Genomic DNA, 72,089 nt, shown 5'->3' with positions numbered 1-72,089 from the left:
AGGCAATGTCATTATTTTTATTTCAGATGCAATCACAAGAGCAACCAAAGAGCACATTTTTCATCTATCTGTGGTTAAAACCACTTTGAGGTAAAAATAGCTTTGTCAAATTGAAAAGGAAAGGAAATAACACAAACATATATGCCTTTATCAGACTGCCTCCATGTGCCTATGTATTTAAATAAAATGCATGGGAAAGCATGCAATATATCAGAAGTCATTTGAGACCTGTTTACAAAACTTCTGTAAGTGAATTTCTAAGATCAAACCCGGTGCTCCTTGAGTCAGTGGGATGTTACATGCATCATTTATCAGCTAATTCCCAAGAACAATCATAAAAGCCTTGATCTTACAGTCCTCCCAGCCCAGCTTGGTTCCTACTGGCTTCCAAGCAAGTCATAGACACTTAAGTGCTACATGCTTAGGCTGTGATTAATTATGAAAGAAAACATAGCCTGTTCTATACAAGCTGGGAAGAAGACAGAAATGCCTGGGATGGCCTGGCATCTTTGCCATTAACTTTCTGTTGTGATGTCAAGATATTTGTTCACTATTGCCAAGTTAACTGACTCCTTCTTTCTCTCATCCTCTCTTTCTTTCTTTCATGAACAAGTAGTCTGCAAGGAATCTTTAAACTATGAGGATCCCTGTGTATGAAAGACATCTGGACGTGGTATCATTCCTATGTCAATGATGCCGATATTCAAAAGCATTTCATCCAAATATAAGGACACATAAATACAGAGAATTTTAATTGGCTTTTTGGTGAAGAATGTGCCAAGACAGAATAGTTTTTTGTTTGTTTTTTTTTGTCTCTATTGCTGCTAAGAGGCAAGAAAGAAAATCACACTGAATACTTAAGCACCAGCTTATTAGAATAAACATGACCCTAAGCTTTTGTTCTTCGTGTTTTTTTGAGTGCTTGTGTGAAAAGCCTGATAGCCAGAGTTTTCTGGAGAAGAGGCAGTTTCTTGAGGACACGTGTTCACAGAGAAGGACAAATAGATACTTGGACCTGCAGCACAGAACACCTCACAAATGATCTCTGAAGATGGACCTGCCTGAAACGAATACTGTTTCCTTTCAACTGTGACACAAAAGAAGCTTCCTGACCAGGCTGTGCTTCTTCCTTCATGGGTGGAGCATCGCTATCATTTTCCTGGATGTGTTTCTAGGGCCGGCAGAGATGCAGCAGCAGTGGAAGGCCGTCGAGGGCGGCGAGGGTCAGCGTGGAGTGGAATCCTGATGTCAGGCACACATGTGCTAAGCCGCCTCGTTTGTGCCCAACTCTGTGTGACCCTGTGGACTGTAGCCTGCCAGGCCCCTCTGTCCCGGGGATTCTCCAGGCGTGAACACTGGCGTGGGTTGCTGCGCCTTCCTCCGGGGGATCTTCCTGACACAGGGCTGGAACTCACACCTCTTACACTGGCAGGAGGAATCTACCTCCAGCACCTCCTGGGAAGCCCTGAGGCTCCATCGGCAAACCCTCAGCTCTCAGGGGTCATCTGTAGACGATGTCTGGGTGTCTCTGTCACATCTCTTTGACCCACATTCTGTTTCAGCTACAGCTGTGGTGCCCATTTCCGACTGACCTCTCACTGAGATGGTCCTCCTTCAACTGTGCCCTGACGGCCTCTGTAAAGTCTGCTACCGGGCTGACCCGAGAGCCCCAGGCCCGTGTACAAGCCAGCCAGCACATGCCGGGAGGGAGAGTGTGACCCGATGACCCACGGGCAGCCCTCAACCATGGGAGGCAAGAGCTGGAGGGTAAGCGCTCGTGCTCCTATCTCTGTCTAGACAGTGTTGGGAAGCCACGATCACTGACTCTTCAAGGTCCTCAAGAAATGAAGCTGCCTTCCCCACAACATCACAGAGAACTTACGTTGGCTTTTCCTCCTTCTCCTTTTCATTTGGCCTTTCTCCTGCTTCCCAGCTTCACTCACCTCCACGTCCTTGCTCAGATTCTGGTTTGGGGGTGAACCCAACTCAGATTCATTTTCAAGATCTAAATATCACCATCTGCTGAGGGGGGCTGATCACTGGATGCACAAGAAGCAACAGATTCCTGATGAAGAAGCAAGCTGAGAACAGAGCAGTGAGGAGCTACCGAGGAATCCACAGAAGTGTCATAAGGCTTATATTTAATAATGACGATGACGATGATGGCAGTTTGCTTTATAGAAGTGTTTCTCCATGCAACAAGAATAGTTATGACTGTTATTGCTAATTTTAATTACATTTTTTGTGTGTTCTATTTTTTTTAATGTGGCAGATACTGTGCTAACCCTTTTGATGCTGCAGTAGATTGCCTGCAAAATGATCACAATACTCACCCCGCCTCCATCCGTCCCTTGGACGGTCCTCCACCACATGAACTGTGGGACTAGACACATGACTCACTTTGGCAAATGAAACAGTAGCTCATGTGAAGCAAGTAGGGGCTTGAGCATCGGGGTTTCTACTCTCCTGTTTCACCTGATCAAGAACACCACAAGAATAAGCCTAAGAGCTTTTCTGGTGGCTCGGCAGTAAAGAATCTTCCTGCCAATGCAGGAAACACAGGTTCAATCCCTGGCCTGGGAAGATAACACATGCCCCAGAACAACTAAATCTGTGTGCCACAACTCCTGACTCTGTGTCACAGCTCCTGAGCCCCCGTCACAGCTCCCATGCAACAACTCCTGAGCCCAAATCACAGCTCCTGAATCCACGTCACAGCTCCTGAGCCCGCGTTACAGCTCCTGAGCCCCCGTCACAGCTCCTGAACCCGCCTAACAGCTCCCATGCAACAACTCCTGAGCCCCCGTCACAGCTCCTGAGCCCAAATCACAGCTCCCATGCAACAACTTCTGAGCCCAAATCACAGCTCCTGAGCCCAAATCACAGCTCCTGAGCCCCCGTCACAGCTCCTGAGCCCAAATCACAGCTCCTGAGCCTCCGTCACAGCTCCTGAGCCCCCGTCACAGCTCCTGAGCCCAAATCACAGCTCCTGAGACCAAATCACAGCTCCTGAGCCCCCGTCACAGCTCCTGAGCCCCCGTCACAGCTCCTGAGTCCAAATCACAGCTCCTGAGCCCAAATCACAGCTCCTGAGCCCCCGTCACAGCTCCTGAGCCCAAATCACAGCTCCTGAGCCCAAATCACAGCTCCTGAGCCCCCGTCACAGCTCCTGAGCCCAAATCACAGCTCCTGAGCCCAAATCACAGCTCCTGAGCCCCCGTCACAGCTCCTGACCCCGCGTCACAGCTCCTGAGCCCCCGTCACAGCTCCTGAGCCCAAATCACAGCTCCTGAGCCCCCGTCACAGCTCCTGAGCCCAAATCACAGCTCCTGAGCCCAAATCACAGCTCCTGAGCCCAAATCACAGCTCCTGAGCCCAAATCCCATCTCCTGAGCCCCCGTCACAGCTCCTGAGCCCAAATCACAGCTCCTGAGCCCACGTCACAGCTCCTGAGCCCAAATCACAGCTCTTGAGCCCCCGTCACAGCTCCTGAGCCCAAATCACAGCTCCTGAGCCCAAATCCCATCTCCTGAGCCCCCGTCACAGCTCCTGAGCCCAAATCACAGCTCCTGAGCCCCCGTCACAGCTCCTGAGCCCCCGTCACAGCTCCTGAGCCCCCGTCACAGCTCCTGAGCCCAAATCCCATCTCCTGAGCCCAAATCACAGCTCCTGAGCCCCCATCACAGCTCCTGACCCCGCGTCACAGCTCCTGAGCCCAAATCACAGCTCCTGAGCCCAAATCACAGCTCCTGAGCCCCCGTCACAGCTCCTGAGCCCAAATCACAGCTCTTGAGCCCCCGTCACAGCTCCTGAGCCCAAATCACAGCTCCTGAGCCCCCGTCACAGCTCCTGAGCCCAAATCACAGCTCCTGAGTGCAAATCACAGCTCCTGAGCCCAAATCACAGCTCCTGAGCCCCCGTCACAGCTCCTGAGCCCAAATCACAGCTCCTGAGCCCACGTCACAGCTCCTGAGCCCAAGTCACAGCTCCTGAGCCCAAATCACAGCTCCTGAGCCCCCGTCACAGCTCCTGAGCCCAAATCCCAGCTCCTGAGCCCAAATCCCATCTCCTGAGCCCAAATCACAGCTCCTGAGCCCAAATCACAGCTCCTGAGCCCACGTCACAGCTCCTGAGCCCAAATCACAGCTCCTGAGCCCACGTCACAGCTCCTGAGCCCAAGTCACAGCTCCTGAGCCCAAATCACAGCTCCTGAGCCCCCGTCACAGCTCCTGAGCCCAAATCACAGCTCCTGAGCCCAAATCACAGCTCCTGAGCCCCCGTCACAGCTCCTGAGCCCAAATCACAGCTCCTGAGCCTGTGCTCTGCAACAGAGGAGTCCCCTCGCTGAGAAGCCCTGCTCTGCAGTGGCCATGCCGCCCCTGCTACTACTAGGGAAAGCCCACACATCAGTGAAGTCCCAGCAGAACCAAAATAATAAATACATAAAATACTAGTAAAGACCAAGCCTGAGACGGTGTGATAGGAAAGGTGTTGTGGAGGAGAGTCAAGGCACGACCTGCCAGTGGTCACACCGGTGAGTGAGGCCAGCTTAGACCAGCTGACCCAGATGAACGAAGACTAGAGGCATGTGTGGTTTTCAGTTGCTGGTTTTCAGGTGGTCCATCAGGTATCAGAAGCTAAGCAATAAGGACGTCCCTGGAGGGCCAGTGGCTAAGACTCCCTGCTCCCAATGTAGGCAGAGGGGTTTGATTCCTGGCCAGGAACTAGATCCCACAACACCTCAACTAAACGATTCCCCAGGCTGCAACAAACAATCGAAGACCCAGCCCCAGCACAGCCAAATAAATAATTTTTTTTTAAAAGCTAAGCGACACAGAGGCATTGTTTCATGTCATTCTTGCAACATTCATATAAAGTAGCATGCTAGTACCACCCACTTTTTACAGCTGGAAAGTTGGAGCTTAGGGAGGTTACTTTCCCCAAAGTTACATACTTGGTAAATGACAACACATTTTAAAAAATGGGTTTTCTTGATTCCAAAGCAAACTAGCTCCTGAGATTGTTGTATGAATCAAATATCTTTTAGGAAGTCATTGATTAGTTAATTAATTCACTCCAAAATCTTTTTTGACTATCTATTTTGTGTCAGGTACACCAGAAGACTTAGGTGGTGTAGAAATGAATCAGTTTAGTTCAGTTCAGCTGCTCAGTCGTGTCTGACTCTTTGCAACCCCATGGACTGCAGCACGCCAGGCCTTCCTGTCCATCACTGACTTCCGGAGTCCACCCAAACTCATGTCCATTGAGTCGGTGATGCCATCCAACCATCTCATCCTCTGTCGTCCCCTTCTCCTCCTGCCCTCCATCTTTCCCAGCATCAGGGTCTTTTCCAAAGAGTCAGCTCTTCACATGAGGTCGCCAAAGTATTGGAGTTTCAGCTTCAGCATCAGTCCTTCCAATGAACACCCAGGACTGATCTCCTCTAGGATGGACTGGTTGGATTTGTTTGCAGTCCAAGGGACTCTCAAGAGTCTTCTCCAACACCACAGTTCAAAAGCAGCAATTCTTCGGCACTCAGCTTTCTTTATAGTCCAAATCTCACATCCATACATGACTACTGGTAGAAATGAATAAACCATCAAAATAACCTCAGAATGGATTAAAGGAAGCAGACATGTGATCTAATAAAGACAGTGCAATAATACAGGTGTCTACAAAGAATAGTAGGACATACCAATATCATCGAGAATGAGAACATGGGGGAAAAACAATGTAACAATATATTGGAATTTTGTTGAAAAGGTATTTCTCTGCCAAAGTCTATTGCTGCTAAACATTTCAGATTTATCTCTGGGCCTCAAACATGTAAATAATCTAAATTCTCTTCACTAAATCTATTTTCAGCTATACCTAGTAATAACACTCTTCCTGATTCCTTACTGTATATTCTCATTTCAGGTATTAATTGCTTTTAAAAACTTTAAGTCCATCCAGTGCATGTAGTCGCTCCATCATGTCCAACTCTGTGACCCTGTGGACTGCAGCCCACCAGGCTCCTCTGTCCATGGGATTCTCCAGGCAAGAATGCTGGATGGGGTTGCCAGGCCCTCCTCCAGGGGATCTTCCTGACCCAGGGATTGAGCCTGGGTCTCTTGCGTTGCAAGCTGATTCCTTACCATCTGAGTCATCTGGGAAACCCTCCTAACTTAAAACCAGATATAAACAAGCTTTCAGTTAGAACTATTTCCGCTGCTCAAATTGCCTCAGCTTCACAGTCACGGGGATCACTGCAGCAGAATCCTGGAGTGTTTAGAGAATACCAGGGTGTTCATCAGGTTATCGCGGGATACTATTGTTGTTGTTGTTCAGTGGCCCTGTTGTGTCTGACTCCTTGCGACCCAGTGGACTGCAGCACACCAGGCTTCCCCGTCCTTCACTGTCTCCTGGAGTTGGCTCAGACTCATGTCCATCGACTCAATGATGCCATCCAACCATCCCATCCTCTGTCATCCCCTTTTCCTCCTGCCCTCAATCTTTCCCAGCATCAGGGTCTTTTCCGATGAATACTATATATCAGTTAAAAAGAAACAGGAGGGTATCTAACATTGCAAAATACTGTATTGCTGAGTGGAAATACTTGGGCAGAATTATACATAAGGCATGTAACATTTACGCTAAAATATTAACCAAACATATTCTGTATACACACACACACTCACACACATGGATTGAATCTAATCCTATGCTTTAGAACCACTTTGTAGCATAGTGCTTTTTTAGGCATTGCTGTGCTGTTTCTATTATTTTCCTTGGGGACACTGCCTGCCACAATGATATGTATACCTGCTTTATTCCATTAAACTGTAAAATTTTTGAGTTCCTATTTGTTACATGAAATGATGCATTCCTGGAGACCAGGAAGGGACGGATTAGAAAGTAAGAAAAGCAGACAGAGTCAGGGGGAGAGACAGACCAAGATAAGATCAGTTTTTGATCTGTTTTTTAAATACCTGTGGTGTCTGCTTTCCACCTGAAAGAGGAGACATCAGAAACTTCTCTTTTGCCCTGAATATCTGCCATTCCCGGAGACAACGCAGATTACTAATGTCTTCTTAATTAAACAGACTTTGAGAGCTGATCTGGAATTTAACCACCATGATACCAAAGCTTTGAAAAAATACATACTAAACCAACTTTTGAAATAAAACTTGCCCTGATCCTGGGGGCTACCTGTCCTTACTAGAATTGGGCAAGTAGGATAACCCTTTTGAACATTAGCTTAGTCACATCTGTTCCTACATCTATGAATATATTTTTAGCTCTAGTCTTGCATCTAGAGGTAATGGTGGTTCTGAAAAGAGTATTTCTTATTTTAAACAGGGAAGAGTTTTCCTGGAGTAAGTCAGAGAGAAGATCTTGGCTATAGTTTATTTTCTGCCCAATTTCTTCTAGAATGTTCGTTCATTTTATGAGCGTCTGCTCCATGACAGAGCTTCTGTTAGACCCTGGGTGTGCAGAATAAATGAAGGGGGACCTCCATTCTAGGCTGGCGACACAGAAGGCACATAATGACTTACAACAACGAGGTCGAGGAATGGCGCCAGAACTGCTCGCCGGGGCGTGCGTGCAGTCCTCCCCGGAAATGACGATTGAAACAAGGCCTGGGAGATGAGCACGTGTCCCCACTGGAAGATGCAGGGAAAGTGAGCTCAGGCAACAGGACTAGCACTTGGGGAGGATTAAAGCGAGAGAAAAGAACTGGCCCGGTCTCGGGGCGGAGAGGACACACGTATGCAGCGCAGGGCCTGGCAGTCTATCTCTGTGAGAAGCCAGATACTGGACGCGCTCATCTTCGCGGGCTGCGCAGTAGGCCTGTCTGTCTCAGCTACTCAACTCCGGCTGCAGAGCAAAAGCAGCCGCAGACAAGACGGCAGTGCGTGGGGTGACTGTGTGCCAATAAAACTTTATTTGTAAGACGGGCAGTAGGCTGCATTTGGCCGTAGTCTGCCAATTCTTCCAGGGGTCCCCAACCTCTGTAATCTAATGCCTGATGATCTCAGGTGGAACTCATATAATAAAAATAGAAATAAAGTGCACGATAAATGTAATGTGCTTGAATCATCCTGAAACCACGCCTCTGCCCCTTGGTCCACGGAAAAATCATTTTCCACTAAATCAGACCCTGATGGCAAAAGGTTGGGGACCACTGAATTCTTGGACAAGAAAGTGAGGAATAAAAGGTAGTGTGGTTCAACATGAGGACCCTGAGGAAGGTGAGGGCCAGAGCACACAACGTTGGATTTAGAGCCCATGGTAGAAATCGGCAGATGATTCCTGATCAGGCCAACCTATGTGGGCTATTTCCTGATGCTTACCAGCTTTGTGACCTTGAGAAAGTGGCTTAGCCTCCCTCATTATTCATATCACCAGGGGAGTAGCCATTCCTGTTTGGAAGGGCACTAACTGGGATTAAGTGAAACAACACACGTGTCTGTTATACAACAGACACATTCAATGCACTCGGTAAGCTTTAGCTCCCTCTGTCCTGCCTGAAGCCCCTGCTATGACCTGGAATACAAGGTGAGGGTAGGGTGCTTGGCTGGAAGGCTTCAGGCAGCACCGTCTGCTGGGGGACACCCCAGGGGTCCCCCAACCCCGACTTTGAGGATGACCCTGAAACTCCATGAAGCATCTTTACAGATGGAAGGAGGGGTCCTCATTGCACGTTTCACCATTCGTTAACTCTAGAGAAGTGATGTGGGAATAATTATCTAATTGCATAGCATAGATTAAATTTCTCCTCCTGTGTTAATTTCATGATTTGAAAAAATGAATTTTGTTTTTAATTAAGGGGAAGCAAAGGGCATTTTAGAGAAGGCACTGGCAACTCACTCCAGTACTCTCGCCTGGAAAAGCCCGTGGACAGAGGAGCCTGCTAGGCTGCAGTCCGTGGGGTCGTGAAGAGTCAGGCACGACTGAGCGACTTCACTTTCACTTTTCACTTTCATGCACTGGAGAAGGAAATGGCAACCCACTCCAGTGTTCTTGCCTGGAGACTCCCAGGGATGGGGGAGCCTGGTGGGCTGCCGTCTATGGGGTCGCACAGAGTCGGACACGACTGAAGCGACTTAGCAGAAGCAGCAGCAAAGGGCATTTTACATTCTGTGTTAGGATGGGGCAAACAGTATTGCTTCTAAAAGGAAGAATGAGGAAGAACATCCTAACCCTTAATTTGAAGAATTATTCTGTTTCACATTTTGGGGTCTTCTGTAGAATAGCAGGATGAAGTATGAAATATAAGTTGGAAGAAGATTGTCTTTTTTTCAGGTATATATGTGTATAAGTGTATGCTGAGTTGATTCAGTCATGTTTGATTCTTTATGACCCCGTGGACTGTAGTCCGCCAGGCTCCTCTGTTCATGGGGTTCTCCAGGCAAGAATACTGGAGTAGTTTGCCCTTTCCTCCTTCAGGGGATCTTCCCAACCCTGGGATCAAACCCAAGTCTCCTGCATTGTTGGCGGATTCTTTACCTCTGAGCACCGGGGAAGTCATACATATGTATATAATTAGTCATAATATATCCAGGTAATATATATATGTATATGTGTATAATTAATCATAATATATAACCTGTAATTACATATTATTATGCAATTATATAATTATACTCTATACTATGTAATCATATAATTACTAATATATCAATGTAATATACATGCTAAGCATTTTACGGTTGGACATCTCACGGTCAGGTGTCTGTGTCTGCGCCAGTCTCACGAGGACTTGTGTTTTCTGTATACCTAAGTCCTTACGTTGCTAAAATGAGAAATGTAAAAAGACTTTACCATGCTTGCCTAGTGACTTGCTTAAATATCGACAAGCAGACTCAGGAATTCTATTTCTAATCGTATTTTCCAAATGACTGAGCTGAGCACCATGGATATGTGAGAAGGAGGAGGAGAAAACGGCCACCAACGGGGGAGGGAAAGTTCCCGACTCCCTGGTGGCCAGCACTCGGGTGTCGCAACGATGGATCAATTCGCCACACTGCACATCCTGCCACGGCTCTTAGAGTTTTCTCTCTCTGAGAGCTGAGTTTGGAGGAAACCTGGGGCTGTGCGTGCTGGGAGAAGAGACATATTTAGAAAAGGAGCTGAGCAATTCTGAACTGAAATCCAACCAAACACTGACTTTTCAAAACCTGAATAATCAGAAGAAATCTGCACATGTGCACACAAGTTTATTCAACACATTCTGCTGTTAATGTCTGCTCTATTTTGTGCGTCAGAGTCAGTGAGTGCAATTTAATGTGCCGAAGTCTCACTTGGAGTTCTTTTCAGAAATGAAGATTTCCGGGCCCTAGGCTCCAAGATTCCAATTTAGTACATCAGAGGCAAAACCCTGGAATCTGAATCTTTATTAAGTATCTTGAGTGATTTTTGTAAAGGTGTTCATTGTAGCACTATTTCCACAGCCAGGACATGGAAGCAACTTAGATATCCATTGACTGATGAATGGATAAAGAAGTTGTGGTATATGTACACAATGACGTATTTCTCAGTCATAAAAAGGAACAAATTTGAGTCAGTTGTAGTGAGGTGGAAGAACCTGGAGCCTGTTAAACAGAGTGAAGTAAGTCAGAAAGAATAAAATAAACGTTATGTATTAATGGATAGATATGAAATCTAGAAAATGGTACTGATGAACCTATCTGCAGGAAAGGAACGGAGATGCAGATGTAGAGAACGGACCTGTGGACACAGTGGGGGACGGAGAGGGTGGGACACGTTGAGAAAGCAGCCCCAATGTGCACACAGTCACGAGTAAAACGGATCCGTGGTGGGAAGCTGCTCTCTAGCGCAGGGAGCCCCGTCCAGGGCTCTGGGGTGACCTGGGGGTGCGGTGGGGGATTTGCGATGTATGTCAGAAATCAGCACAACATTGTAAAGCAATTTTCCTCCAATTAAAGAAAAGTGGTTAGCTCTGTGCCACGCTCTGAGAACGCATGTAAGTAATAAGCTGGTTCTTGAAAAAAACGGCCAGCTTTGCTAATTCCAAGTTATTTACAACATTTCTCTTTCTTCCTCTCTCTCCCTCCCTCTTTTCCAATGATCAGAACATGGCAGGATGCACCTATGTATGGCAACCTGGACCTTTTCAAAAATTAAGCCGAAGTCATTTTCCTCACAAACTCCAAGGATCATTTTTAGACTTAATTGGCCAAGAAGGAGGAGAGTCCAAATGGCTGCTTGGATGTAATTGCCACCCACGGTTGGTTCTTCCCACCTCTGAACAGGTGTAGAAGTCATGAGTCATCCCTCTTGATTTCTTTTGGCATTTTGCAACTCATTGTTTTAGAGACCAAACTGTTTTGTGAAAAATTTAACTTGTCATTCTGTCAGAAGGCCTTCAGGAAGCTATTCGACATTTCAACATTTTTTCAAGTCAATAATCTCGGAGACTCTATACATATTTCTTTGGCTATTTCAAACATGTTTGTCTTGAAAGGAAACCATTTTCAGTGGAGATTAAGAAAAATGCCTACATGTATAATCTCAGAAAACCTGGTCTCATTGTAACAGCTATGTGAGCACTGTAGACTTTTTTCTATCATCATGAACTAATCACTAATAAAGAAGAGACTTTATTTTTGCTGGAGAAATAAAGTAAATTATTTTCATCTCTCTATAGAAAATGTTCATGCTAGGGATTCTGCAGATATGTTGCTGACTACAGAAAGAGAAAATACACTTTGGATGGCCCTGGTGGTCATGTGGTTAAGAATCCACCTTGCATGCAGGAGACACCGGTTCAGTTCCTGGTCCAGGAAAATCCCTCACGCAGCAGGGCAGCTGAGCCCACGCACCGCACGCCCTGGAGCCCATGTTCTGCAGCAAGAGATGACACCGCGGCGAGAAGAGGTGGTCCTGCTCTCCACAGCTAGAGAAAGCCCCTTGAAGCAATCTAGAACCAGCCCAGCCGTAAATAAATACAAGTAAAATCAGAAAACGTATTTCATGAAACAATTCCAGAGTGAGAGTGAAAGGAATAATGCTAAGACGTGTGTAGGGACTCCCCTGGCGGTCCAGTGGTTGGGGCGTCACCTTCCAGGGCAGGGGGGGCGTCCAGGGGTAACCCTCCTCAGGGAACTAAGTGCCCACATGCCTCGCGGCCAAAAATCCAAATAACATAAAGCAGAAGCAATATTGTAACAAATTCAATACAGACTTTAATAATGGTCCACGTCAAAAAAAAAAAAAAGCCTCATTTATTGCGATGATTTTACAATTGTCATTCCCATGAACTAATCAATGCTCTACACATATTAGCTCATTGAATCCTTGCCAGGCCTCATTATAATCATTTACGAAGGTGGAAACTGGGGTTTAGAACAATAAGCAGCAGTCTCCAGACCACCCAGGTAGAGCCCAGCTCCCAAACTCACTCTGTTAATCATGATCCTCAACTGATTCCGTATCTGCTTTTACCTGGCCGCCTTATTTCTTACAGGTAAACTGACATTGAACGTCCCTGAACTACTAAATTCAGCCTCATTAAAGTACTTCTTCCACTTGCAAAAAACAGAGATGATAAACAACTTTAATTTTTTTTAAACAGTGACAAGATAGAATTGAAACATCTCTTAAAGTTCTATGTACATACAGAGTATTATGAACAATACCAAAATAATCACAATATTGTCCCATTAACATGGGAGTATCCAGGACTTCCCTGGTGGCTCAGTGGTAAAGAATTCGCCTGCCAGTGCAGGAGACTCGGGTTCGATCCCTGATCCGGAAAGATCCCACGTGCCTGAGAGCTGCTAAGCCCGCGTGCTGCACTATAGAGCCTGCCCACCCTCGAGCCCGAGCTCTACATCCGGAGAAGCCGGTGCCCCACAACTGGAGAGTGGCCCCACTCGCCAAAGCTAGAGAAGAGTCCAAGAAGCATCGAAGACCCAGCACAGCCAAAAATAAATCACTAAAATTATTTTTTTTTTAAGTGTCAATTCCAGCTTTGAGTATGTTTATGCACTTCACATACAACCAGAGCTACACAGAACCTGGCTTAATTGGCAGTGTCTGGTGGGACAGGCAATGGGGGCTTCCGAAGGTCAGGGGTGTGATCCCAAGCTGGTCATCCGTGTGACTCACTCAGACAGCTAGAGCCAACTTCTCTTGCCTCTTCTCCTCACCACCCCAGAGCATTTGTTTAACATTTATATGCAAGCATTTCTGGCCGAATTTACAGTTTTAGGGAAGAGAAGGGACAAGGGTCATGTTCACTTGTGTGTCAGGAAACTTAATTCTGACTGTAACTTAAATCTTTCTTTGGAACTAAGTAGATGAAGCTGATCTTTAGAGTCAAAGAGAGATGAAATTAGGAGGAGGCTGTGTCTCTAATTTCCCAGGGGTGCTGAATTGGCATGCTCCAGATCTGGCTTCTGCATTTTCTGTTGCTGCTGTTTATATGTTTGCTTCCATTCTGAGCATTGTCCTGTGTACTGGGGAGAGCTCAGGCACTCGGAACACAAGACTGCTTTCTCTTTTTGCCAAGTGCAGTCTGTTTGCAAGAAAGCAATTATTTCCTAAAAGGATTCTAGTGAGCAATTAGAACTGTGGTCAAATAGCCGTGAGTGTGGGCTTCACACACAGCAATTGTGAAGGCTTCCTTTTGTGACTATTGACCCGAATACAGTGTAAAAGAGAATGTTTGAACCTGTTCTTTCTTGGGATATGCAATATAAATTATGTGCATGCATAACAATTCGCTTCAGTTTTGTCCGGCTCTGTGACTGCATGGACTCTAGCCTGCCATAGCACACATGCATGGGGGAACACCAGGTAAGAAGATGCCTGTTTAGAGGGGAGGAAGCAAAGAGAAAGCCTTCACTGATCACTTATTAAGTGTTAGGAACTGTGCCCATTAGCTATGGGTATTGATGACAATGATAACTATACAAGATCAGCAGTAACCGCGTCAAACGTCACTGAGCACTGGTACATGCCAATTTTGTGCGTTCTCTCTAATTTTCTATGCATGATTTCTATCTCACCCAAGAACCCCACAAGGTGAATATTCTTTTTTATCTGCACTTTACAAATCAAGAAAAGGGACTATGGCCCAAAGAAGCTGGTTAACTTGTCCAAGTCTGGAAAAGTGACAGCTTTGATTTGACCCTGAGTCAGCCAGCTTCCTACTCCAGAAGCCGACTAAGGAGAAGGATACAGTGAAATAGCATGACTGAAAGGCATTTAACCAGAAATAGCAACAGATTTATTAATTGATGAATCAATTACAAATTTTCATACTGCAATGAAATCGTTGCTTAACATACTTTAATTTAAAAAAAGGAAAAAAAAAAAAAACACTTTCTGGGGATGTCAGCAGGAGTCCGTCTCTTATGACTGTAATGGGTGGATACCTGTTGATTCAAAGATCTACCATCCATCCATCTTTGAAACTTTTTCGGGACCCACCCCTCCATTTTCAGTTCCTACGGCTGAGACAGAGCCCTGGGTCTGTTCTTCAGTGTGATGTCACATCCCTGACTGGTGTGAAGGATCCATGGATGGACAAACGGTCCGAGCCATCCAGTCTCAGAGAAAGGCGGGCTCTATGCTGACATTTGGGGAACTGTGTTCTGTTTTGCCCTGGACTGGCTAGATGTCTCCACTTTGAACCTGAAACTAATGCCAACAAAGGAGAGGAAAGATGGAGAGAAATACATTTGTGATGATATCATAATGCATCACTCTGACTAAGCCCAGTCTCAGTGGTCTCACCTGTGGCCTCTGAAATTACAGGTAAGCCTCTGAGAACAGGTAGTTGATTCCTGTTTTTGGCTTTCCCCAGGTTGGGCTCAGTGTTCTGTCTCTTGTACAAGGATGTGTCTGATTTATTATTCATATAGCCCATCTAAGACTTCCCAGGTGGCTCAGTGGTAAAGAATCCACCTGCCAATGCAGGAGACGCAGGAGACGTGGACCAGATCCCTGGGTAGGGAAGACCGCCTGGAGAAGAAAATGGAAACCACTCCAGTATTCTTGCCTGGGAAGTTCCATAGTAAGGGGAGCCTGGAAGACCACAGTCCACGGGGCTGCAACAGAGCCAGACACCACTGAGTGGCTGAGCATGCGTGCAAGAAGGGGCCATCCCGTCTCAAGTGGGAGCACGCTGGGGCAGAGACGAGCGGCGGGTGTCTGGTCTGCACCCTGTCTGTGACTCTGCTTCACCATCTGTCAGTCAGGTGAGCTTGAGCCAGTCCCTCCATCACTCAGAATGTCTTTTGATTTCTACAAAACATGGACCTAAAAATCAGTTCTCTGATGTTGAAGGTAACAGGAGGAACACATTACTACAAGGAAGAATTTTGAGAAGAGAAAGAATTGCATGGATAGAAGGATTCTTATCTATAATCTAACTCAACTAGGATAGTAAGATATTAATTGTGTCTCTCAATCCAAGCATTTTCTTTAATCAAGATTCTGAAGTATTGCTGATCACAGTAAAGGCTATAATTTGACCCTGTACTTTCCAGGGAAATAGGAAAACCATGATGATGTTTATCTTATTCTGAAACAAACCGACATTTCCTGTTTACATTATTCACTTTATAGGAAGTGCAGCATTTATTGGCACCTGCAATTAGGAAGCTTAAAAAATCTAAGCCTCAAAGTTGTGCTCTATTGAAATGAATGTCAACCCTTATGTAGAGGAAGGGAGACTAAGACGAGTTTTCTGAGTCACAGGTGAGTAAGTAATTATGCCACAACTCATTCTGAGAAATGGCACCTGTGAGGTTTTGAAACAATATAAAAATAACACACAATCTGGATTGAAATTAAGGTGTGGCAAGTCAACTTAAATATTTCTCATATCCAAAAAAAGAAAACCAACTACTGCCACTCATTGAATTGTTCTCTTTTGAAAGGAGAATAGCTGTGCATTTCTTTGATAGACAACTATTCAGCTTACTAACTAGGGAAACACTGTAGATGACACTTGTCAAGAGTTTGTCTGAAATTTCAGCGCCCACTCAAAAGTATATGTAGATGAAGGGCTGCAAGTCCTAGTAAAGTGCCTACCGCAGTAGACATGTCTAACCCTAACCCTAATTTAGGGTTGTTAACTGGCATGTATCACAGTAGATTTACATGTTTCAGCCCCATGCACTTATTCCCCAAAGCAGATTTGCCATCTGAAGTGCATTTCTTTTTGTTTAGTCTCTAAGTCATATCCAATGCTTTGGTGACCCTCCAGTCTCCTCTGTCCATGAGATTTCCCAGCAAGAATCCAGGAGAGGGCTGCCATTTTCTTCTCCAAGGGTCTTTCCGGCCCAGGGATTGGACCTGGGTCTCCTGCGTTGGCAAGCAGGTTCTCTGCCACTTCCCCACCAGGACAGCTGCATGTGGTAAGGGTGATGCTCCTTATTCAGTCTATCAGTTCATGCTGATTATCTCTTCCAGAATCACCCCAGTAGACACACCCAGAACAATGCTTCACCTAGCACCTGGGCAGCCCTTATCTCAGTCAAGTTTTATAAACTGTTAGCTTTCTCCCAGTCTTTCTCAAAGGGACCCAGGTTTTTGTTCGTTTGTTCATTTTTACCAGAATAGCAGTTCATCAGGGGAAGGAAATAATCAAACTTTTTGCAGATTATTGGCACTGACTCTGAACTGATACTGTTCATAAGACCCCAAACATCACTGCAGGCCTCTGGTAAGATCAATGGAATTTTAGCTCTGGTTCATCTCATAGAAGGTCCAGAGTTTCCCCTAACCTCCTCTGCAGTTGTCTCCCCAGGTCCAGAAAGCGTAATCAGAATAGACATGCTTAGCAGCTGGTGAATTCTCACACTGCTTCCCTGCATAGAAAGTAGGGGTCTTATGGTGGAAAAGGCCACGTGGAACCCATTAGAACTGTGTCAACCCCAGGAAAACGGTAAATCTAAAGCAATACTGCAGTGCTGGAGGATCGCAGAGGTCAGTGTCGCAATCAGCGCTTGAAAGACGCAGGACTGGTGATCCCCGCCACATCCTTGTTTAACAAGCTTCCCTTGATTTCTAAGGCAGATCACATGACTTCTCAGCCTTCCTAATCATGTGAGCCAATTTCTATAATAAATTTCTCTCTCTCCCCCTGGGAGAATGCAGATTTATACAATTCATCAAAGACTTGCTTTTGTTTTTTTTTTTATAGAGTTAAAATTCTGACCCTATCATGTATTAGCTACGTGATCTTGAACAAGACACTTAGTCTCAGCCTTAATTATCACAAGTGCAAAATGTCTCTGCAGCGTCTATTGCATGGTAGGCTAAAATGACATAAGCATAGAAAGCATTTAGGATGTTGTCCAGCACAAAATAAGCAGAAGCATACACACATGTACAGGCACACACAATATTAGCTCTAATTTTTGTTCTATGATTAATTCCAGAAAATTAGAAAATTATAAAAATGTAAAAAAAAAAAAAAACCATGCAGAATTCTATATCCAGAGATTCCAACATACAGTATTTTGCTCTTAGTAATACTTAAAATATTACTAATTTTTAAAAATTAGCAAAACTGGGATTGTAGTGAAAAGTGTGTTCATAGCACGTCCACTGTATCATGACCTGTTCTTTGAAGCATGCTACAATATGGCTACATGCATGTTCATCATTTGTTGTTCAGTCACTCAGTCATGTCCGACTCTTTGCAACCTCATGGACTGCAGCACGCCAGGCCTCCCTGTCCTTTACTATCTCCAAGGGCTTGCTCAAACTGATGTCCATTGAGTTGGTGATGCCATCCAACCATCTCGTCCTCTGTCGTCCCCTTCTCCTCCTGCCTTTAGTCTTTCCCAGCAACAAGGCCTTTTGGAAACAGTGCGTCAGCTCTTTGCATCAAGTGGCTTAAAGTATTAGAGCTTCAGCATCAGTACTTCCAATGAATATTCAGGGTTGATTTCCTTTAGGATTGACTGGCTTGATATACTTGCAGTCCAAGGGAACTCAAGAGTCTTCTCCAATACCACAGTTTGAAAGCATCAGTTCTTCGGTGCTCAGCCTGCTTTATGGTCCAAATCTCACATCCGTACATGGCAACTGGAAAAATCATAGCTTTGACTATATGGATCTTTGTCAACAAAGTAATGTCTCTGCGTTTTAGTATGCTGTCTAAGTTTGTTATAGCTTTTCTTCCAAGGAGCAAGTGTCTTTTCATGGCTGTAGTCACCATCTGCAGTGATTTTGGAGCCCAAGAAAATAAAGTCTGTCACTATTTCCAGTTTTCCCCCATCTATTTGCCATGAAGTGATGGGACTGGATGCCATGATCTTCGTTTTCTGAATGTTGAGTTTTAAGCCAGCTTTTTCACTCTCCTTTTTCACCTTCATCAAGGGGCTCTTTAGCTCCTCTTCACTCTCTGCCATAAGGGTGGTGTCATCTGCATGTCTGAGGTTATTGATCTTTCTTCAGCAATCTTGATTCCAGTTGGTGCTTCATCTAGTCTGGCATTCTGTATGATGTACTCTGCATAGAAGTTAAATAAGCAGGCTGAAGATATACAGCCTTGATGTACTCCTTTTCTGATTTTTGTTCAATGTCCAGTTCTGTGTCTAAAATTTTCATCATAGCTATATAAAAAAATAAGTGATTTAAAGAAAAATGGGTTTCCTATGAAATGCATATTTATTTTTAAAATAACTGTTTAAAAGATAATACCTAATCCCTCACTGAGAAAGTACCATTATTCACATTTCTATAAACAGCTTCCATTTTTTTTCTGAGTACACATATATTTGCATTTTTTAAGAAAAACAGTATCAGAATACACATTCTATTTTGCAGTCTGTTTCTTTTTCAAAGATTATACTTCATCCCTCTTTTCATCTAAATAATCGTACTTCTATAACATTACTTTTTATAACTGTACAATGTCCCCTTGTGTGGATATACTATAATTTACTCTAAAAAATGATCTGTAATTGAAGATTTAGGCAATGGAGCATAGTGACTAAAAACAGAAGCTTAGGAATCAGAGAAACCAGTCTTCAAATCTCAGAACCATTGCTTGTATTTTGGTACCACGTACAGATTCCTACCTCTGCTGTAAATGAATCATAGTTTCCTCTGCTTTAAAAATATTAGACTCTGAGATAACTGTTTCTACCTCACAGACTTGTTCTGAAAATTAAAACAGTAACTGTATGAACAGCACTTAGCGCAGTGGATAATGTGTCTAAATGCTGTTTACCTTGCAGTTACCACTTGTCTATTGTTATTGTCATTATTATTATTTCTGGGTTAGAATGTGTGGGTATGAGATAGAAGAAAAGAACACAACACATATGGGAAATAAGTGCGTCTCTGTTGGGGGAAATGGCTAACATGAAAAAGTGTCTACTGTGTCCCTCATCCGGTTCCAAGTTCTCTGAACATATATTCATTCTACTTTCTTAAAAAGCATGTTATTATTAAGTTCATGTTACAGATGAGCACCCTGAAGCATGGTGGTCCTCAGTGACCCGTCCTGCCTGCCCCGTGCAGAGTCCCAATTCACGCCCGCTTGGTCTGCTTTGGGAGCCCGTGTTCTCCTTTCTCGCGCCGGGGCATACTGCGTGGGGACCTCAGGTGCCCCGTTAGAGGTCACACCCGGTCCCCTGTGCTGGAAGGCAGACTCTAAACCACTGCCCCCAGGGAAATCCCTGGAACGTATGCTCTTAATGCCCAATTTCCACTAGCTTCCAAAACAAAATTTTCAGTGATAATTATTTCCCAAACCTGAACCTGGCCTGGTCTAGTTTGTTCAACATTCCACTTTGGCCCCTGAATTTTTGCCAGGACTGATATAAAGCTGTATTATTTAAAAAAAAAAAAATTGGAAAGGACAACAGGAGAAAATAAAACTGAATTTTGATTACAACCACGTTTATAATCTATTCAACATGCTGGTTGCACATATACTAATACATTTAATCCTCACAAGGGCCAGATAAAGTTTTGCTATCATTTCTCTAACAGATAAAGAAATAAGAATGGGAGGGGCTGACTGTCTGTCTCAAACCAGCCCAGTCAATGGAAGTAGAGCTGTGATTTGAACCAGGACTCCACAGGACATCAACACTGACCCTCATTTGTTGCCCATCCATGGAGTAGCACCTAGCATATGGCAGCTACAGGTTTGGTCCATCAGGAAAGTGGAAAGCCTTGAATGTCAACTAAAGACTGGAAACATTTTCTCCAGAGTCAGTGGTTCTTCACATGGCTAAGAAGCTTTCTTGACAGGCTGACATTGCTTCATATCAGAAATGGTAGTCTGTAGCCACCAGCCATTTATTTAGTCAACAGATATGTTTTTGAGCACCTAAAATGTGCAAAATATTGGCTACAGGAAGAAAGAACACAGACAGGGTCCCTGAAGGCAGGCAGCATGTATTCCAGGGGTGGACGCGTCCCTAGACATTAGAGTTCAGCAAGGTGTAATTTGCAGAATTTAATATGCTACGTATTGAGCACATTGGCTTTATTTTAGGACGTGTGAGCAAAGCTGAGAGCCAGAGAGGATGGCGGGGACTAGAGGCTGACAGTTTCCCACAAGTGAACCGAAGCAGGAGGAGGAGCGAGCCATTCTGTGTGTTTAAAATATTCCCTTCCTGTCAAATCCCTGCTGTTGCACTTCCCCCTGGCATGCACAACTGAACAAAACTGAAAGAAATGAACACAGAAATATTAGTTTTGCAGCTCAGGCTCCATAAGGCATCAGAAAACATTCTCGTTTCCCCACCAGCAATGCTGTTCACACAGCTGGGTCTGCAGGAAGCAGTCATCAACAATTTGTCAGGGTCTCATTTGATGTTTAATAACACCACCAAATAATTTACTTTTGGAAGAAAGAGAGGGATTTGAGTCCAAAATAATTTTTAGGAATAATTTCCAAACACCACCAAGAAGAAAAAGAAAAAGGCACCTTGGTAAGTTACAGTCTCTATTTTATTTTTAATAGATTCCTAGAAATATAAAATCATGCCAAAGTTGTGGGTTTTCATGTCAGAAGCTTCCAGAGTGTCGCTCACTGGAGCATCGTTAGCAAACGTAAGAAATTTACAAGAATGCGGGACAAGTCACTGGAAGGTCACACCTATTCATTTAAATTCTACTGCAAAACCAGCACATTTTCTGCACATGTCCCAAGACTGGGGGCAATTGGGAGAATCGATGTGCATTGTTCTAAGGATGTACACACTCTGTATGGAAAATGAGTTGCACATGGACTCTTCCATACGTCTCCGCTGACTAGTTCACCGTGTAGAATATTCCTCCACAGGCGCCAATGACTAGCGGCTATCTGTGTGGATCAGAGGTTCTGAGAGAGAAGTTTGGACCTCAGTGAACACACAGGATCTGCTTCCCAGGAAAAGTTCTTAGGCAAGAAGGAATGCATTTACTTCTCTTCACATTGGTTAATATATGCTGTTGGGAGTCAATCATTATTTTCACCTGAGAGCAACTTCATTTTCAAGATGACAGACCAGAAAAGGGGCATCCTGAACTGCAGAGGGGAGCTGCCTATAGCAGGGGAGGGGACGGAGCAACCTAGCTCTCCCGGGCCGGGAATCCACGGACACGGAGTCAGCCGGCAGTCAGATTCCGTGTAGGAAGGCGGTGGGCTGGAGGCAAGGCTCGGCTCCTCCCGCCCGCGGCACCCGTGCCCGTGCTGAGGCCCCATCCTCTTATCTTGAGACTGAGCCCAGCCTGCTCTGGTGAGTAGCTCTGGGGAAGTGTCAGCCGGGCAGTTCTGTGCTTCACACGTTTCTGCCTTTCCTCTTGGGCCTCTGCAACTGTCAGTAAAGGCCCGTGTGTGGTGAGATCACTGGTCCAAGAAGGATGGGAGACACGCGAAGACGTCAGCCCCCAGACCCAAGGATGCCCTGGGCCATGGCGGGTGGTGGCCCTTTGCTGCCCCGCCAAGCCCAGTCTAGAGTGACTGTGTCCCCGTGGATGGAAGTCCATGAGGATAAATGATGCTTGTACTAAGCAAGCTAGTTTGTGTGTGTGTGTGTGTGTGTGTGTGTGTGTGGAATAGGAAATGGCAACCCCCTGCAGTATTCTTCCCTGGAAATTTCCATGAACAGAGGAGCCAGGCGGGCTAAGTCTATAGAGTCAGAAAGAGTCAGACACGACTGAGCATGTGCACACACTGGAGCATCACTCTAGGGAGAATCAACCCGTACAGTTTCAGTCCATAATTCCCTTCATTTGTGTTTCCACTTGGGGGAAAGGGAGAACTATATTTACACACCATGAACCTTAAAGGAGGAATTAGGGAGAATGTTCTTTCATCAAGGCAAGAAATTAACCTATAAAACACAGAAAAGTAGTAACAATGACATGATGATTCTCTTCCCTCACTGTTCGGGTGATCTGAGTTGATCAGGAGTCTTTGCCGGGTTGGAATAAGTCCCAAATCCTTCTCTGGGAACGGCTGACTGTGGGAGCTGAAGCCAGACCTCAACGAGTAAGGGCTTCCCAGGTGGCGCTCGTGGTAAAGAACCCTCCTGCCAATGCAGGAGATGTAAGAGATGCAGGTTTGATCCCTGGGTGGGAAGATCCCCTGAAGAAGGCATGGCAGCCCACTCCAGTGTTGTTACATGGAGAATCTCATGGGCAAGGAGCCTGACAGGCTACAGTCCACACTGATGCAAACAGTCGAACATGATGGAAGTGACTTAGCCACACGCTCAGTGAGTAGTTGTGATTAATCAGAAGCTCCTGGCCAGATAGAGCTCCAGTCTGGCTTCCTGTAAAATTCCTGCTATTGGATTATGGTCCAAATGTGGGGCTCTGATCTTTGCCTACTGTGCAGCCAGCATGATTTTTAACTGATATTTCAACTTAACAAGTATTTCTTTCCAATGTATACAATCTTATTCTCACAATGGTCGGCTAGCGGAAGCTGGGGTGGTCTGAAGGTACCGCTTGGCAACTTTTTCCTAACTGTTTCTAAAAGTATTGACAGGAGCGAAAGGGCCTTGTTCCTTTTACACTCCAATCAACTGTAGATGTGTTGACTCGTCTGTTTGGGCAACAGTTACATCCTGATGACTTGAAGGTTCCTCGACCGTTTCATTTTCTGGCAGCTGAATAAAGAATGACACGACGTGAATGAATATTTTATAGAGAGGACGTCGTGGCAGCTGTGAACACGAATGGGGCTTGGCTGTTGCTGTAGCCAGCAGGGTCGTGTCAGACTCTGTCACTTGTTTCAGCTGATGCATTCAGGGTCCAGGGGTGAACAGTTCTGACTGTCTAACAGAGAAACGAGAGCTTTTATGACCATCTGAAGGCATCTGATGCAATAAGGTGAGTTAGGAACTAAAAGATTTGATGAAAAAGTAATTAGGAAATGGCTGAGCTTCCATGGCGGCTCAGTGGTAAAGAATCCAGCTACCAGTGCAGGAGACACGGGTTCGATCCCTCCTCTGGGAAGACCCCACATGCCGCAGAGCAACTAGGCCATGCACCGCCACTACTCAGCCTGTGCCCTGGAGCCGGGAGCCCCCGCTCCTGAAGCCCCAGTGCCCAGAGCCCATGCTCGGCAACAAAAGAAGCCAGCACAAGAGAGGCCCGTGCTGCAGCCAGAGAAAAGCCCTCAGCAAGAGAGACCCCGCACAGTCATACATAAACATATTAAATTACTGAGAAAAGAAATGGCTGTCCGAATGAATTCCTTACAAGGGAGTCAGTCATATGTGGCATCAGCTCAAATTATACATTGCAGGTTCTGATGGGAAGAAATCGATCTCATTCAACAGAAGGGAAATAGTTGTTAGGACCGGATGTAAACCATATTGTTTGGAGGATTTGTGTTTTTAAAAGCAGTTTAAACTTTCTCCTGATTCAGTACCTGTGGGAAAATACAGGAGCCCTGGATGTTTCTTCAGAGGTCTCATTGATGAATATTTTGTATCAACATTGTCAAATGAGTTCACATTCTATACAATGACTATGAGACCACAGTCCAAGAAACCAGGGTTCAACTTGACTCTCCCCTAATTTTCTTCACCTGTTGAGTGGACTTGGGAAAGTAGCTGACAGGCCCCTAAATCCTGAGTTCACAGGATCTAAGTTCCATAGCTGAGCCCACAGACCAGCAGCATCACGTGGGTTTAATTAAAAAAGCAGCATCTCAATCCACCACAGATCTACTGGATCAGAATTTGTATTTTAACAAGCTCTTTCAGTTCAGTTCAGTCGCTCAGTCATGTACGACTCTTTGCGACCCCATGGACTGCAGCACGCCAGGCTTCCCTCTCCATCACCAACTCTTGGAGTTGGCTCAAACTCATGTCCTTCAAGTCAGTGATGCCAACCAACCATCTCATCCTCTGTGGTCCCCTTCTCCTCCCGCCTTCAATCTTCCCCAACATCAGGGTCTTTTCCAATGAATCAGCTCTTCCCATCAGGTGGTCAAAGTATTGGAGCTTCAGTTTCAGCATCAGTCCTTCCAATGAACATTCAGGACTGATTTCCTTTAGGATTGACTGGTTTGATGTCCTTGCTGTCCAAGGGACTCTCAAGAGTCTTATCCAACACCACAGTTCAAAAGCATCAATTCTTTGGTGCTCAGCTTTCTTTATGGTCCAACTCTCACACCCATACATGACTACTGGAAAAGCCATAGCCTTGACTAGACAGACCTTTGTCAGCAAAGTAATGTCTCTGCTTTTTAATATGATGTCTAGGTTAGTCGTAGCTTTCCTTCCAAGGAGTAAGCATCTTTTAATTTCATGTCTGCAGTCACCATCTGCAGTGACTTTGGAGCCCAAGAAGCTCTTAAGGTGAACTAAATGCACATTAACTTTTGGGAAGTGCTACTCTAGACCAATGGTCCTCAAACTTCAATCTTTACCAGTCACTTTCATGACTTTATATAATCATGTGCCATTATTTAACTGCTGTCTTAACTGATTTTTTTAAACCTAAATACATTATTGAAAATGAAATGGAAGTATTATTTGTTAGATGTACTAGGTGATAACATAAAAAAAATTACAATGAAATAAAACAACACTATTATATTTCTATAGGTTATTTGACACAGTGGTGATGACTAACTGTGTTGATGAGTGTAAAACAGTGGGGACAATGCCTGTCACATAATAAATAAAGGCCTTGGGACTTCACTGGTGGTGCAGTGGTTTGGACATGGGTTCGATCCCTGGTCTGAGAAGATTCCTCATACTGCAGGCTGTGTGCCACAACTACTGAAGCCTGCGTGCCAAGATGCTGTGCTCCACAACACGAGAAGCCAAACACAGCGACTAGTGAGCAGCCCCTCCCTGCACCTAGAGGAAGCCTGCGTGCATCAGTGAAGACCCGGCACAGCCATCAGTGAATATCCGCAGCAGTCCTTCTAAACCTAAGTCATACCAAGCCCCTACTTTGTCAGACCCCTCATGGTTTCCCATCTCACACACAAGATGATGCAGATTCCCCAAGACTCTTTGTAACTTGGCCTCCAGCATCCATTCTGACCCAGGCTCCTGACAATTTCCCCTCTGTCCACTGCCTTGCAGTCACCTCCTTGCTTTCCCTGGGATAAACCGGATACATGCCTGCCTCAGGACATTTGCACTTGCTCCCCTTCTGCCTGGAACATTCTGGCTCTAGATATCAACTTGACTTGCTCTTTGACTTCTTTGAAGTCTCTGTTTCAGAGACCTCACCTCTTTTAATCTCTACCCACCATTTATTTTCCTTTCCAACATCTGATGCTCATACTTTTGTTTAATAATCTTTCTCTGTACATTAATTTTGTCTCTCTCCACTACAAAATAACCTCCATGAGAAAGATTACCGTCTTTAAAGCTAAATACCCAGCAACTAGAACAGACTTTATTTTCTTGGGCTCCAAAATCACTGCAGATGGTGACTGCAGCCATGAAATTAAAAGACCCTTCCTCACTGGAAGAAAAACTATGACAAACCTAGACAGCATATTAAAAAGCAGAGACCTTTGCCGGCAAAAGTCCATCTAGTCAAAGTTATGGTTTTTCTGGTAGTCATGTATGGTGTGTGAGAGTTGGATAATAAAGAAGGCTGAGAGCCAAATAATTGATGCTTTTGAACCATGGTATTGGAGAAGACTCTTGAGAGTCCCTTGGACCGCAAGGGGATCCAACCAGTCAGTCCTAAATATTCATAAATCAGTTCTGAATATTCATTGGAAGGACTGATGCTGAAGCTGAAACTCCAATACTTTGGCCACTTGATGTGAAAAACTGATCCATTAGAAAAGACCCTGATGATGGGAAAGATTGAAGGCAGAAGGAGAAGGGGATGGTAGAGGATGAGATGGATTGATGAGCTTGAGCAAACTCTGGGAGATGGTGAAGGCCAGGGAAGCCTGGTGTGCTGCAGGCCATGGGGTCACAAAGGGTGAGCAACTGAACAACAACAAAAACAGCCCTGACACTTAGGAGGTGCTTGATAAATAATTGCTGAATGGATGTATAAATGAGTGATAAAGATTTGTGTTAGTTTGTTTTAGTTAGCTATTGCAATATAGCAAAACATCCCAAAACTAAGTGGCTTAAATCAAAGACAACTTTCCTCGCTCAGACCTCAGCAACTGAACAGGACTTGGGAGGGAATGCTTGTCTCTGTGCCACTTGCCCAGTAGGTCAGCTCAAAGGTGGGGGCAGAAGTTAACACATTCCTTAGTCCTGGTCTAATCAGGAAGATTCCATTGGACTTGTGAAAGAGTAGACAGTTTCAAGAGCTGGGTTCAGTGTGAAAATAATAGGAAGTTAAAGCAGTCTGAAGATGAAATAAATGCTGGGACAGGAAACAAAATGAGTTTCACTGATTCTTTTTAAATCTATTGCTAACTGCTCAGAATGGTCATCATAAAAAAAATCTACAGACAATAAATGCTGGAGAGGATGTGGGGAAAAGGGAACCCTCTTGCACTGTTGGTGGTACTAAAAATGGATACAACCACCATCGGCAATAGTATGGAGGTTCCTTAAAAAATGAAAAATAACATGTAAATCCATGGCTGATGCATGTCAATGTACAACAAAAACCACTACAATATTGTAAAGTAATTAGCCTCCAACTAATAAAAATAAATGGAAAAAAAAATGAAAAATAAAACCACCATGTGACCTAGCAATCTCACTACTGGGCCTATACCCTGAGAAAACTATAACAAAACTATAATAATTCAAAAAGACACTCACACCCCCATGTTCAATGAAGCACTATTCACAATAGCCAGGACATGAAAGCAACCAAAATGTCCATTAACAGATGAATGGATAAAGACGATGTGGCACATATATGCAAGGGAATATTACTCAGCCATAAAAAGGAGTGAAATTAATCATCTGGATTGATGTGGATGAAGCTAGATCTTGTCATATGGAGTAAAGTCAGAAATAGAAAAAACATGTCGTATATGAATGCACATATATGGAATCTTGAATAATGGTACCGAGGAGCCTGTTTGCAGGGTGGGACTAGAGATGCAGATGCAGAGAATGGACTCGGGGACACAGCGCAGGAAGGAGGGGGATGAGCCGAGAGAACAGCGTTGATACAGATGCATGGCCACGTGTGAACAGAGAGCTGGTGGGAAGCTTCCGCGCAGCCTAAGGACCTCAGCTCGGTGCTGTGATGACCTGGAGGCTGGGGTCGGGGGTGTGGGAGGAGGCTCCGGAGGGAGGGATACACACACACATATGGAGCTGACTCACTCTTGTGCAGCAGAAACGAACACAACATTGGAAAGCAACTCTGTGCCAATTAAAAAAATAAGATTTTATATTGATTTAAAAATTTTATACCATAAATATATACAAAAGCAGTTACTTTTTTGATATTGCTTTTCTTTCAAAAAATAAACAACTTCCTTCACATAAATAAATATATGCTGAATGACCAGAGAAAAAAAACATTATGGGGGATTCCAACCCAGGAAAATATGTCCATTTTGCTTCCTTCTATTGCCAAGGGCTCTGGCTCCTAAGAGGGGCTGTCCAGGTGGTGCTAGTGGTAAAGATCCCACCTCCCAATGCAGGAGATGTCAGAGACGAGGATTTGATCCCTGGTTCCAGAAGGTCCCCTGGAAGAAGGCATAGAAACCCACTCCAGTATTCCTGCCTGGAGAATCCCATGGACAGAGAAGCCTGGTGGCTTATCATCCTGTTGCAAAGAGTTGGACAGGATTGAAGTGACTTAGAATGCACGCACGCTGGCTCTAAGAACCGCCAATATATTCCACTGCTTCCCTGGACTTCACAGCTAACCACACTGATGGATATTGTTTCTCTTTGGAGTCCTAACATTCTCATCACACAGAAGACTGGCTGAGGACCTAATTAGTCTGCGAGGGAGACGCATATCCTGATTCAATTAAATTACACAGCCCTGCAGAAAACAATTATTTATTTTTTAATAGGTACAGTAATATGTCTGGAAGCCGTATTAATTGAAGTAGAACGCTAAAGCTAGAGACAAAGGTAGAAGGATCGTGTGTTGTTTCATGATCCGTGATTAAGTTTCTGAATATGCTTGTGTGTGCTGAGGATCTCATCAACCATCTCTAACGCCGCATGCTGCATGAATAATTGATAAGCAAAAATAAATGAGGGGAGAAATGTACTGGCACGGCTCTCAGTCTTTATAAAGTTAAAACTTTGTATGCTCTTGTTTCCCCAATACCTTGAGAAAGGTCAGAGTGACAGAAAGAATCCTCCACGTTCAGTAATGCTTTTCAGACTCGTGTGTTTAATCATTGCAGATACATTTATGTACAGCAGGTTGGTGAAGAGCTCAGGACTGAGACAAACGCAGTTCTGCCTCTTAGCAACTGTGTGACCTGGAGCAATTTATAACCTTCCTCAACAAACTCTGTATTTCTTGCCTTCAAGATGGAGAGAGTGTGGTGTCAGCCTATTGGACATTTTATGAAATAATCTGATGCACTTAAAGTTCTTAGGACACAACTGTTGGCCAATAAGGGCTGCCAATCACCACTTTATCATGACTTTTGAACAGCTATCTATGATGTACACAGACTGAAGACTCCTTTCAAACCGTCTGCAAACTTCAGGATTTCTCAGCCAATATTTCAAGTGACACTGATTTGTACATTTATGCCTCCAGTCATTTAAATTCGCCCTATTATCTTAAAAAGTTTGACAAGTTTATTCTTCTAATATCTGCTCTAGGCAAACTACTCACTTTCTAAAATTAGCACAAGAGCTAGGCCCTAATAAAACAAATAAAACACAAAATATATAAATTTAAAGCTTAAATAGTGGGTAATTGTTCTAAAATGATATATAGGTGTTTGGCTGAATTAAAGCTGGGAGATTTGCAACTTTAAAACCATAAATAAAACAATGATTTCAATTCCATTTGTTAATCTAACAAGTTTCTTTGCCGGTCAATTAGCCAATCGTTTGTTTATGAAGAAATCAAGGTTAAATACATTGGTCATCAACAATTTAACTCCAGTGTGTGACTTGAGAGACTACTTTCAATGGTTTAAGTTGATTCCCTAATCGGTTTATAAGCTGTGTATGTGCTAATTCACTTCAATCGTGTTGGACTCTTTGCGACCTCTTGGACTCTAGCCCGCCAGGCTCCTCTGTCCATGGGATTCTCCAGGCAAGAACACTGGAGTAGGTTGCTGTGCCCTCCTCCAGGGGACCTTCCTGACCCAGGGATCCAGCCCAGGTCTCCCGTCTTCTGCATTGGCAGGCACGTTCTTTTCCATTAGCGCCACCTGGAAGCCCTATGTCTAAGCAACTCAGCTTTAACCAGTCACTGGCATTTTGAAAGCATTACCAGATTGTTCATATTCTTCAAAGAGTTACATAACATTATTAATCATTTATTGCAACTATATTAAATGTCATCTTTAGTGGTTTATTTGAAAACAATATAAATACACAAAAATTTTAAAAGCTCTATTTGAGGGTCTGGCTTAGCATGAATAGGGGCAAACTTATTAAGCCCCGCGTCTTGAGCTCGGCCTCCCTACCTCGGCACTGCCGACAGAGGCAGGGCCATTCTCTGCTGGGAGGCCGGGTGTCCTGTGTACGGTCAGGAGTTCAGCAGCATCTCTGGCCTCTGCCCACTAGAAGCCGGTAAAACCTCCTCTTCTTCAGTGTCAGAACCAAAAGTGTCTCCAGACTTTGCTGAGTGTCCCCTAGGAGGGAGGAAAAAATCATCCTCTGTTGAAAAACCCTGTCCTTAAACCAATCATTCCAATAATTTTTGAAAGATATAAAGGTCCTTTCTGGTTCATGTGATTTATTGCATTATGTAAGAAAAGCAAAATCTTGTTGCATTCATGATTTTTCTACTTTATTCCTGAATCCCAGCTCCTTTTTCTGTATTTCCTCATTCCTGCTTATACTAGGAATCTTTTTTAATTTAAAATTTCATTAAAAATTTAATTTAAAATTTTTCTAATTTAAAATTTCAACTGGATTGAAAAGTTAATGGTAACCACATAGTTTATTCAGTAAGGAATGTTCCCTGCTGAATAATAGGTGAATAAAATTTATTGATTTGCCATAAAAGTCATACATTTATAAAGTGCCCAGAATTTGAGAAAATGGTTGTAAAAAAATCTAAACCCTTACTGCAACACAGTGAGCTGGTAATAAGGTTTGAGCTGAATGATAAGAGGAGATGTGAAATATGTTGGTAGAATTGTATGAACTTCGTGTTCTGCAAAGCTTGTAGAAGCTGAATAGAAAACTGCAATAAGGATGGTGAACACTCCACCAGCCGCGCGGTAAAAACAGTTGTAGGAAACCACGCCCGTGTCTCTTTCTGTCTAAGCCTCCCCTCTCTTGGGATCACGTGCTTAATACTTTCTGTGTCTTGGACATTGACATACTTCAAGGAATGTGTGATGGAGCACGAGTACTTTCCACTTGGAGTTGGAAACCCAGAAAAACAATAAATGTTTATGGAAGGTGGTAAAATTTTAGGGCTCCATTCCCAGCAAATGTTAAACACATGAAGTCTTGCTGAAAGCACAGGCATTGCTGGGATTCTGTTCTGTCAGAATCTCCCTACACAGAACAGGCTCCTGTTTCTGTTCCTGCTGGAGGGAACAGACTTAAGGTGAACTAAGGAGTTTTTTTCTCCCTCTTTGATGACAGACAGCCCACTGCCTAGTGGTTGCTGCTGTTGGAAAGAGTCTCGTGTGTCTAAATGTTTAAAGTGCACTTTCTAATTTCTTCTCTGTTTTAGGAGCTCTATTCTGGGTCTCCAAAATTTCCTAACTTTCTGACAACTCTCATAGTTCTATCTCAAATCCTGAGCTCTCTCCTGAGTTTCAGACTTAAATTTTCAACCATATTTAAAGTATATCCATGAAGACACTTCTCAGGCATCTTTCTCAAGCTTAGTGTGTTTAACATCAGACCAAACCAGTTTTCCTTTTAGGATTCATTCCCACTTCACAGTTAATACTGACTTGACCCAGGGAAACATTTTGAGGTCGCCCTTGATTCTAATCTGTGCCCAGTCCTCCCGCCCAAACAGTGAATGCGCTCTCTCTCCTAGAACGGAGCCCGCACCCACTTTGCATTTCCACCGCCTCCCCTGCTGTCTCTCTTGTTGAAACCCCCCGAGTGTCCCCAGTGAGGACTGCTAGCTGGGCTGTCTCCAGCCCCGCCTTGCTGACAGTCCGTTCTATCTTCAGCGCACAAGAGAGTCAGAAAAAGTAAAAAGACATCAGAGTCAGGTCACATCATTCCTCTGACTAAAAAGATAAGCCAAGCTAGCAGAAAAAGTGATTAGATTTGTGGTTACTTGGCAGGGGAGAGGAGGGCGGTGCTGGATGAAGGTAGTCAGAAGGTAAAAACTTAGCAGTAAGATACATAAGTGCTAGAGATGTAACGTACAATATAATAATGACTAAGAGTTGGTCCTGGGCTTCCCTGCTGGCTCAGGAGTAAAGCATCCTCCTGCCGATGCAGGAGACATGGTCTGCAAAGATCCCATAGGTCTTGGGGCGACTAAGCCAATGTGTCAAAACTGCTGAGGCCCATGCACCCTCAAGCCTACGGCACACGAGAAGAAGCCGCTGCAATAAGCAGCTCATGCACCAGACGTAGGCAGAAGCCCCCGCCGACTGTATCTAGAGAAAGCCCAGGTGCAGCATGAAGATGCAAAATAAATAAATTAATTTAGAGAAAAAGCTGATCTCAAGACTTCACCACAAGAAAAAAACATTTTCTCTTTTCTCTCTTTCTTTTCCTTGTACACATAGAAGATGATGAATGTTAACTAAATTACTGTGGTAATCATGTCACAGTACATTTAAGTTGAAATGTGATGCTATACACCTTAAACTTACACAGTGTTTTATGTCAGTGATAACTCCACAAAACTAGACAAAAAGCTAGAAAACTAGAAAAAATAATTTCAGGCTATTTTAATAAAATTCTGAAGGGTAAAGGCTGGAAATAGCCTTTCAATATATTTTACAATTGTCAGGCTTTTTTAAAGTTTAGGTCTTCTATTTTGTCCTGCAAATGATGACAAAGGGAAAAGAAAAATCAAAATGGTTAAAGGGACAAAAACTAGGTCATTTGGAAAAAAAATTTTTTTTAAATGATTGTTTAGCTTGAAAAAGTGAAAAAGGACAAAAAACCTCTACTATGATCTAATGTGTGTGTGTGTGTGTGTGTGTGTGTGTGTGTGTGTGTGTGTGTTCAGTTGCTCAATCATGTCTGACTCTTTGAGACCCCATGGACTGTAGCCTACCAGTCTCCTCTGTCCATGGGATTTCCCAGGCAAGAATACTAGAGTGGGTTGCCATTTCCTTCTTCAGGGTGTCTTCCTGACCCAGGGATCGAACCCGCATCTGCGGCATTGGCAGGCAGCTTTTTTACCACTGTGCCACCTGGGTCAGGGAGATGCCCTGGAAGAGGCCGCAGCAACGCGCTCCAGTATTCTTGCTGCAGACTCCCACGGACAGAGGAGCCTGGGGCTACACTCCATAGGGTCACAAAGAGTCCAATACAACTGAAGCAATTTCGCACGCATGCATTGAGTACATGGACTTAGAAAAGGCGATCTGAAGAACCCAGATGAAAAAAAATCAGTGATACGGAACTGAAGAAGGACATTACCAAGGGGGGAAAAAAAAAAAAAGAACACTGAGAAGGATTCCTGGAATGAACAGTTGATAATCTGAAAATTACAGAAGACTAAAGATCAAAATTTATTAGAACCCTGTAAGCTGACCAGTTCCCTCAGTAGTTGCAGAGCACGTGTGTTGTAAGAGTGATCCACAGGAGCATACACCCTGTGTAATGCAAAAGAAGGACTTTCTTGGGAGTTTATGGTCACATAAGAGGGCACCCAGGTAGAAGACCCTGAAGGTGGACACAGCATCCTCTGAGAACAGCTGGGGTTCTCAAGGCAGGCCTCTTTTGAAAGCTCCGAGCCACTCTGGAATTCACTTGTGCTCTGCTGGGCTTAGTCGCCCAGTCTCGTCTGACTCTGTGACCCCTCGGACTGCAGATGGAGTGAAAACATGCTCAGTGGCAAACCAGAGGACTTAGATTCCCATTCTCATAGTAGCTACCTAAAAGACTATATGGAATTTACACACCAGACTTTCACAAACTCTAAATGAGAACCTTAGATTGTAGGTCAATAAGGCCTTGCAGACATTAAGTTGTGGAAAGTTAGGGATTATATTTACCTATTCTCTGAATTCCCGAAACTTCTCATAATGCCTGTGACACAGTAGATACTCCATAAATATTCACCAACAGGGTTAAAACAGATGAAAAAGTCAGAAGTCCATGATTTTGACAGTTTATATTTTCCAGAAATCAGGTGCCGCCGCCTCCAGAAAGCTCCTCTGCTCAATGGGCCGTTATCAGTCCCTTCTCTGATACTTTGGCCCCTTATGCCAGGCTACCCATCTGCCTGTTCTCACCCTAGACTGTAACCCATTAAGGCAGGAACCCTTCTCAGTTGACTGATATGAACACTGTCCCACACAGAGTGGGCTTCCATAGATGTCAAATAAATGAATGAATGATTGGTCTGTACTTTGTAGTATCATTCATTTCGATGGATTCTAGAATCTAGCACAGTGTTTAGTACATAACAGGTACTGAAAATTATTTATTTCATGAAAGAATGGGTCAATAGCTTTCAGTCTTTAGCATTAATGTGAACACAGGTAGTTGGAGCTAGACGTCTGGAGCGTGGGTCTGTCATCCCTCACAACTAAAACAAGATTAAGACCTTCAGACATCCTAAACACTGGGCTTCCCTGGTGGTTCCGTGGTTGAGAATCCATCAGTCCATGCAGGGGACAACGGTTCAAATCCTGCTCTGGGAAGATCCCCCATGCTGCAGAGCACCTAAGCCCAAGCACCACAGGTTCTGAAGCCTGCTGCCCTAGACCCCGTGTTCCACAAGAGAAGCCTTCACGCTGCAGCTAGAGAAAGCCTACGCACAGACACGAAGACCCAGCAGAGCCAAAAATAAACACGTCCGGCTTTAACACAGGAAATCCTAAACACTGAAAGGTCTGTACAATTTAAAATGAAAATAAAACCTAAGTGAGCAGTGTGAAAAACTTGTTTCTAGAATGTCAGATTGTGAAGTCCATCGGAGGTGGAAGCTTCCTCCCCTATGGGGACCTGCAGTTCAAGAACGAGCTGCTGTTTTTGTGATTCAACTGCAGCAAGAGCGGCTTGCCCGAGGCCTCACAGCTAGTCAGTGGGAGAACCCGGCTCAAGCCAGCGGTCTTGCCTTCTCGTGACGCCCTGGTCTTACCTCTCACCACCGGCTATTTCCGGACGTGTGTCTGGGATTACGATTTGTGCCCACAGTTCCTGCGCCACCTTCTCAGGAAGCCAGTCAATCAAAGCAAGGAAACGTGAGCAGACTGGCTGGCTGGCTCTGGGCAGGGGCCCGAAAACTCAGACAGTGCAAGGCCCTTCCTGGTCGGCTGTGTGGGAAGAGCGGCTGCGCCCTGAGGTTAGCTCGGTGGCTGGGCATCAGTCAGCTGGAGAGGCGCCCTGTGGTGCCTTCCACTGCGAGAAAGAGGACGCGCCTTCATCTCCGAAGGCTGCAGAGGCTTGGAGCTGCAGGGGCTTTCAAAGGAAGGTGGATGTTATACAACAGGAGATAAAAGGGGAATTGAAACCATCTGTGAGGGGTAACTGGGTGGGGGGGCGGTGGCAGAAAGGACATTCTTACAACAGTGTATTACCCAACTGGACACAGCGTCAAGCTGGGCCTCAGCCCAGCAGTTCTTCTGGAATAAAGATGGAAGCCAAAGTGTGCAAGTTTGGTTTCTGGTTCTTTACATTAGAATATTATCGGTGTTACTGACCCTTGGGAGAGGATGCCTGTGCGTTGAGGGGGCTGTCCTCCGTGTGGTAATGGTTAGCAGCCTCCTGGCTTCTATGAGCCGCTCTCGGCGTCATCCCCACACCAGTCATGAGAGCCCAAACTGTCTCCAGGTCCTCCAGAGGTCCTCGGCGCAGGGATGGGGCTCTGCAAGACCACCCCCGGTTGAGAACTACTTTCCATTCAGTGGTTAAGTCACGTCCGACTCTTGGCAACCCTGTGGACTGCGGAATGCCAGGCTCCTCTGTCCTCCACTATCTCCCAGAACTTGCTCAAATTCAGGTCCATCGAGTCAGTGATGCTGTATGACCATCTCATCCTCTGCCGTCCTCTTCTCCTGCCTTCAGCCTTTCCCAGCATCAGGGTCTTCTCCAATGAGCCAGCTGTTCGCATCAAGTGGCCAAAGTATTGGAGCTTCAGCTTCAGCATCAGTCCTTCCAATGAATATTCAGGACTGATCTCCTTTAGGATGGACTGGTTGGATCTCCCTGCAGTCCAAAGGCCTCACAAGAGTCTTCTCCAACACCACAGTTCAAAAGCATCAATTCTGAGAACTACTACTTTAAATTAATTGATACTATTTATGGTAAATGAAATACTCAGAAAACGCCAACATTGTCTATCATCATCAGTACCTCACATGTGGGGCTAGAAGAAATTGTCTCCCTTTTTCTGTACATGGACATGGGGGAGAATAGAAAAAAAAGATGGCCTCAGTGGGATTCTGATTCTCACAAAGAGAACAATGTAATATGAAAAGAAAGGAAGGAAGGAAGAGAAAAGAAAGAAAGGAAGGAAGGAAGACCCTACATAAAGTATGCAGTTAAAATTCAATTGACCTATTAACTCCCAAGGGAGATAATAACTAAGAAGTGAACTTAGTTTGTTATGGAAAGATCTCAAAGACACAGTTAACCAATACTGTCAATCCAAACCACTGAGTCACTCTGTGAGTGGAAAGTGCAAAAGAGAAAAGGTTCTTACTAACATGTAACATTGGCTCTGGGCCGGGAAGCCTTGACCCTGGGCCTGTTTGGTCAGATGCGTGTCCTCTCCCTAGGAGACCCCCTCCTGCAGCGTTCCCCAGGTCTGCCGGAGAGGGCTGGTCAGGCTGGTCTCCCACGGGGAGGGACCCAGTGCCCACACATGTGTGAGCTTGGATCTGGGTGCAGAGCTGGTATGCCTGGGCATGTGTCTGCTTCTGCAGCCAACAATGTCCTGAGCAGCAGCCAGCTTTTGTAGACAGCTCTGTGGTTTCAGAGGACTTCTCAGGTGGCGCTGGTGGTAAAGAGCCCACGCCAGTGCATAAGAGACGTAAGAGACGCGGGTTTGATCCCTGGGCCCAGACGATCCCCTGAAGGAGGAAAGGCAGCCAGCCCACTCCAATATTCCTGCCTGGAGAATCTCATGGACAGAGGAGTCTAGCTAGTTATGGTACCTAGGGTCTCAAAGAGTCAGACACAACAGGAGCGACTTTACATAGCATGTCCAGTTTTCTCCATTTGGAAAACGGCCCTAGTATTTGTGGAAACAGTTTTTGTGCTGAGGGGAAATTGAAGAAATAGACTGTAGTCTATTCATACACTACTTTCCTGTAGATAAAATGAATGGACCAGATCTACATGTGTCAACCTGGGTAGCTTTTAAAAGCATCACTGTGCTACAGAAGGCAGACTACGAAAAGACAGTTCAAGGGATGATATGCACACTTTGCAAAAACACACAAAACAGAATCGGGCACAGTTTGTGGATATATATTGCATATGTAGAAAAGTAGAAACAAAGTGCATGTAAATATTAAGCACAAAAATTTGTCTTGTTTCTGAAGGAGAGATGAAGAGGAAGTTGTGAAGAAATGGGTCTATTGGAGAGTATACAATGCTTATTGACAGAAAGAGTGGCGAGGAGAGTGCACAGCGCAACATGCTAAGATATGTAAAATCTACATGATATTTACAGAGATTTCTGTTGTTTCTTTTCTTTTCTTTTTGGTTAACTTTCACTCTTTAAAACACAGTAAGATTGGGAACAATTGGACATCTGTATTAAAAAGAAAATTCCAGACACAGACCTTATACCATCACAAAAATTAGCTAAGAGTGAATCACAAATTCAAATGTAAAACTCAGAACATAGGAGAAAATCTAGATGACTTTGGGCTTGGCAATTATATATATATATTTTATTTTGGCAATGACTTTTAGATGTGACACCAAAGGCATGATCCAAGAACGAAACAATTAATAAACTGGACTTCATTAAAATGAACAACTCTTGCTCTAAGAAAGACACTGTCAAGAGAGTGAAAGGTCAAGACCCTGACACAGAGAAGATATTTGTAAAAGATGTATCTGATAAAAGAACTAAGTGTTGACAACAGAAAAATTAACAACCTGGTGAATGAATGGTCCAAAGACCTTGACACACCCCTCACCAAAGAAGACATATGGTTGGCAAATAAGCATATGAAAATACTCACAATGTATGTCATCAGGGAAATGTAAATTAAAACAACACTACACACCTACTGAAATGGCCAAGATCCAGAGCACTGACTCCACCAAACGCTGGTGAGGACGTGGAGGCACAGAAGCTCTCACTCAGGGCTGGAGGCATGCAAACTGGTGCAGCCACGCTGGAGGACAATTTGCTACCAGAAAACACGAGACGCCCAGGTCAGAGAGAAAACACGAGACGCCCGGGTCAGAGAGAAAACCTGGTTAGTACCACCAGCAACAGTGGTCGCCGGCGTATCAGGAAGGCTGTTTCGTACCTCGTCTTGCTGCCTTGGCCAGAATTTCCAGACAATGCTATGTGATAGTGGTCCCTAGGTTTGCTTCTAACCTTAGTGATGATGCCCGAATGTTTCAGCATCGAGTCTGATACTGCTTCTTTGCCTTATTACGCTCCTTTTTATTTATTTCTACTTTTACAATGACAATGATAAATTTTACCAAATGTCCTTTATTCTTCAGTAGATTTAGTTGTGTTTCTCCTTTCATCTCTCATTCCGCACTGTGGTGACGCATTTTCTTTCTAAGGATATGCTATCATTGTAAACAGAGTCTCTCCAGCTGGCCCTAGCCAGTGGACGACTTTTCTTTTATTTTGTATTTTTTCCCTATAACTTTTCTAGCAGAGACTCCTAATTCCTTACCTATGGATGGAATCTGTGCTGTCTCCAGCTATAAAAGTGATTTCCTCTATTCCGGTTGTAGTCTCTTTTCATTTGCTCAGTCACGTCTGACTCTTTGTGACCCCCTGGACTGCAGCACGCCAGGCTTCCCTGTCCTTCACCATCTCCTGGATCTTGCTCAAACTCATGTCCATCGAGTCGGCGATGCCATCCAACCATCTCATCCTCTGTCTCCCCCTTCTCCTCCCACCTTCAGTCGTTCCTAGCATCAGGGTCTTTTCCAATGAGTTGGCTCTTTGCATCCAATGACCAAACTATTGGAGTGTCAGCTTCAGCATCAGTCTTTCCAATGAATATTCCAGGTTGATTTCCTCTAGGATTGACTGGTTTGATCTCCTTGCAGTCCAGGGGACTCTCAGGAGCCTTCTCTAGTACCGCAGTTTGGAAGCATCAGTTCTTCGGCACTCAGCCTTTTTTACTGTCCAGCTAACACATTTGCACAAGATTACTGGAAAAAACCATCGTTTGGACTATATAGACATTTGTAGCCAAAGTAATGTGTATGTTTTTTAATGTGCTATCTAGGTTTGCTATTGCTTTTCTTCCCAGGAGCAAGGGTCTCTTGATTTCATGGCTGCAGTCACTGTTCTCAGTGATTTTGGAGCCCAAGAAAATGAAGTCAGCCACAGTTTCCCCATCTATTTGCCATGAAGTGATGGGACTGGTGCCATAATCTTAGTTTTTTGAATGTTGAGTTTTAAGCCAACTTTTTCACTCTCCTCTTTCACTTTCATCAAGAGGCTCTTTAGTTCTTCTTCACTTTCTTCCATAAAGGTGGTGTCATCTGCATATCTGAGGTTATTGATATTTCTCCCAGCAATCTTGATTCCAGCATGTGCTTCATCTAGTTTGGCATTTCGCATGATGTACTCTGTATAGAAGTTAAATAAGCAGATTAATAATATACAGACTTTACGTCTTCTTTCCCAATTTGAACCAGTCTGTGGTTTCATGTATGGTTCTAACTTGCTTCTTGGCCTGCATACAGATTTCTCAGGAGGTAGGTAAGGTGGCATTCCCATCTCTTTAAGAATTTTCCACAGTTTGTTGTGATCCACACAGTCAAAGGTGTTAGCATGGTCAAGGAAGCAGAAATAAATGTTTTTCTGGAATTTTCTAGCTTTTTCTATGATCCAACGGATGTTGAGTTTGGTCTCTGGTTCCTCTGCCTTTTCTAAATCCAGATTGAACATCTAGAAGTTTTTGGTTCACATCCTATTGAAACCTAGGTTGAAGGATTTTGAGCATTACTTTGCTAACATGTGAAATGAGTGCAACTGTGCAATAGCTTGAACATTCTTTGGCCTTAACCTTCTTTGGGATTGGGATAAAAATTGAACTTTTCTAGTCCTGTGGCCACTGCTGAGTTTTCCAAATTTTCTGGCATATTGAGTTCAGCACTTTCAGAGTATTATGTTTTAGGATCTGAAATAACTCAGCTGGAATTCCATCACCTCCACTAGCTTTGTTCATAGTGATGCTTCCTAAGGCCCACTTGACCTCACACTCCAGGATGTCTGGCTCTAGGTGTGATCACAACATCGTGATTTTCTGGGTTGTGAAGATCATTTTTGTACTGTTCTGTGTATTCTTCCACCTCTTCTTGATTTCTTCTGCTTCTGTTAGGTCCATACTGTTTCTGTCCTTTATTGTGCCCATCTTTGCATGAAATGTTCCCTTGGTATCTCACATTTTCTTGAAGAGATCTCTAGTCTTTCCCATTCAATTGTTTTCCTTTATTTCTTTTCTTTGTTCACTGAGGAAGGCTTTCTTATCTTTCTTTCCTATTCTTTGGAACTCTGCGTTCAGACAGTGATGTCTTTTCTTTTCTCCTTTGCCTTTCATTTCTGTTCTTTTCACAGCTATTTGTAAGGCCTCCTCAGACAACCATTTTGCCTTTTTGCACTTCTTTTTCTTGGGGATGATTTTGATCCCCACCTCCTGTACAATGTTATGAACCTCCGTCCATAGTTCTTCAGGCACTCTGTCTATCAGATTTAATCCCTGAATCTATTTGTCACATCCTGTTTATAATCATAAGGGATTTGACTTAAGTCATACCTGAACGGCCTAGTGGTTTCCCCTATGTTCTCCAATTTAAATCTGAATTCTGTAATAAGGAGCTCATGATCTGAGCCATGGTGAGCTTCCGGTCTTGATTTTGCTTCTACATTGTCAGCTACAAAGAATATAATCAATTTGATTCCTCATCTTAATGTATCTTTTTACACATATCAATCAATTAATTAGTTTAAGAGCTATCGTAACACTAAGACTTTTTAACATTCATCAAATCAACCTTACTTTATGGTATCAAATTTATCTTGTATAGCAATGGATGGAATTGACTAATATTTTATTTCTATATCAATATTAATATGTGAGATTGATACCTTTTAGCTTCTCATATAAAGCTTTGTTAGGTTTTGATTTCAAAGTTATGCTTCATAAAATTAACTAGAAATATTTTATTATTTTACTCTGCTCTAGAGCAGATTGTAGAGCCCTGGGGATTTGAGCATATCAGTCACAAAGTCCTCTCGAGATGCATCCATGTAACAATGGTTTTACCACTCATTGCTTTCCTTTTCATTTTTTATTATTTTTTTCCTTGAATAAATTTCAAGAGTTTATATTTTCTGACAATATTATCCATTTAACTAAGAGTTTCCAATTCCTTAATATAGAGGAAGGCTAATTATTAGTTTGTGTAACAGTCCAGAGAGCCTCTTGATGAAAGTGAAAGAGGAGAGTGATGAAGCTGGCTTAAAACTCAATATTCAACAAAATAAGATCATGGCATCTGGTCCTCACTTCATGGCAAATAGATGGAGAAAAAATGGAAACAGTAACAGACTTTATTTTCTTGGGCTCCAAAATCACTGCAGATAGTGATTGCAGCCATGAAATTAAAAGACACTTGCTCCTTGGAAGAAAAGCTATGACCAACCACATTAAAAAGCAGAGAGACCACTTTGCTGACAAAGGTCCATATAGTCAAAGGTATGGTTTTTCCAGTGGTCATGTATGGATGTGAGAGTTGGACTATAAAGAAAGCTGAGCGCCAAAGAACTGATGCTTTTGAACTGGAGAAGACTCTTGAGAGTCCCTTGGACTGCAAGGAGATCCAACCAGTCAATTCTAAAGGAAATCAGTCCTGAATATTCATTGGAAAGGACTGTTGCTGAAGCTGAAACTCCAATACTTTGGCCACCTGATGTGACGAGCTGACTCATTTGAAAAGACCCTGATGCTGGGAAAGATTGAGGGCAGGAGGAGAAGGGGATGACAGAGGATGAGATGGTTGGATGGCATCACTGACTCAATGGACATGAGTTTGAGTAAGCTCCGGGAGACATTGAAGGACAGAAAAGCCTGGAGTGTTGCAGTCCTTGGGGTTGTAACCATTCGGACATGACTGGGCAACTAAACAGAACAAAAGCAACTAAACTAACCAAGCAACTAAACAGCGACAACAACCAGTTATTTTGCTTTGCTGACCACACCATCTCCATCATACTTATTGGACTCAGTAGTTATAATCTAAAAACAGTGATAGATTTGAACATAGCTGTGTTCCAAGAGAACTTTCTTTACAAAAACAAGCATCAGCCAAGATCTGTATACCTATGAGTTTCAAGAGAGATGATAGAGATCTCCGTACCTGTTTTCCCGTGCCAGTCTTACTCAGAAATCCCTAAACTGCCACCTCTTAACCTCTGCCAGATGTTTTTCTAGCTCAAGCACGAGTAGGTCTCTATTTCTTGGTCTTGTCCTCGCCATCTCTTGTCCTCAAAGCCTGTGTCCTCCACATGACTGAGCACATCAAGCTTTGGTCTGGTTCACTTCCCCTGGTCCTCTCTTACGCATCCTGATTCGCCTTTGAACTTCTTTGATCCTCCTCACAGAATTGTCTAAGTTGGCTTAGGCAGACATTCTCTTTCTCCCCTATCTGTGGGGTGCCCATGGACATTAAAACAGGACTTCCAAAGGCACACATCTGAAAGGAAAATGTTCTTTTGCCAGAGAATAATAAATCAGTTACTCTCCACAATCTATCCAGCTCAATGTCAGGGCAAGTTTTAGAGGAGGAATGAAGGGGAGAAGGAAATATCAGGAGGAAGAAGGGAACAAAATGAAGATCAAGAGTCGCATCCTTCCTTGTTGCCTCTGCTTATCTGCTTGTGAGCTCAGTCGCTCAGCCGCTCAGTCACGTCTGACTCTCTGCGACCCCGTGGACCTTAGCCTGCTAGGCTCCTCTGTCCATGGGGTTCCCCAGGCAAGAACACTGCAGTGGATTGCCATTTCCTTCTCCAGGGGATCTTCCCAACCCAGGGATCAAACCCATATGTCTTGTGTCTCCGGTACTGGTAGATGGGTTCTTTACCGCTCTGCCTCCCAGGAAGCCCCACGCATCCACTTTCCTCTTGCCGATAAGAGCCCAGGAAGGGAAGTGTTGAGGAAAACTGTCGTCATCAATCGCATGAAAAGAAGCAGCAGCAGGAGGCTCCCTGTGAGCAGGGAGTCAGTCCCCTGCAGATCCCCTGAGGCCAGCTCCCTCTCCGGGAGCAGCTGAGGAAGTGCGTCTCTGCTCAGGCTGCCTTCAGCGCTGACCTGGAGCTCAGGGGTGTGGTAGGAGTGGTTCAGGGAAGCCTCAAGGCCTGTTCTGAACGGGAACTTCAGCCCCTCAGAAACAGGGCAGCTGCTGAGAGCTACAACGGGACCTTTGGAGAGACGAAGGGGGTGGAAGACGTTGAGTCTGTGTTTGTCAGAAGCCTGGAGAAGGCAGAGGCGGCGGTGGCCACACAGGGGCGGTGCCCGCGGTCAGGGGAGCCCACGGCGCAGGGAAAAGGCCTTGCAGGTGCGGGGAGCACGCGAGTGCTCCGTGCTCCCGAGAGCACAGCTCCCGGCCGTGGCCAGGTGCCAGGATGAAGGGAGCCTGAGCTTTCACCTGCAGTCAGAGCACTTCCTGTTCCAAGTACGGTAGCTGAAATAGAGTTCTTCTATGTAACTCGACAAGTAATTTTTTCTTTTTTTAAAATTGAAATGATTTCTAATTGCATTTAATTCTCACACTGAATGTCTGACCAGCTGTCCAGTATTTGCCAATCCACACCCTCTGTTAATGATCCCGCTCAGTCCTCACGCTATCCTAAAGGCCTGTTCATTCCAGTTCTGTCTCCCTTGGACTCTCCATCTCTCTGCCCCATGTCTATACTCGAATGACCCCGTCTCTCTGTCCCACGTCTATACCCGAGTACCCCCATCTCTCTGCCCCATGTCTATATCCGAGTGACCCCGTCTCTCTGCCCCCACATCTATATCTGCATGCCCCCGTCTCGCTGCACCATGTCTATACCCGGGTGCCCCCCGTCTCTCTGCCCCCGACTGTCTCATCCTTGGCTCCCAGCCCCGTGGTGCCTGCAGCTATTGACCCTGCACTTCACCCTCAGCTACCCTGTGATTGCACAGCTCTTGACATGACCCTTGCACATAATATGTTTATAATCGAATTATTTTATGTAATCTCCACTCTCAATTTTCTCAGAGGAGGTCTTCCAAGCTCCCTTCTGAATGGAACACTAATTTCTTAAAATTAAATTGCTCACAATGGAAACTATCTTTGCCTGTAAAAACTTTCTTCAGTATAATGCAGTCACCACCCTTTGGGTCTCAGACTTTACAGCTGGACTTTCTTTGGGCAAATCTGAGGTATAATTAGAGCAGGCCCCTCATTTGACTTTGATCTTTGGGATCTTCATGTGGTCCCTGTTACTGTTACCTTAATACATACCCTTGCCAGGTTCCGACTTCCACAGGTAAGTCTTAATCAAAACTTAGCATTCAGTGTTCCAGTTTCTAAGGCTCCGTTGGGGCATTTACTTCTAAAATCCTTATATGGTATGACAGTTCAAAATGGAAACGCTGAGGACCTGGGTTAACATACAAGTTCTATCACATTCTGTGTGTCCTTGGGGGAAATCTCTTTTTTTCTGCAAATGGAGATGATAAAAAAAAACCCACATGATGTTGTACTATAAATAAATTAGGACTCTTGGCATACAGACATTATCCTAAAAGATTTAAAGGGGGGATGTGGCAATTAAAGAATTACGTGTGGAAATTTTGGCACTGTAAAAAGAAATTTAAAATAAAAATGAGTCTCAACCCACTGGTGAAATTTAACCCAAGCTAACAAACTAGTCATGCTGATGAGGGTACAGAGAATGGGAAGCTTCTACCTGAAACCTTCAGATCATTGTTTCAAAAACACAAGATATTTTAGCGTAACGGAGAGACTCGCTGTGGAGTCAGAGGATATTAGAACTCAAGCAAGAGGGTCGACAGTGGCGGATTCCGCCTTGTCTGCTCAGATTATTGGCTTCTAGAAGGATGCATTTTCATAGTCCCCTAGCCACATTTCCCAGAATATCCTCCTCTCTTTGTTCCTGAGCTAAACTCTCACATTCATGGATGGTCCTAAGTCTAAGTCATCCCCATCTGGCTTCCTTCAACCTGCTATACAGTGCCATGATGCGTGATGAGGATTCAGACGTTATTCCTGCCTTGGAAGTAAGTTTATCTGTACCATTTTTCTAGATTCCATATACATGCATTAATACGCGATGTGTGCTTTTCTCTCTCTGACTTCCTTCACTTTCTATGACTGAGTCTGGGTCCATCCACATCTCCGCAAATGGCTGACGTACATACACTATCCTGTGTAAAGCAGAGAGCTGGTGGGAACCTGCCGTAATGCACGGGAAGCTCAGCTCGGGGTTTTGTGATGACCCAGAGGGGCGGGAAGGGAGGGCGGGTTGGGAGAGGCCCGGGGGGAGGGATATATTTATACACACAGCTGATTCCCTTCTCTGCAGAGTAGCAGCTAATGCCCTGTAAAGAAATTACACCGCAACTAAAGCTAATAGTTCTGAAAAATAAGCATTCAGACTTTAGACTCAGGCAGGTCTGCGTTTGGACCCGTGTTCTCCCAAGGGTCTATCTGCCACAGGGCCACCGGCGATGAATCAAGAGGCCTCAGCGTTCAAAGCTTCCTGTCCTGCTCATGGTGGGCACAGGACTTCTCCACCCCCAGGTCAGTGTGAGGGGTAACGGGGGGTCTTCCCTGGTGCTTCAGGCAGTAAAGAGCCTGCCTGCAATGCAGAAGACCAGGGTTCGATCCCTGGGTTGGGAAGATCTCCTGGAGAAGGGAATGGCAAAAACACTGCAGTATTTCATGGACAGAGGAGCCTGGTGGGCTATAGTCCATGGGGTTGCCAAGGAGTCGGACATGACTAAGTGACTAAAACAGTCACTATTTCACTTCTCCCCACTTAGCACCTAAGGTGTGCTCAATAAAAAAGAAGCCAGAAACTCCATTAGCTGCTTAAGATGTTAAATTAAAAAAAATTGTGGTGCTGAATTTCTTTAAGGCAACATTTCATTTAAAAGTGAGCATCTCTGGTGTAAAAGGATACTTTAGATCAGCGCTTCTTTCCCGTCCACCGTGACCGGGGTCACCATGCTCCTTGTTTAGTCAGTACTTGGCCATCATGTTTTAGCCTCATCTTTCTAAAGCTCAAGAAATTAGAGATTATTGAGCCCGACAACACACGTGCCATGTGGCCAGAAGTGAGGATCTGCAGAAACATTGATCGCCTCCAGGAGCAGGAGGGGAGCGAGGGCAGGAGGCAGATGGAGGCGATGCAGAGGAACAAGGTATATCCTCTGGAGCTTAACTCTTTCAAAAGAGCATTTCTTCCCCAGATTTGATGTAATTTCCCCAGCTCAGAAACACGAGACCCCCGTGATCATGCTGATGTTCATTTTTACTGTCTCCATTAATCATATTAACTGGATAATTGCTGAGCGCAGAGGCTACGGACCTGGAATCATCTGATCCATGAAATCAGCCGCACCCATAATTCAGCTAATAAAACCACAGAAGTGGAGAGAAAACAGTTCCCTTAATTTGTCTCTGTGAATTCCACATCTTGGCTTCAATTTGCATCGCATCGAGCAGTGCTTTTCAAATGCAAGTACACATCCTCTGGGGGCTGTGTGCTAAGAAAATGGGAAGTCAGAGGATAAACATGGCATATTAATTACTTAATTCTTTCATTCACTCAACAAACATTTACCAAGTATTACTCCGTGCCAGGTACTGCCTAGGCCCCGGAGATTCAGCAAGGAAGAAATGAGTCGCAATTCCGGTTCTCTTTGGTGTTTATAGAATAAGTGCTGTGTTAGATAGTAAAGTGATGGTCACACAGGTCTGGCTGCAGTGTGGAGGTATTCAAAGACTTGGTGGAAAAGTCAGTTAAGTGGGAATAAACTCAAGTGTTTTTACAACTTTTAAAACAGAATATTTATTTATTTATTTGGCTGTGCTGGGTCTTAGTTGGACTTCCCTGATGGCTCAGATGGTAAAGAATCTGTCTGCAATGCAGGAGACCTGGGTTTGATCCCTCGGTCAGGAAGATCCCCTAGAGAAGGAAATGGCAATCCAGTATTCCTTCCTGGAGAACTCCACGGACAGAGGAGCCTGACAGGCCACCGGTAATGGGGTTGCAAAGAGTTGGACGCGACTGGCTCTTAGTTACAGCGTGTGGAATCAAGTTTCCCAACCAAGGATGGATCCCAGCCCCCTGCATTGGGAGCAGAGAGTCTTAGCCACTGGACCACCAGGGAAATACCTACAGTTTATTTTACATTAAGCAACATACATTGTTTTCTGTTTCGTACATCTATATATAAATTCTGTCTGCCCTCTGAGAGAGGAGGGTAAGAGGCCTGTGCAGACTTCCTGATGGGTGGGACTGGCTGTGGGACAAGTGGGTCTTGCTCTGGGGGTAAGGCCAAGCTCAGTAAATGTTGAATACAGTTTTCTGCCGATGGGTGGGGCCGTGTTCCCTCCCTGCAGTTTGGCCTTAGACCAGACGATGGTAGGGTGCGGGCTGCCTCCTCCCGAAGGACTTAGGCAGCTCTCCCTGCCTCCCAGGACTGCAGCCATCAGCGTCCCTGACCCCGGGGCAGGCTGCTGTCACCCGGGCACCCACCGGAGACTCCCAAACACTCACGGGCACATCTGGCTCAGTCTCCGTGGGCTCACTGCTCCTTCCTCCTGGTCCTGGTGAGCACAGGGCTTTGTTTGTGCCCTCCAAGAGTCTCCATTTCCCCAGTCCTGTGGAAGTTCTGTAATCAAATCCTGCAGACCTGCAAAGTCAGATTCCCTGGGGATTCCCAGTTCGTTTGCAGGCCCTAGACCTTTTCCAAGTGTGAGAACTTCTTTGGCAAAATGGTTCTCCAGAGCCCACCTAGCGTCTCTGCAGTGGGGCTAATGAGATCTCCCCCAAGAAGACTTAGGCCACACACAGAGCCCTCAGGACTGCTGCTGCCAGAGTCTGTCCCGACGCAGGCTGCTGCTGACCCCACGGGAGACCCGCACACGGTCACAGGCAGGTCTGGCCCAGTCTCTTGTGCGGGTCACTTGTTCTTCCCCTGACCTAAGAAACCTCTTGATGAAGGTGAAAGAGGAGAGTGAAAAAGCTGGCTTAAAACTCAACATTCAAAACACTAGATCATGGCATCTAGTCCCATCATTTCATGGCAAATAGCTGGGGAAAACATGAAAGAGTGACAGATTTTATTTTCCTGGGCTCCAAAATCAATGTGGACGGTGCCTGCAGCCATGAAATTAAAAGACACTTGCTCCTTGGAAGAAGAGCTATGACAAACCTAGACAGCATATTAAAAAGCAGAGACATTACTTTGCCAACAAAGGTCTGTCTAGTCAAAGCTATGGTTTTTCCAGTGGTCATGTATGGATGTGAGAGTTGGACCATAAAGAATAGCTGAGCACTGAAGAATTGATGGTTTTGGACTGTGGTGTAGGAGAAGTCTCTTGAGAGTCCCTTGGACTGCAAGGGGATCCAACCAGTCCATCCTAAAGGAAATCAGTCCTGAATATTCATTGGAAGGACTGATGCTGAAGCTGAAGCTTCAATACTTTGGCCAACAGATGAGAAGAACTGATTCACTAGAAAAGACGCTGATGCTGGGAAAGACTGAGAGCAGGAGGAAAACGGGTGGCAGAGGATCAGATCATTGGATCAGATCATTGGATGGCATCACTGACTCGATGGACATGAGTCTGAGCAAACTCTGGGAGATAGTGAAGGGAAGCCTGGTGTGCTGCAGTCCATGGGGTCACAAAGAGTCAGACACTACTGCAGGACTGATCAACAAAATATGTAAATTACTTTTCCCCAGCTTTATTGAGGTGTAATTGACCAATAAAATGTATATATTTAAAGTTTATATGTAACTTACTTTTTAAAGTAAAACATCATCACTTCAGTCTATTCCCCTCTCAGAGATAAGGGTTTGCTCTTCTCCATCCTTAGAGTCTTGTTTGTGGAAATGTTTGAAAAGTACTGAAATATTCAAAGCTAGATAATGTTTGAGAATAGTACTTAAGGCTGGATTGGTTACGTTACCGACTCCACGCTTACTCTGCTCTCCCCACGACAGGTCTAGAGGAGGCGTTGAGGTAAGGAATACGACTTTAGACCGAGAAGATGGCAGACTAATTCTCAAAATAAAAGTAAGGGGGATCTGGCATCTTATGGGCTCTGAATGCCAAGTTCTTTTATGGATCAGAGATGGGGGAGGTGAGGAAACAGAGTGAAAAGGCCTTTAATCTTGCAAGTATCTCCTGGAATGGCAACCTTCAAGCAGGGGGATGTATTAATTCCTTTCTTCCTGCTATCTACTGGTGGACAGGGTTCTGAACAAAGGCAAGTTCCCTTAACAGTCAGGCAGAAGGGCAGGATTCTCTGAGGTTGGCCATTATGTGTGATTATAATAACAAAAGCAACGGAAAGCAAGTCAAAGAAACAGTTCCAACATGGAGTGAGAATTGATTTCTCCCTGCAACAAGTACATCTTCAGGAGCTTTTTTTGTGTGTGTGAAACTGTCCTGAGCCACCTCTACATAGGGTGACAGCAAAAAACCATGATCTTGGCTTGATCAATCGCCTCCTGTTTGAATCTCTCACCTGGCAGGTGTTGCTTCTTTCATAAAGTGTACCTCTTAGCCTTTTGCAAAATACACTGGAGTTTGTTGTCATTGTTGCTGTTATTCTGTCCTTGGTTTTCCCAAACCCTACACAGGGACAGGATTTGGTGTTGTCCCCACATATATCTTGGGCTTCCCTGGTGGCTCAGAGGTTAAAGCCTCTGCCTGCAATGTGGGAGATCTGGGTTTGATCCCTGGGTCGAGAAGATCCCCTGGAGAAGGAAATGGCAACCCACTCCAGTATTTTTGCCTGGAGAATCCCATGGACGGAGGAGCCTGGTGGGCTACAGTCCACGGTATCACAAAGAGTCAGACATGACTGAGCGACTTCACTTTCACTTTCACGCATGTATCTTAGGGGCTTCCCAGGTGGCGCTAGTGGTAAAGAACCCGCCTGCCAATGCAGGAGACATTAGAGACATGCGTTCCATCCCTGGGTCGGGATGATCCCCTGAAAGAGGGCATGGCAACCCACTCCAGTATTATGGCCTGGGAAACCCCAAGGACAGAGGAGCCTGGTGGGCTACAGTCCATGGGCTCACATAGAGTTAGACACAGCTGAAGCAACTCAGCATGCAGCATGCAGCATGCACGCATGCATCTTGCAATTATCTTTATTGAACACCTACCTGAACTAACTTGATGGGGAAACACATCAAGGTACTGTTACAAGATTTTTTTTTTTTTCCAGTAGCCCCTTAGCTAAATGGCATTCTGTAATCTCATTGTCAGTGTATAAAAACAAATGCTATGCTTGGTCAGATTTAATATCAAATAAATGACTGAAGTTACGCGGGCCACTACGAAGCGGGAGCAACCGGGAGCCCGCGTTGGGCACCGGGAAGCCTCCACAGCAGGAAGCCGGCAGCGCAGACAGCCGTCCCCACTTGCCTCCGCTAGAGAAAGCCTGAGCGGCAGCAAAGCCCAGCACAGCCAAAAACAAGCAAACAAGAAATATTAGAAAACAGATCAAGAATGAAATCTTCTCAAGTGGTACTTCTCAATTTAATTTCATGAAAAACACAGATGCTATATTTTAAGTGAAAAACACAAAAATTATAATATATACTTGAATCCAAATCAATAGATACTGAATTGTGTTGTTTAATTCTATGAATAATCAACTAAGTTTTAACAGTTAAATATCAAACTTAAAATATTACATTTAAATGATAATTATAAAATTAATAGACTAGTATTTTAGTGAAGCATGTGCTCCTTTTTTTTTTTTCCCAAAAAACAAAACAACTCTACTATGTACACATGTTTCTTCTTTCTTCCTCTTAGAAATCTCTGTATTATTACAGGGGAGTGGGACCTCATATAGTACTTTACCCCAGATTTCCTCAGTTGGTTTATGATGGAGCCAAAATTTGAAACCAGCGGTCTTGGCCTTCAGGACCCATCATTTCCCACAGTACCCCGACATTTCATGCACACACTCATTTATCTGATATTTGCTCTAGCTCGAGATGTGGATTGTAATGAGCAGATGATGTAGGGAAGGGGTGAGGGATCTGGGTGAGGCAGGATGACAGTCAGGCACCGTCCTGCTCTGTAAGGGATGTGCAGAGTTTACCTGCCGCAATTCATCCCTCTTTCTTCCAGGAAAATACACCTTTTCCTTTTCAAAGACATTTTTGTTCTCTTCTCAATGGATGGGCTTTCAGCAGAGCCATTCAGAGTACCACCATCCCTCAGTCACAACTACTGGTTCACAGATGAATCCATCACCCGAGCTGAGCCAACACCAGTCCTGCCTGAGACGTTCACCGAAACTATTAAGAGAAAGACACTATCTCTTTAGTTGATGAGCTGGTGGAATACAAGCCTAGAATAAACTGTAGCCTTCTTACTATACATGGAGAAAGGCTACTTGGGAATTGAGTCAACCACGATGAAAGCTGATCTGAGATGGGGAGAAACAGGTTCATGTTGTTAGGATCTGAGCTTCCGGATCTGGCCTTACCTGAAGCAGGTTTACCCCTGGCCTTCCAGGTATACGAGTCAGTAAACTCCCTATTTGGAACTGGGTTTCTGTCACTTGCAGCTATGAGTTCCTTCAAATACATGCTTTATGTAGACTAAGATTTGGTAGATAAGATGTAAACAAAAATAATTCATGATAAAAAGGATAATACCTCAAAAGGTAGGTTAGGTGTGTGATAAGGATTCATATCAGCTGTGATGATGAGGAACACCTTCGTGAATCTTTGTATATGAATTAATACGTAGCATTCTAGGAATCTAAAAGCTAACGTCAAAAGCTGTCGTAAATGTACGTTGTTGAAACTAATTTAAAAGCAACATTTTAAACGAATCCTATTTAAAATAATGAAAGACGTTAGACTGTGTGCCACGGTGTCCCGAGGGATGGACTCCGCGCTGGAGGGCTGCTGAGGCTGCTGTTTACTCGCTAAGTCCTGTCTGACTCTTTGGGACCCTCTGGACCGCCAGGCAATGAGGGAGTGTTACTTTCCTTCCAAACTACTGCAATCAAATTTCTTTTCTCCAATGTTCAGTTAAGTTGTCCTTGCAAAGAAGTGAATTAGTAATATAAATGCAACTGTTTAAGTGGAGAAGTTCTGCAAACAGCACTTATTATTCATTTTGCTAACTTTGGTATGTTCCTAATGTTCTCTGCTTTGTAGTTTCTGAAAATGATTCTGGGCTGTGACTGCTGAACAGAAAACAATGGAGAACACTGGCAACCTCCTGTTGAAACTGATTCGACTGCCACACTGGATAATTAATACATTTTAACGCAATTTATTCATACTCTCTGTCTACAACCATCAAATTAAAGAGGTACTTGCCAAAACTTCCTTTTTAGACTTCCTCTGGTTGTGAAAACCACATGTCCTGACAAAATTAAAACACAAAGAAGGATTAGTATGCAAAACAATGAAAGATGCCAACAAACAAAAACATTAATAAAACATGTCTCTCAGGCATTTTGCCTATCATCAATGCACAAGAAATGTTAAATCAGTTTTTTTTTTTCCACGCCCTATAAACTCATAGATTATTTCTAACCCTTGAAGTCAGCCAAACTCACAGGGCTGATAAAGATGAGTTACCAGCAGTGATTTTCAAGACCCATTCTGGGATGGGCAGAGGAGACAAGACAAGGAGACTCGGGTAAGTCTTCATAGACATTAAAACCCCGGAGTTCAGGGCTCTAACATCAGGCACAAATGAGATCATGCACTGAGTTACGGAGGGACACTGAAGGGTTGAAAGAAGGGAGCACTAAACTTTAAATTTGGTTCCTCAAACTAGACCACACTGCTCCACGAAATTATGTGTGTGTGTGTGCTTTTAATTCAGAAATTGTATAATTGTCTTCTGTATAACACACATTTTCACTGAAAACTTTTTTGTTAAAAGCATTAGTTAAAAATTAATGTCAATCTATACCATGAGTTTTATACTTCTGAGTGGAAATTCACTATGATGTTTAAAATGATGCAATATTTTAAAGATGTAAATGGATCAGACCTTTATTGCTCCTTTAGATGCTTTGGTATTTAAGGACATTTATAGAAGATACAACCTTTGCTCATCTTTCTCCTTTTCTTTCCCCAGAGTTCTCAATTCTTGCCTTTGTAATTTTTGCCCTTAACCCCCTTTTCTGGTTCCCAACTGATCTGGAGATTTTATGTGCTTTCCTTGGTACTGAGGCCTTAGTTTTCCTTATGCTTCCTTGTATTTCTTACCCCCACAAGTTTAGCTTTTGGGGTTTTCTAAGGTAGGAATTTCCTGTGTGTGTGCTCAGTCACTCACTGTGTTCACCTCTTTAGACAGAGGGGCCTGTGGCCCGCCAGGCCCCTCTGTCCATGGGGTTCTCCAGGCAAGAATACCGGAGTGGGCTGTCATTTCCTTCTCCAGGGGATCTTCCCAACCCAGGGATCAAACTGCATCTTCTGTATCTTCTGCATTGGCCAGTGGATTCTTTACCAATGAGCTACCTGGCAATTTCCTGCTCTAGAGTTAAGGCCCCAACAAACCTTCTTTTTGCCCAAACACTTGGGCAACTCTTGTTTTCTGTGAAGAAGCGTCCTGTAACATACTCCTCATCAAGGCATGGAGTTAATTGCCCACTTCCTGTTGGATACCTATGATAATTGGCTCTAAATTTAAATATGCCTCACTGATAGTTTGTAGTTTTTCCTTATCTGCAGTTTTGCTTTTCGTGGTTTCAGTTACCCATAGTCAATCCTGTGTGAAAGTATTACATGGAAAGTTCTAGAAGTAAACAATTCATGAGACTCACACTGCCTGCCATTCCGAGTAGTGTGATTAAACCTTGTCCTGCCCTGAATGTCTTGTCGTGGTCACATGTTCCTGGCTCCCAACCCTCCATGTCGTCAAAGCTCCACATCCCAGGGTCACCCGAAGCAGCTGTTCTTTCTTCTGACGTGTCCAGGAGGTCCACAACCGCCTAACGCTGCCTCACAGGGCTGATGTCATCCTGCTCACTTCACCCCGTCACGCAGACGGTTTGTGACCTCAGATCCTCATAAGAAGGGTGAGTACAGTAAAACCGAGTATTTTGAAAGATAGAGAGCCACGTTCACATAGCTGTCACTACAGCATCATGTTATAATTCTTTTATCAGTTTTTGTCGTTACCTATTGTGCCTAACTTATAAATTAAGCTCTATTATAGGTATGTGTGTGTAAGTCACTCAGTGGTGTCCTACACCACGGAATACACCACAGAATAGGAGTGGGCTGCCACGCCCTCCCCAGGGGATCTTCCCGAGCCAGGGGTCAAACCTGCCTCTCTCATGTCTCCTACGTTGAGAGGCAGGTTCTTTACCACTAGGGCCCCAGGGAAGTCCCCCATAGGTACGTAGATTTAGGGGACAACATAGTACATACAAGGCTCGGTACTATCTATGGTTTCTGGCATCTGCCTGGGGTCTTAGATAAGGAGGATACTGTAAAGTGATACCTGTACTCAATGTACCATTTATAGACACTAACAATTTTAGTTCTTTTTCAGGTCCCACTGAGACATAGGGCTTCCCAGGTCCTCGGTGGTAAAGAAACAACCTGCAATGCAGTAGACATAGGAGACACGGGTTTGACCCCTGGATCAGAAAGATCCCCTGGAGAAGGAAACGGCAATCTGCTCCAGTATTCTTGCCAGAAGAATCCCATGACCAGAGGAGCCTGGCGGACTCGAGTCCATGGAGTCACAGAGTCGGCACGACTGAGCAACTGAGCACTCACTGAGACGTGACGTAGATCAGTCTTCATGTGATCAAAGTCAACATTAGAAAAACACAACGTTTCTATTTTCTTAAGATTAAAGCTGATTAAGGATAGAAGAGGCTTCTAGGTTCTCTGGGAGCACTGAGAGGAGGCTTGCCCAGCCCTAAGTCTCCTAAGGTGAGAGTGTTAGAATTCTCCAGGCAGGGACACTGGGGAGGGCAGCCGCGCCCTTCCCCAGCGCACCCCAACCCAGGGGCTGCAGCCCGTCTCCCGCGCTGCAGGCAGATTCTTCACCAGCTGAGCCACCGGGGAGCCCGGGGCCCCTTAGAATTACTTGAAAGAGCCTTCCCAGGAACAGCCTTATAATTTCTTTTCATAAAAAGACTTTAAGAAAGGCTCTAGACAAATTAGCACATAAAGAAAAATTTATATGAAAAAAGTAACACACTAAACCACAAATAAAACATGACTCCGGGGAAATGTACCTATCAGAGATGCTCTGGAGATGCAAAGCCAGTCTTTTCAGATAAACATGATTATAAGCCACTAGGATTCTAAGGTTGTTCCTCAGGTAGTGTAATCACAGAAAAACTGATACATAAGCGCAAGTGAGGTGAAAGTGAAAGGCACTCAGCCATGTCCTACTGTGTGTGACCCCATGGACCATGCAGTCCATGGGATTCTCCAGGCCAGGACACTGGAGTGGGTAGCCTTTCCCTTCTGCGGGGGATCTTCCCGACCCAGGGATCGAACCCAGGTCTCCCGCATTGCAGGCAGATTCTTTACCAGCTGAACCACCAGGGAAGCCCATGTAAGTGCCAAGGAAGGAGAGAAACAGAGAAAGCGGGTTCCACGTAGGACAGGAGAGGGCTCCAGGGGCTTGGGGCAGAGGGGGCGGCTGCCTTTTCGGAAGTCTGTGACAATGAGCGGAGGGAAGCCGCTGAAGGGGAACCCAGGTGGGAAAAGACAAAAGGAAAGCTGTCCTGCCCGTGTCCTGTTTGCCCTCTGCCCAGGCCCGCTCTGCACTCTCTGCTGACATCGCCCAGCGAGGTGGCCCTGTGTGGTCTCACCCCAGCGACGCTGCCCTCTCGCCCAGTAGAGACGAAACAAGGGTGGCTCCAGTGAAAAACACAGCAAAAGAGAAAGAGGCGGGGTGTCTATTCTGTGCTGTTCCGGTCCGCGAGTCAGTGTGGGCGGGAGTGGAATACTGCGCTGCAAGTCTGCTCCACCCGGCCTGTTCCAGCGGACCAGCACAGCCTGGCTCCAGGAACCTCTTCTCTCCCTGCCCCTCCGTCTGTGTCTGCTCACACCCTGGAACTGATCCCTGAGGCCTTCACAGTCCCCTCTTGGCTCCTCAAACTATCTGTGCATCTGTGTATTCCTGCTAGACCTCTGAGTACGCATGTATGGATGTGAAAGTTGGACCATGAAGAAGGCTGAAGAATTGATGCTTTTAAACTGTGGTGTGGAGAAGACTCTTGAGAGTCCCTTGGACTGCAAGGAGACCCAGCCAGTGCATCCTAGAGGAGACCAGTCCTGGGTGTTCTTTGGAGGGACTGAAGAATCAGACATGACTAAGTGTTCAACACATATACATGCTGAAGCTCCTGTACTTCGGCCACTGGATGCAAAGAGCTGGCTCATTGAAAAAGACTCCGATGCTGGGAAAGATGGGGGGCAGGAGGAGAAGAGGGCATCAGAAGATGAGATGGTGGGATGGCATCACCGACTCAGTGGACATGAGTTTGAGCAAGCTCCGTGAGATGGTGGAGGACAGAGGAGCCTGGTGTGCTGCGGTCCACGGGGTCGCAAAGTATCGGACACGACTCAGCGACTGAAACAGCAGTCCTCTAAGTGGTGCTACACAAATATCGTCATTACTATTTTTAATTATGGGAAAGAGGGCCTATGAGAACTAGCTTCTTATGACTGGATATAGAGGGTGAGTTCACACTCTCTCTATTATATCAGATACGCACAAAGTGCTACACAGCTAGTCTGCAGAACACTGAAATATCCACAACCCAAAATGCCACAGTAAACCAGGAGTGGAAGCGTGTTTACCTTCTTGATGAACATGGGAAGGGCCGCCGGGCAGCTCGTTGACAGCCATGCACAGCTGGGCTTTCACAGCGAGCAAGACCCCGGATGGCATCCCGGTCACCTTGGCTGTCCATACATTGCAAGGATACTGGCCAGGCTTCCCTTCCAGAGGCAGGAGAATGACCCATTATCCCCATTAGGGGTTTGGGCCAAATATCAAAATGTACAGTGTGCCCATAGGATCTGAATCTAGGGAGCTCATGAAATTAAAAATGCTTGTTCCTTGGAAGAAAAGCTATGACAACCCTAGATAGTATATTAAAAAGCAGAGACATTACTTTGCTGACACATTTCTGTATAATCAAAGTTATGGTTTTTCCAGTTGTCATGTATGGATGTGAGAGTTGGACTATAAAGGAAGCTGAGTGCTGAAGAACTGATGCTTTTGAACTATGGTGTTGGAGAAGACCCTTGGACTGCAAGGAGATCCAACCAGTCCATCCTAAAGGAAATCAGTCCTGAATATTCATTGGAAGGACTGATGCTGAAGCTCCAGTACTCTGGCCACCTGATGTGAAGAACTGACTCCCTGAAAAAGACCCTGATGCTGGGAAAGATTGAGGGCAGGAAGAGAAGGGGACGAAAGAGGATGAGATGGTTGGATGGCATCACTGACTCGATGGACATGAGTCTGAGCAAGCTCTGGGAGTCTGTGTAGGACAGAGAAGCCTGGTGTGCTGCAGTCCATGGGGTCATGAAGAGTTGAACACGCCTGAGCAACCGAACAACAACAGCACACTCAGAGATGGCTTTTTCAGGAAAAGGACACGATCTTCCTTGAGGATTATTAGAGTGAAGTAGAAGTTATGAGACCGTGAGTATCAACAACAGTAAGATGGAAAAGAAAAGCTGTGACAGAACTCGTCTTAAGTCTATATATTTAATTATGTGGTGCCTAGGCATAGGCCCAAGTCCGATGAATGCAAGATTCCTTCTTCTTTACTCTGTACCTCTAAATACCTGTGTATGTATGAGCACACACACACTGCATATGTACTGTTGCTGTCTAGTCGCTCAGTCGTGCCCAACTCTGCGACCCCGTGAACCGCAGCACGCCAGGCCTCCCTGTCCATCACCATCTCCAGAGTTTGCTCAAACTCATGTCCACTGAGTCGGTGATGCCATCCAACCATCTCATCCTCTGTCATCCCTTTCACATCCTGCCCTCAATCTTTCCCAGCATCAGGGTCTTTTCCAAGGAGTTGGCTCTTCACATTAGGTGGCCAGCAATACATTTGTATAAATACATATATATTTCAAAATCAAATATTGATTTATTCATTGAACACCTATTGAGCGTCTATTCTGTGTGAAATACTGCACTCCATCTGCTGGCGCAGTCCCTGGAGCATGGCCACTGTTCAGTAAACAGCAGGCTCGGCACTCCTTCTTACGCTGCTGCCCTGGGCGTGGAGCACGTGGGGAGAGCCAGTGTTCTAGGACCGCAGCTTTCCCGCTCGTCATCCCACCTCCCCAAACTGTGAAGTCAGGAGCGGAAGATACATGCTATTTCTCTTAATCCTGCACTGCCTTTGGTCAGCGCCTGATTTGTTTTTTTTGCTGGAGGACTAGCTGGTTATTCACCCTGAGAGTTAAGCTTTTGAACACTCACTCCAAGCTAGACAGCCACTGAACGAAGGCTCATGCATGTATTATGATGTTCGCTGATTTCAGGCGTGATCTGGGAGGTAGGATGATGAACCAGCCATGTAATTATGATTATACGCTTCATTAATTCCAAACGTCATTTACCCTGTGTTGTCTAATATATAAAATAAGTTAAACTGACTCCCTCCCACCCTGCCAATCTCCACTCCCGCCCCTCTCCTGTTCATAAACGTCTAGAGGGAACGTTTCATGCGGATTCTGTATTCAGGATAAATCCAAGTGGCTGACAGCCCCCAAGTGTCGGCTCTTCGCTGAGAGCGGCCTGCGTGGGGCTCTCTGCCCACTAATGAACGCCTAAATCACGCGGTGCTCGGAGAGGCTGTCCAGGACGACTTCCTACGAGCTAGACAGAACCAAAACTACTGCAACGAAACAAAGACAGCCCGTTTCCAAATGTCCTTCCTCAAAATAAAATAAAAAGAGGTCCAGACTTAGAAACAGGAACATTTCACAACGCAGAGGGAGAGCGGCCGGCAGTTCTCGGGCGCCGGCCCGTCCGGACATCGCAGGCAGGCCGTGCCCTCCCCTCTGCACGGGAGAGCCCTCCTCCCCTCTGCACGGGAGAGCCCTCCTTCCCTCTGCACGGGACAGCCCTCCTCCCCTCTGCACCGGAGAGCCTTCCTCCCCTCTGCACGGGAGAGCCTTCCTCCCCTCTGCACGGGACAGCCCTCCTCCCCTCTGCACGGGAGAGCCCTCCTCCCCTCTGCACGGGACAGCCCTCCTCCCCTCTGCACGGGACAGCCCTCCTCCCCTCTGCACGGGACAGCCCTCCTCCCCTCTGCACCGGAGAGCCCTCCTCCCCTCTGCACGGGAGAGCCTTCCTCCCCTCTGCACGGGAGAGCCCTCCTCCCCTCTGCACGGGAGAGCCCTCCTCCCCTCTGCACGGGACAGCCCTCCTCCCCTCTGCACCGGAGAGCCTTCCTCCCCTCTGCACGGGAGAGCCTTCCTCCCCTCTGCACCGGAGAGCCCTCCTCCCCTCTGCACGGGAGAGCCCTCCTCCCCTCTGCACGGGAGAGCCCTCCTCCCCTCTGCACGGGAGAGCCCTCCTCCCCTCTGCACGGGACAGCCCTCCTCCCCTCTGCACGGGACAGCCCTCCTCCCCTCTGCACGGGACAGCCCTCCTCCCCTCTGCACGGGACAGCCCTCCTCCCCTCTGCACGGGAGAGCCCTCCTCCCCTCTGCACGGGAGAGCCCTCCTCCCCTCTGCACGGGACAGCCCTCCTCCCCTCTGCACGGGACAGCCCTCCTCCCCTCTGCACGGGACAGCCCTCCTCCCCTCTGCACGGGACAGCCCTCCTCCCCTCTGCACGGGAGAGCCCTCCTCCCCTCTGCACCGGAGAGCCCTCCTCCCCTCTGCACGGGAGAGCCCTCCTCCCCTCTGCACCGGAGAGCCCTCCTCCCCTCTGCACGGGAGAGCCCTCCTCCCCTCTGCACGGGACAGCCCTCCTCCCCTCTGCACGGGAGAGCCCTCCTCCCCTCTGCACGGGACAGCCCTCCTCCCCTCTGCACGGGAGAGCCCTCCTCCCCTCTGCACGGGAGAGCCCTCCTCCCCTCTGCACGGGAGAGCCCTCCTCCCCTCTGCACGGGAGAGCCTTCCTCCCCTCTGCACGGGAGAGCCCTCCTCCCCTCTGCTCAGCCAAGCGGCTGCAATCCAGCTTAGCGCACTGGATGGATCAGCTATCCCAGGAAGGCCCAGAGGAAATCCACAAAGGTGCCACTGCAACTTCTGAGAGTTTGTAGAGAAAATCAGGAGCAAGACGCCACGCTGAGTGCAGAAGGGTCTTTGTTTCGCTAGAGATGCCACTTGTCATCTTGGGCACAACCACAAATGTATCATTACGGATCTCACTGAGTTAACATGTCCATCCAGTCACAATCCAAGTGTCTGTTGGCCGCTGGAAGGACTGACGCTCAAGTGCCAATTCTTGGACCACCTGATGTGACCAGCCAACTCGATGGAAAAGACCTTGATGCTGGGAAAGATTGAGATCAGGAGAAGGGGGTGACAGAGGATGAGATGGTTGGATGGCATCATCAACTCAAAGGACAGGAGTTTGAGCAAGCTCCAGGAAAGAGTGAAAACAGGGAAGCCTGCTGTACTGTAGCCCAAGGAGTTGCAAAGAGTAGGACATGACCTAGCTACTGAAAAACGACTGCATATGTGGAAATAATTTATTTTAAAGGCAAAAAAAAAAAAAAAAAAAAAAGGAAATGTCTATTCTGTTCAGTAAACCTTTCATTCAAGGGTAAGTGCTGAGCATGCCTCCAGTTTTGTGTCTGGATGTATAAAATTGTATAATTTCAATACTCTCTCCGACTGTTTAGATGTTTGCCTCTAATACTTTTATACTAAGATTTCACTGTTCTCAAGCTCTTAATTTTGTTCCACTTCTTATAAGTGAAATATATATCCACCTATCATTTTTGCTCCAAGCATGCTATATTTTCTGAGCCCTTGATGACCTAAAATCAATTGCCTTTATCCATGAAATACTGTATGGCAAGGCATTCATTCTTGGACTGACCACACAACTTTGAAAATTGCAGCTGACCTTTGGCTCTGTAACTTCAAGTGTTGTACATAATTGTTCTGACCCCAGTCTGTTTTGTCTTGCTTTATTAGGGAACTAAGGAGAGATCAGAAAGCCTTCCTCAGTGATCAATGCAAAGAAATAGAGGAAAACAATAGAATAGGGAAGACTAGAGATCTCTTCAAGAAAATTAGACATACCAAGGGAACATTTCATGCAAAGATGGGCACAATAAAGGACAGAAATGGTATGGACCTAACACAAGCAGAAGATATTAAGAAGAGGTGGCAAGAATACACAGAAGAACTGTGCAAAAGATTTTCATGACCCAGAAAATTACGATGGTGCGATCATTCACTAGAGCCAGACATCCTGGAATGTGAAGTCAAGTGGGCCTTAGAAATCATCACTATGAACAAAGCTAGTGGAGGCGATGGAATTCCAGTTGAGCTATTTCAAATCCTGAAAGATGATGCTGTGAAAGTGCTGCACTCAATATGCCAGCAACTTTGGAAAACTCAGCAGTGGCCACAGGACTAGAAAAGGTCAGTTTTCGTTCCAATCCCAAAGAATGCTCAAACTACCACACAATTGCACTCATCTCACACGCTAGCAAAGTTATGCTCAAAACTCTCCAAGCCAGGCTTCAGCAATACCCGAACTATGAACTTCCAGATGTTCAAGCTGGTTTTAGAAAAGGCAGAGGAATCAGAGATCAGATTGCCAACATCCAATGGATCATCAAAAGAGTAAGAGAGTTTCAGAAAAACATCTATTTCTGCTTTATTGACTATGCCAAAGCCTTTGACTGTGTGGATCACAATAAACTGTGGAAAATTCTGAAAGAGATGGGAATACCAGATCACCTGACCTGCCTCTTGAGAAATCTGTATGCAGGTCAGAAAGCAACAGTTAGAACTGGACATGGAACAGCAGACTGGATCCAAATAGGAAAAGGAGTACGTCAAGGCTGTATATTGTCACCCTGCTTATTTAACTTATATGCAGAGTACATCATGAGAAATGCTGGGCTGGAGGAAGCACAAGCTGGAATCAAGATTGCCAGGAGAAATATCAATAACCTCAGATATGCAGATGACACCACCCTTATGGGAGAAAGTGAAGAAGAACTAAAGAGCCTCTTGATGAAAGTGAAAGAGGAGAGTGAACAAGTTGGCTTAAAGCTCAACATTCAGAAAACTAAGATCATGGCATCCAGTCCCATCACTTCATGGCAAGTACATGGGGAAACAGTGGCTGAGTTTAATTTTTGGGCTCCAGAATCACTGCAGATGGTGATTGCAGCCATGAAATTAAAAGACACTTACTCCTTGGAAGGAAAGTTATGACCAACCTAGACAGCATATCAAAAAGCAGAGACATTTCTTTGTCAACAAGAGTCCATCTAGTCAAGGCTATGGTTTTTCCAGTGTTCATGTATGGATGTGAGAGTTGGACTGTGAAGAAAGCTGAGGACCGAAAAATTGATGCTTTTGAACTGTTGTGTTGGAGAAGACTCTTGAGAGTCCCTTGGACTGCAAGGAGATCCAACCAGTCCATCCTAAAGGAAATCAGTCCTAGGTGTTCATTGGAAGGACTGATGCTGAAGCTGAAACTCCAGTACTCTGGCCACCTGATGCGAAGAGCTGACTCATTGGAAAAGACCCTGATGTTGGGAAAGATTGAGGGCAGGAGGAAAAGGGGATGACAGAGGATGAGATGGTTGGATGGTGTCACTGACTCAATGGACATGAGTTTGAGTAAACTCCAGGAGTTGGTGATGGACAGGGAGGCCTGGTGTGCTGCAGTCCATGGGGTTGCAAAGAGTTGGACACGACTGAGCCGCTGAACTGAACTGATTAGGAAACTGTTTTCCTTTCCTCATTAGGATTCTTGATGTTATTTAAAAATTATGACCATTTGCACCTAGTTGTGGTTCTCTTCTGATTTTGCTCAGAGCACAGCACCCTTTTTCAGATTTCCCTTTTGTATTTTGATAAAATCAGAGACTACTGTTGCTGTCATCATAAGCAGACAGCCTCATATGCCATACATTTTGTTAGTTCTGTTTTGGTCTTTTCTTTTGGAACCCAGAGCACAGATCTCTTAAGTCTTCATTCCGTGTCTCTAAATTGATTTCATGTTATGGACTCCTTTTGCTGTATTTTCAGAAACTTTTCATGTGTATCCCTTATGCCAGAGATGTGTTTCAGCTACAGAGGGTACTCAGTTCCTCAGCGTCTCTGGTGTGGAACAGAATTCCACTTCTTCATTTTTAATTTCCTTGAACCTTTCCTAATCTCATCCATCTCTTCTAAGATAAATGAACTGCTCAGTGCCTTTTTTTTACCCATGACTTTCTGCCACTGTTTCAGAGAATGCCCTTTTTTGCATTTCCTTGTGGACGATAAACACATTCATGCAATTTCTCCTTGTTGTTGCATGAGTAATTTCCAGAGGGACCATCTTTGTGGCACCTGGAGGTCATTTTCCTTTTTTAGAGTTTTTGGAGATTAAACCGAGACCTTGTCAAAGTGAGTGGGGATGGTCCTTGACCAAGGTCTACAGACACTTCAGTGGGGTTTTATGAAGATCTTTGAGGGGTCAAGCGAGACCCAGATTGCTTCTATTTTTCCAGCTCCTGATATAGGTTTAAAAAGGAAAAAGAAAATTGCAGTATAATATTTAAAATGTTGTGGCATATTCAACATATTCAGATTTAACAAATTGCTACTTTTTAATATGTACACATGGAAAAATAACTGGATCTATAAACTTATTTAGAAAAATATCTAAATGTAGGCTTCCTTGTGAATTTTATGTAAATGTCCTTCCTAACATCCGTCATTGAGAGTTTCTTGGTCAAGTTCCTTTTTCAGGTTTATAGCTTGAGATTAGTTAACATACTGGTCACAGTAATCACATACATTTAACCTAATATATTCATTTTAACCTAACTGATCACTTTTTCCTGTATCTTGTACTCTTTCAGGCATCACTGACCATTCCTGTTCAAATGTTTTACCCAACTCTGAGGTGAGGCAAAAGTGTCACCAGCTGGAGAACAAGCAAGACTTTTATTACTGGAGACTCTAAGCTGGAGGACATACGGTGAGAGAGCAACACGGGCTGGATCCACAGGGCACACCAACCTCTCCCCCCTCCTCTAGTTCTTGAGAAGGAGGACACACTTGTGCCCCTTGATCAAGACCCTGTCTGAGCAGCTCCAGCCTCGCAAGAACCAGAGACCACCCCCTGCCACCCGTCAGGTGGCCTCACCTCTGCAGAAGGGTGGGGGTATTTGGGAACGAGAGGGACAGGCAAAGTGATTATCCTTGAATTTAAAATCTTCCTGTACCCACAATGCTTAAACCTCTGATCATAAGAATGAATGAAACACTTGAAAGTAAGGAGAAAAAAACCTATCATCTCTAGAAAAGTCTGAGCACAGAGCTTCCTGTTAGTAACACAGTCTTTCTGGGAGATGGTTCCCTTCTGAGGGTACCTTTGCCTCAGCTACCTACACCTTCACCCCAAATTTCTTGCTCTGTTGTTTGCTGTGAACTCCCATCTATGAACAAATATAGAAAGGGGGCAGCGTCAGAGAACTGCCACATCTGTTTTTGCAGCTAAGGTCGAGTCCGAGAACTTAAACGCAAGGACAGGGTGCTTCAGTGTCCCCACATCCTCAGTGCCGTTAGAGACACTGTACATATTCCACGGTGCGCTGTGGCTGAACTTTTCCTCAAAGCCTAGCACTAGCCTCTTTGAGTCCTAATGGTCACTTCTGGTTGTTACAATTTTCCCTTTTTCTATCTCTTCATGAATATGTTAATGGAATGATATTGATTCAGGTAAATTTGGTGCCAACTAAAATAAGAGTAAAAAGTGAACTATGCTTTTGAACTGTGCTGTTGGAGAAGACCCTTGAGAGTCCCTTGGACTGCAAGGAGGTCAAACCAGTCCATCCTAAAGGCGATCAGTCCTGGGTGTTCATTGAAAGGACAGATGCTGAAGCTGAAACCCCAATACTTCGGCCACCTGATGCGAAGAATTGGCTCACTGGAAACGACCCTGATGCTGGGAAAGATTGAAGGCAGAAGGAGAAGAGGACAGCAGAGGAAGAGATGGTTAGACAGCATCACTGACTCAATGAACATGGATTTGAGAAAACTCCAGGAAATACTGAAGGATAGGAAAGCCTGGCGTGCTGCAGCCCATAGGGTCCCAAAGAGTCAGACACATCTTAGTGACTGAACAACAACAACAGCAAAAAAGAGCAACTTCTCTTTTTGTTTCTTTCAAAAAATGTAGACCATGAGGCTTTCAAAGTGCTTTCTAGTTTTAGAGAGATAAAACTTTTATTGTTCTGTGAGCAGTTTACCTTCAATACATCACACCTAATTGAGTCAACAATGATACCTTGATATAAAAATATATTCTGTTTGGGGGCAGACACATTTTTTTACATTTTATATCTTGTTTTTTGCCCTGATTTTCAGAAATTGGATGCATTGGAGTTATGTATTTTTACTATATCAGAAGGAGAGGAAAACAAATGGTGTTAGCTGGTTGGGGAAATCATGTTTGCTCAATGGAAGAGAGATCTTAGGCAGAGTTTACAAGACTGAGCTTTGCTGATGCAAGAAGCTAAGCAGTGGGGCCAGAATGCATGTTGCCATGTACAGTCCAGGCCTCACCGGCACACACGTCATTTTTCATCAGCTAATCGGTGACAGCTGCATCATGCTTTTTAAGATATATCCCACTGATGGCTTAAAAAGAATGACAGCATAATGAAAGAGTCACAAGCGACATTATGTCCCAATTAGCACATCTTCCTCTGATATCATCACAATGGAAGCCAAGGACAGATCTGAACCACACTGCTCCACTTTATTGTAGGAAATGTGGACCCTTCTCTTTCCTTAAGTCTCTTATGGCATTTCTGGCTGCTGGCTGTGTTAGTCACTTAGTTGTGTCCGACTCTTTGTGACCCCATGGACTGTAGCCCACCAGGTTCCTCTGTCCACGGGATTCTCCAGGCAAGAATCCTGGAGTAGGTTGCTGTGTCCTTCTCCAGGAGATCTTCCCGACCCGGGGACTGAAGCCTAGACTCTTCCATCTCGTGCATCGGCAGGTGGGCTCTTTACCACTAGTGCCACCTGGGCAATCCTCTGGTCTGATGGTGCCGTGCTGTGCTGTGCTTAGTCAATCAGTCGTGTCCGACTCTCTGCGACCCCCGGGACTGCAGCCTGCCAGGCTCCCCTGTCCATGGGATTCTCCAGGCAAGAATACTGGAGTGGGTTGCCACTTCCTCCTCCAGGGGATCTTCCCAACCCAGGGGTCAAACCCATATCTTCTGCATCTCAGCAGATTCTTTACTGTCTGAGCAACCAGGGAAGCCCCTTACGGCATTACTAACAAAAATGTCACAAAACTTCTCAAAGTCTAATGTGAACCCAGATCACCTGGGGATCTTGCTAAAGTACAGATTCTGTTTTGGAGTGAGGCCTGAGACCCTGCATTCATATCAAGTTCCCAGGGCGCTCAATCTGACTGGCTTACAAACCACACTTTAAATGGCAAGGAGCTAAGATACATCTCCCATGCAAGTTTTAACACATATGTAATACTTTTAGGAAGGCCATGAGCAAGCCAGGTGGTTGGTAGCATCCTTTTTCGATGCAGCAGGAAGTAAAAGAAGCAGGATATTTTTGTTGTTGTTTCTTCTGATGTGTGTGCTTCCAATATTTTAAGTAATAACACTAAATGGATTTATAAAAGTCATCGACCCCTCTTATTAAACATTGGCCTTAAAAATGGCAAAGGCAGGAGATAGTTACCAACATGTAAACTTTACAGGAAGCCAGGGTAATAAATGATTAGCTTGTGAAGAGGCAGTAATTTAGAAAACCAATTGGGACCTTGAAGGAGCTACAATATTCAAACCCCCATCAATCACCCCCTAACTCCTCCAGTTTTAGCTCTCCCCTGAAAGAGGAGACAAAAGTTGAGGAACTCACTGAAGAAACAGCAGGCTGCTGTAAGCCCAGACAACCCCCTTTGTTATAAATGAGACAAATCAGGCATATTTATGGTATTCCTCAAAAATGAGTCACATCTGGACTTTATTTCTCACGCCAATAAATCTGTGCATAGCCCACATTCTCTCTTCCTCATAAATCGTTCTCTGTCCACAGCCTATGTCCCCAGGATCAAATTAAATGGAGATGCTCACTTCTGTGAAGAAAGTGGATCACAGCAACAGGATAGACCTAGAGAGTGTCAGACTGAGTGAAGTCAGACAGAAAGTGAGAAATAACCTAATGGCATGCCTTATAAGTGGAATCTAAAAAGAAAAAAAGAAAAGAAATGATACAAATCAACTTACTTACAAAACAGAAAGAGACTCAGGGACTTAGAGAGGAACGGCAAAGGGATGTTGCCGTTCAGTTGCCAGTTTGTGCCAGCTCTCCATGACCCCATGGACTGCAGCACGCCAGACGTCCCTGTCTCTCACCATCTCCTGGGGTTTGCCCAAGTTCATGTTATTGAGTCGGTGATGCCATTCAACAATCTCATCCTCTGTTGTCCCCTTCTCCTTCTTCCTTCAATCTTTCCCACCATCAGGGTCTTTTCCAATGAGTCAGCTCTTCACATCAGGTGACCAAAGTATTGGAGTTTGGCTTCAGCATCAGCCCTTCCAATGAATATTTAGGGTTGATTTCCTTTAAGATTGGTTTGATCTCCTTGCAGTCCAAGGGACTCTCTTCTCCAGCACTGTAGTTTGAAAAGCATCAATTCTTCGGTGTTCTACCTTCTTTATGGCCCAGCTCTTGCAACCATACATGACCACTGGAAAGACAGTAGCCTTGACTACATGAACCTTTGTCGGTAAAGTGATGTCTTTGCTTTTTAACACAATGTCTAGGTTTGCCACGGCTTTCCTGCCAAGAAGCAATCATCTTTTAATTTTATGGCTACAGTCACCATCTGAGAGATTTTAGAGCCAAGAAGGGAAATCTGTCACTGCTTCCATGTTTTCCCCTTCTATTTGCCATGAAGTGATGGGACTGGATGCCATGATCTTAGAAATGAAACAAATGAACTTACTTACAAAACCAAAAGAGAGGGACTTAGAGAAAGAACTTACTGCCAGGCGGAGGGGGCAGTTAGGGAGTTTGGGGTGGACAAGGACACGCTTCCATGTTTAAAATGGATAACCAGCGCAGTGAACCCTGCTCAGCACTACGTGCCAGCCCGGCTGGCAGGGGTTTGGGGAGAATAGACATATGCGTATGTAAGGCTGAGTGTCTTCACTGCTCACTACCACAAGATTGTTATTCAGCTACACCCCAATACAAAATGTTCTTGGTGTTAAAAAAAATAAAAAATAAAATAAAGTGCATCAGGGAACTTATTGGAGAAAGTGAGAGTGAATGGTATTGATAAGAAAAAATGCCAGGCATTAGAGAAGAAGCAATCTTCCTGACGTCTCTCCCTGGAAGGCAAGGTGATTAGGAGGAAGCAGAGAAGGCAAGCTGGCAGACAGTGTGCTTCCCCAGACCCTCCAAGCCATGTAATTTCAACTTTGATCAGTATTCGATTTGATGGGAGCCTTCTGGGGTTTATATAAAATCACAGGTGAAGTTATGCATGGAATTCAGTAAGGAGGAGAAGGTCTCTGAGATCAGATACAAAGTTCATTTAAAAATCACGTCAAGGGACTTGCCCGATGATCCAGCGGTTAAGAATCCACCCTCCGGTGCCAGGGCTGAGGGTCTGATCCTGCGCGGGGAGCTGAGGTTCCATTCGCCGTGGGTAACGCAGCCCACGCGCCACATCTGGCGAGGACTGTGCGATGGGCGGGGAGCCCAGCACCCAGGCGCGCGGAGCAGAGCCCTCAAGCTCAGCAGGAAGCCTGGACCCGCAGCTGCAGAAACCCGCGTGCGCAGAGGAGACCCAGCGCCGCCACCGTCTTAGTAAAGAGTGAATAAAAATGCGAACAGTTATGTCGAGAGAGGGACAGATTCCTGGGGCGGATGGCTTTATTCCCCACCCCCCGCCCCGGTCTTTTATCAGAAATGTCCCACAGAGAGTGGACAAGGGGCTGAATGGGATCTCCGTCTGTTTCTGTCATTCACCTCTTTTCTCCAGGCATGTGAATAAGGGCAGTTTATATTCTCATCCCGAGTTGTACAAGCCTGCTTTCACTACAGTGTATTCAGTTTTGGTCCCATATTTCTGTGAGGTAGGCACGCTTGATCACAACAGCTTCTCAAATACAGAAGAGGAAGCTGAGGCCCTTGGGGTAGAAGTTACATTATAGGTTCATAGAAAAGTCAGGGACTGATTCTTGGGCTCCCTGACTGGTGTACAGCCCACTTCTCACCTCTGAATATACCTCCGCCCCCGTTACAGTGAGTTTCACAGTGGTGTCTGGCCCAGCTAAGGTAAAGAGAAGATTTATCATCTCTGAAATATATCATTTGCAAGGAAATGGAAGGAAACGAGGCATATGTCCACAGATACGGATGTCTTTCAATGATTCAAGTCATGGATACAAACATAAATAAGGAAAGAAAGGTTTTTCCCCCTACAGAAAAATAACCAGATTACATCAATGCTGAAAATTGATGGGGAAAACTGTTAAGTGCCATAGGTCAGAGTAAAAGGAATGCCTGTCTGCTGGAAGCCTCCTGGGGCGAGGGAGAGGGGGGAGAGGGGGTGGCAGGCGGGCACTGGTCTCTCCCCAGAGCGTTCTTCGTCTTGCTTTAGCCTCTGCCAGTCACTCACTTGTCAAAGAAGTTAGGCTGAACCCCACTGCAAACCTAACTGCCTGAGAAACTTCTGTGGACTCCAGACCCAAAATTCCTTCTTGACTACCTGCGACTCATCTGGTCTAACTCTTCCCGAGCTAATCCATTGCTTTGCTCACTAACTGATTTCTATTTCATTTTATGGCCTCAGAGTGTATGCATTTGGATGCTTTGCAGCTTAATCCAAATCAATATAAAAGCATTCTGAATTAATTATGTATGCTCAATAAATAATTTCAAAAAATGAAACCCCCTGAAACCAAAAAAACAATAGGAATTGCTCTCAAATGAGCATCTTATAAAGAATGGAAAAAGTACAGCTTTAAGATATTTTTAGCCTCCAAATTAAAACTCAATCAGAAATTAGGGTTTCTGAACAAATCATAGATGAAGATCCTAAGGGTCTCACTCACTTTCTGATATATTCAATTATGTAGATTTTCAGGACTATGGTACCAACTGTGAAATATGGGTCTTATCAATGGGGTCCCCACAAGCTTTAAACAGACATTTTTCCACATGTGTTGCAAAAAAGCTCTGTGATGAAGGGGACTTCTAAGTCATCTCTTCTGTTGTACTTATAAACTTGAGAGTATTTTTGACAGATCCATGACAGGCAGTGTGAGTCAGTTATTTATCTTTCATTTACAAGTCTTACCCAAACTGCCGTAAACTAAAGGGAGATTAAGTAGGTCATAGAACTAAAGTTATTAGAGCTTTTAACCTCCAAGCACAGCTTGATCAAGGGTTCAAATTATTTTACAAGTATACTCTCAGGTCTTCCACCGTGGCTCAGGGGTAAAGAACCCACCTGCCACTTCAGGAGACATGGTTTGGGTTTGATCCCCGGGTCAGGATGAACCCCTGGAGAGGAAATGGCAACCCACACCAGCATTCTTGCCTGGGAAATCCCATGGACCAGAGGAGCCCAATGGGCTATAGTCCATGGGGATGCAAATGAGTTGGACATGACTTAGTGACTAGACAGCAACAACACTCACTCCCTCTAACACACATTCTTTGTCTCCTTTTTCTCACTTACACTCCCAGCATATTGGTTCAAAACTCAGACTCCTTCTTCAAGGCTGCATTGCGGCTGCAGCAGCTCCAGCCATTGCATCCTATTCTGTTCCCATCCCAAGGAAAGAGCGTCTGTTCTCTCTTAGAAGACTCGGAAACGCTCATGGCCTCACAGTGACTCTGAGAGGTCACATATCCATCTCTAAACCAAGATCCCTGGGGTGTGCATGCACTCACTAAAAATAAAGAGGCACTGACGTACTTTGCAGAAAATGAGGCTTAAAGAGTCACACAGTAAATTTCCCTCCCAGCCCTATTGAGATATAATTGACAAATACTGCATATATTTAAGGCATAAGATGTGATGACTTCATGAATTCATATTTGCACATTGTTAAATTATCACTAAAATGAAGTTCATTAATACAGGCATCACCTCACAGTTTTCCTTCCCTTCCTTTCCTTTCCTTTTCTGGGAACGCTCAAGATCGCCCCTCAGTCAGAGGCTTCTAAACACTCCCCAAAGTGTCTAGTGGAGAACCTGGCATCGAGCACAAGGGACATTTGTCAAATGAAATGAGGGATACATTTTTTAAAGATCTAAATTAAAAAAAAAAATAATGTATCAGAACATACATACCTCAGAGATACTGAGAGTTTGGTTCCAGACCACTGAAATCAAGCAAGTATTTCAATAAAGCAAGTCACAGAAGTTGTTTTGGATCCCAGCACATATGTTATCATGATACTGCAGTCTATTAAGTGTGCAAGAGCATTATGTCTAAAGAAACAATGCACATACCTTAATTTAAAAATATTTTATTGCCAGAAAATGCTAACCACCGTCTGAGCCTTCAGTTAGCTCCAGCAGCAATATCAAAAAGATCACTGATAACACATCACCTACCATTTATTAAAATTTTACAATGATGTTGCATATTATCTCACTTTGTTTCTTATAACTATACAGTTAGGCTTTGTGTTATGCCCGTTTTATCTACGAATATTAAATGGCCTCAAGGTGGTTGAGTCTCTGGCTTTTCTAAAGACAAAAGAAAACAAAATACACAAATGTTAAGA

Source organism: Dama dama, chromosome 23 (assembly GCF_033118175.1).
Source record: "Dama dama isolate Ldn47 chromosome 23, ASM3311817v1, whole genome shotgun sequence".
Lineage (NCBI taxonomy): Eukaryota > Metazoa > Chordata > Mammalia > Artiodactyla > Cervidae > Dama > Dama dama.
This window is presented reverse-complemented; position numbering follows the sequence as displayed.